At 34.5% G+C, this 72,089-nt stretch overlaps 4 protein-coding genes across 17 annotated transcripts; 2 read left to right on the forward strand and 2 right to left on the reverse strand.

Annotated features, from left to right (window-relative positions):
• The first annotated feature begins 9,831 nt into the window (after positions 1–9,831).
• On the forward strand, positions 9,832–11,291 carry LOC147384221 (uncharacterized). Its single transcript, XM_086424892.1, has 4 exons — positions 9,832–9,853; positions 9,943–10,106; positions 10,659–10,841; positions 10,941–11,291. Exons 1-4 carry the CDS (start codon positions 9,832–9,834, stop codon positions 11,289–11,291), a joined length of 720 nt encoding a protein of 239 aa, XP_086281018.1.
• Positions 11,292–21,885: 10,594 nt separating this feature from the next.
• On the reverse strand, positions 21,886–27,934 carry LOC147384222 (putative cytokinin riboside 5'-monophosphate phosphoribohydrolase LOGL1). Of its 14 annotated transcripts, none has more exons than XR_015173101.1 (11): positions 27,035–27,934; positions 26,850–26,947; positions 26,697–26,762; positions 26,528–26,593; positions 25,756–25,886; positions 24,469–24,524; positions 24,188–24,243; positions 23,543–23,723; positions 23,292–23,377; positions 23,124–23,154; positions 21,896–22,520 (listed from the first exon to the last, which is right to left on the reverse strand). XR_015173101.1 is itself a non-coding variant. In XM_086426812.1 (10 exons), the coding sequence occupies exons 7-10, from the start codon at positions 24,227–24,229 to the stop codon at positions 22,431–22,433; spliced, it is 249 nt and encodes an 82-aa protein (XP_086282938.1). In that variant the 5' UTR covers positions 24,230–24,243; positions 25,756–25,886; positions 26,528–26,593; positions 26,697–26,762; positions 26,850–26,947; positions 27,035–27,098; positions 27,485–27,934; the 3' UTR covers positions 21,886–22,430. The 14 variants fall into 14 exon arrangements, 10 of the variants coding, with proteins under 10 accessions (XP_086282938.1, XP_086282937.1, XP_086282940.1 ...); XR_015173100.1 differs by having other exon boundaries at positions 24,456–24,524; XM_086426812.1 differs by lacking the exons at positions 23,543–23,723; positions 24,469–24,524 and having other exon boundaries at positions 21,886–22,520; positions 27,035–27,098; positions 27,485–27,934.
• A 16,027-nt stretch (positions 27,935–43,961) lies between these two features.
• Positions 43,962–47,134, reverse strand: LOC147384223 (uncharacterized). The gene is made up of 2 exons (XM_086424894.1): positions 44,461–47,134; positions 43,962–44,332 (listed from the first exon to the last, which is right to left on the reverse strand). The coding sequence occupies exons 1-2, from the start codon at positions 46,745–46,747 to the stop codon at positions 43,962–43,964; spliced, it is 2,658 nt and encodes an 885-aa protein (XP_086281020.1). The 5' UTR covers positions 46,748–47,134.
• Positions 47,135–63,020: 15,886 nt separating this feature from the next.
• LOC147384224 (uncharacterized) lies at positions 63,021–64,542 on the forward strand. The gene is made up of 3 exons (XM_086426124.1): positions 63,021–63,854; positions 63,955–64,191; positions 64,270–64,542. Exons 1-3 carry the CDS (start codon positions 63,795–63,797, stop codon positions 64,513–64,515), a joined length of 543 nt encoding a protein of 180 aa, XP_086282250.1. The 5' UTR covers positions 63,021–63,794; the 3' UTR covers positions 64,516–64,542.
• The last annotated feature ends 7,547 nt before the right edge of the window (positions 64,543–72,089 follow it).

The raw sequence follows: 72,089 nt of genomic DNA on the forward strand, positions 1-72,089 counted from the left end.
TAAATTGATGATAGAATGATGGTGATTGAGATGAGAGTTATGATTATTTAAAAAAAAAAAAAAATTTGGGTGATTTTTTTTTGGCACGTTACTAGGCATAGGCGGCAAGTTATAGAAAAAAATTATTTGTGAGCGATACACTAAGAAACAAAAAAATTTCCTTTTTTAATGTTGTTCGTGATCAGTAGAGGATTCCAAGAAAAAACAATCAGAAAAAATCGCAAAAAAAAAAATATATATATATTCTCTTGGTGTGCCGTTAGCAGAAATCTGTTTCTGCTGTTTCTATCTTCTTCTCCACTCATGCTAAAAAACGAAAAACAGCAAGAACGTTTCTCTCTCTCTCTCTCTCTCTCTCTCTCTCTCTTTCTCGTTCTGTGATGGGTCCTCTCGGCACACTCAATTCTCTCCATCAAGAACTCAAATCCTCTTCTTGATTTTCTTTAACTCAAAGTACGATTTCTACAGATCTCATTGAAAATCACCTTCTTAAATCAGATTTGAAAGTGTTTTAAACCAGCCATTGATGTTGCTTGTCGTGAGAGGTAAACAATTTTTTCTCATCTCTCTTTATACGTTATCCATGGTTCCTCTTGAAATCATATATTGCAGCCGATTTGCTGCACTTTAGAAGCTTTGAAAATGGCTTCTGTTATTGTTGTTGAGCATTTTCGTTGGTTGAAACATCAATCTGATGATGAGGACAGCAAGGTTGTTCATGGTGAGGGCGAGTTGCAGTGAAGAAGATAAGGAGAGAGTGAAATAATTTTGTCTTTTTTGACTCCTCCCTGACTCTGTCTATCAATTTTCATCGTAAAAATCGATTGGGTTTATCTAACGATGAAGACGACGATGATGTATTGCCCATCAGGACCCTAACGTTTTTGCTCTTTCTTCCAACAATTCTTCGATGGATTAAACCTTCAAGAAAATTCTTTTGTGACTCTGATCTCAAACATCAAACTCGTAACCCATTCGGTGTTAGTTTGATTTGGAGATCACTCGAACAAGGAGACTATGGGTTTAGACCCTTTCGATATTTTTTTATTTTATTTTATTTTTTTTTTTTGAAATTTCTGAGAATCAAAACCAGTGGATCAAACAAGAAGCCATGGTTGAAGAGCACATTTTTATGTAGTTTTCGCTTAATTTAATTGGTGAAAGTTGGGGTTATTTGGATCATCTCGTTATGAATTTGTATTAACACACCAATCATTACTTATAACGCACCATTCTACACATAAACAACTATTTTTTAAAAAAGAATTGGTGTATTGTAAGTAAATAATTGATGTGTCAATTTTTGTAAGGGACATATATGACAGACCTCTCTATTGTTTCCTTACTGAAGAAGAGAACACCTTTGTTGATTGAGGGTTGCAATTGGCACACCAATTTCTTCTAACGCTACATCAATTGTGTGCAATTATTTAGTGATTACTAGGTTTTTTAGAGAACTTAGTTTTTTAGTTTTTTTTTATGATTAGTAGTAGGTTTTTTTATATATAAAAAAAAAAATTGTTCATTTTCTTTGTTGAGGGTTGCAATTGGCACACAATTTTTTTTTCTAACGTTACATCAATTGTGGGCAATTACTTAGCGATTGGTGTAGCATTATTAAAAGGTAGTATGGCAATAGTGACTCACTAGTCACGTTTTTTTTAGGATTGTGTTTTTTTTTAGTTAAAAAAAAAAAAAAAAAAAGATTCATCGCTACTCCACAATTACCATTCTACCCTCAATTTAATATTCTTTGAAGTTTCGAATTATTTTAGGTCACCCAAAATAACCTTCGATTGGACTATAAAAAAAAAATCCATTTGATTTGGATTAAAAAAATTGTGTACTTGTTTCAATATTGGATTGGATCAGTTATTCCATGTTATATTCATTGATTGATTTACCAGGATATATGCATATTTGATCATGATCAGTTCTTCCTTTGTCGTTTGATGCTATTAATTTAATGTGTTATGCTTGCTCTTGTCATATGTATTTATTCAATCTTTGATAATTTGATTGGTATGATCTATTGATTTTTGGATACTTGATGTCATTGATGCTTGAATATATATTGTGCTTTGATCAAGCTTATGGGCCCATTTGTTTGAAAAGGCCCCGGGCACACCCCACCCTGTTTTGCACAGACCACATACACGTTTACTGTTTTATCCACTTACACGTCCCATATAGCCAACGTGGCACTAGTGCGTGGTCCGGTCTCTTCGGAGATGCGACGTCATTCATGAAAATCACAACTCCAGTCACGTACCTTAGGGTATATCAAACTGGGGCATCGATACCGTTTGATCAGGTGATTCTGAGAAGTATGTTGATGTACCCAGGCTGGAGTGATCTGAGCCTTTGACTTATTGTGAGCCACACAGTCACATGTCCCGATTGCCAACGTAGTCGGTCCCCTCGTGGGATGCCAAACCATTTATGAAAGCTACAACTCTTAACTCGTACCCATAGGTATGTAAAGATAATCTAAGTATATCAATTGTACTTCTTGGTCAAAATCGGTGCCTAAGCAAGATCTTGCCCCACTTTACCCTACTGTACGAGGGGGATAGACTACGTCTATTCTAGACGAGAGGTATTTAAGTGGGCCCTTGCTTAGCATTGTGCGCCACCTCTCAACTAGAGATCAAACTGACTGTTTTTGACTTTAGAGAAGTGAATTGAAGTTTTAGATTATCACCTATACGGTATATCAAACCAAGTCACCATTTATCGAGAGATATATAGGTGTGCTTGGACAAGGGTGGCCAGATAAAGATGCATTGCACGTAGTAAGCTTAGAGTCTAGAAACCTTTCTAGTAGGTCACGACTCAAACTTATCGCGGGTGTTCTCGGGTTGTTTATTGAATGGAACCTTTTGATTGAGGAATGTATGTGAATGGTGTGAATGGTGAGATCAGAGTATATGATTGTCCTCAAGGATCAAAAATATTATTTTTGAAAATCAAAATGGGTGCAACAACCCAATAAAGAATCCATTCTTTTACAATAATGACCCAGTCCATCCTAATCCAACAGTCATGATGGACCGGGCCATTTAAATCAAAATGGAAATCGAATTTTCAAAGAAGAAAAGGAAAATATTTTCCAGAAAAGAATGTTCTCCAAAAGAAGTGTTCTTTAAAAAAAATATTTTCCAAAAAAAGTGTTGATCTCTAGAAAAAATGTTTTCTAAGAAAAAGTGTTTTCCAAAAAATATTTTCCATAAGAACAAGATTTTCCAAGAGAAAATGTTTTCCAAATAAAAAACTATTTTTCAGAGAAAAAATATTTTTTAGAAGAAAAAGTTTTCCAAAAGAAAAGAAAATGAAGGAAAAATGATTTACAAAAGATCTATTTTTGCATGGAAAATTTTTGAAATATTTTTTTTACCAAAAATCTATTTTTTGCATGGACCTTATAAATTATCAAAATATGTTTTTCTAAAAAGAAAATGATTGCAAAAAATAATCAGAATTGTGAAAATTGTTATTCAATAAAAACATTATTTTCAAGAGTGCAATAAAATTATTTTCCTTTTAAATAATCATTGAATGGATGAATTGTTTAATGGATTGGTGCACAGAATCCAATAAAATCTCAGGGTTCATTTAAAATGTTATCAAGGGGGTGACACTGAAATTGGTTAAATTCACCTTCAAAGAGGTTTAAGGGTTATCATTTTATCTAAGCTCAATCGTCCATCGTCTAGCTAGGGTTGTAAATCCGGTTAGTTAGAGTAAACGTCAATATCAAGTCAACAGTCAAAAATGACCTCAAAATTTTTCAACATCGTCTAGTTCTTCTTTGAAGATTATAGTGTTTCAATCCTACCAGTTGTAAGCAATATCTCAGTCCTCAGTCCTAATCAAACTCGTGTGGGTACTTGTCTTGAGTTTTCATGAGTCATTTGGGTTAGCTCGAGTCCTTTTTTCCAACAAGGTCATGTCTTCCTTAGATTGAGTTGACTCTTTCTTATTGAGTCAAGTTAGTTCGTCGAGTCTATAGAGGTGTCTGTCGCCCCTTCTGAATTTGATTGGATAAAGAAAATTTTTGAATACCCCGACCGCATTAACGAATTAACTAATAATCTAGCTTCAAGGATATATTTTCCTCCTAAACAAGAAGATGAAAGTCGAGCTCAATAAGGCAAAGGTCATTGACCGTGGACCCTAAATTAAATCCTAAAGAGATTCAAATAGAAATCATCCTATCCCTAGAGGAACACAAGAGGATAATAAATTTTCTCAGAAATTTCAAAAGACTTGTTCGCTTGGGCCTATGAGGATATGTTAGGTGCAAGTTTGGGTGTTGTCTGACACGGATTATATATTGACTTGATAAAAGGAGATCAAGGAAGATGTTATAAAATGTATTAGTGCTAGACTTCTCAACATGGTAGAGCTCCCAGAATAGATTACATTCTCAGACTAATGAAATAGTTGAAGCGGTATTGATATTTGATAATGGGTTGTACATCAAAGCTTAAGTTGTTACTCTATATTTAAAGTTCAAGATTCGGCATCACAAATCATCTCCATACGTTCTCAGACTAATGGAAAGGTTGAAGCAGCCAGTAAAAAATCTCAAAACAATCATCAAGACAATGCGTCAATCACACCAGGATTAGTTAGAGAAGTTACCATTCACTAGGGGAACATCATACTTCAATGCAGTCTTCTACTAGAGCGATTCCCTACTTTCTAGTGTATGATATGGAAGCAATCTTACCAGTTGAAATGTAAATCCCATATTTCAAGGCCTTCAAGGAAAGTCAATTGTCAGAAGCAGATTGGATTCGTCAACTGTATGAAGAATTAAGCTTGATCGAAGAAAAATGACTAAGAGGTTTGTATCACATGGAAGCTTATCAAAAAAGAGTTGCCCGTGCGTTTGACAAAATGATCAAGGCCCGTCACTTACAAGTCAGGGATTTAGTACTCAAAGAGAATCGGACACCTATCTTTGACCCTAGAGGGAAGTTCAAACCAAATTGGGGAGGTTTGTACATCATCAATGAAATATTACCAGGAAAAGCTGTCAGACTTCAAGATCATGATGGAATCGAATTATCAGAACCAATCAACCTTGACCAAATCAAATGGTACTACATTTAAGGAGGTCATCTTTGGCCGAATCAATCTTCATATTACCCAGTTACCTAGTTCAACATATCCTTTCTCAACCTCTTTGCAGCCCTTTCAAAAAGAAAAATTATGTCTTTTTCTTTCTCAGCCCGATCACCTAACTTAGGAGAGGAAAAATTCGAACTACGTTTTGGTCTGATCCCAAAATTCTAAGGTACGTAGGCAACCTGAGAAGTTACTTCAGGCACGACCACATCAAAATAAAAAAATCTGATTCCCCAACAAAGAAAAAATCTAAAAATAAAAAAATTCAAAAGAAAAAGAAACATCATCCAAAATGGGGAAGAAAATTCATGAAAATTTTTTAAATGAAATGCCACACAAGGGGCATTTGGGTTTTTGAGCCTCAAAATTCCTTTCTTTTTATACCCAGTCCTAAGCCCACCTATAAAAGTCCTCCTAAGTATCGTACGAAAAGTCAAGGAAGATAGCAAAGCATGATCAGACAGTAACTCTAGAAGATCAGAGGAGAAGAAAAAGAAAAAAAATGATGAAGCCTGCTAAGTTGAAAATCAGAAAATGGCGACTTAGGCAAAAATTAAGGCAAGCTCGCAAGGTTGAAAATCTGAAAGGACAACTTTGGCAACAATCAGAGCTGAGAAAAAAGAAGAAAAAACTCGTTAGATCGAAAATCCGAAAAGGCGATCTAGGCAAAAGGTAGAGTAAGCTCGATAGATTGAAAACCTGAAAAGGCGATCTAGGCAAAAATTAGAGCAACAAAGAAAAATAAAAGAAGATCCCAAACTGAGAGCGGTCCGAGCTGAAACATCAGAAGTCCGAATAATCAAGGTCAATACATAGCTTAAACTAGGCATAGACTCGGAAGCCACAAGTATCTTGTCTACGATTGATCTAAAAATTCTTACTTCCCCAAGTGAACCAAGGGAGAGAAGAATGAATTCTATGATGAGTCTCAAAAGGAAAATAATTTTTTTCTCTTGAACCTGACTCAAAACCTTTAATAAAATTAATCAAAATTAAAAGTTGAATCTTTATTGCGCTTGTGGTAATCAAATATTTCAAACCTTCATACAATGGGCATTTTCTTTAATATAACTTTTCCCCCTTATACTAGGGGCATTTTTTTGCATGATGTCTTCAATGCCACGTACATTGTCAAACTAGAGGTATTTTGTCTTTGAGCAATGTTAATCCTAAAAAAATAATAGGAACCCCAAACTTAAGGTTACCCTCTTGATAACAGTTTTTTGAAAAACTTTTGAGGTTCAAAAGAAATAAAAAACTCAGGTTTTAAATTCATAAAACTTTTTGGATAAAACTTTGAGGTTCAAACAAAAGCATTTTGGATCTCACATTTGACTGCGCCCAGAGATTAACTAATAATTCGCTTACCTAGAGTAGGAGATATGGTATTCTTTCGTTCCCAGATTCCTTTCCAGATCCAATCATTCTTAGTTTCGATCATTTCTCTTCCAGATTCATTATCTTTCGGATTTATTCATTCTCCGATTCATTCCAATCAGTCTTCTCCAAATTCATTCATTCTTTTTCAAAATTCCTTCATTCCTCTGCCAATTTTGCTCAGTTACCGCCAAGGGTTATCTTGGATTTTGCTCAGTTACTGCCAAGGGTTAACTTGAATTTTGCTCAGTTGCCGCCAAGGATTATCTTGGATTTTGCTCAGTTGCCACCAAGGGTTATCTTGGATTTTGCTCAGTTGCCGCCAAGGATTATCTTGGATTTTGCTCAGTTTCCGCCAAAGGTTATCTTGGATTTTGCTCAGATGCCGCCAAAGGTTATCTTGGATTTTGCTCAGTTGCCGCCAAGGGTTATTTTGGATTTTGTTCAATTTCCGCCAAGGGTTATCTTGGATTTTGCTCAGTTACCGCCAAGTGTTATCTTGGATTTTGCTCAGATGCCGCCAAGGGTTATCTTGGATTTTGCTCAGTTGCCGCCAAGGGTTATCTTGGATTTTGCTCAAATGCCGCTAAGGGTTATCTTGGATTTTGCTCAGTTGCCGCCAAGGGTTATCTTGGATTTTGCTCAGTTTTCGCCAAGGGTTATCTTGGATTTTGCTCAGTTGCCGCCAATGGTATATCTTGCGTTTTGCTCAGTTATCGTCGAGGGTTTTCTTGAAATTATGCTCAGTTTATACTCAATTTATGCTCAGGTTATGCTCAAATTATACTTAGATTTTACTCAATTTCACACAGTGCACACACTTGCACATTTGCACTTTTTAGTCAGGGAGAATTCTTTAAAATTCAAGGATCTGACACTGTCAGTGAGAGTTTGCGCTCAAGAACCTGACAACCTTTTAATTCGGGGAGAGCTTTACCCTCAAGGATCCGAACACCTTGACAAATTGCTAAATCAGGCTGCAAAATAAACTGTCACTAGTTTTGGCATTCAGATATCGCACTATCTACCAAAATAGATTTGCTATCTAGTTTGCTTCAACCCTCTGCCAAAGAGGGGCATTTGTAGACACCCCATTTTTGCATCCGCCTGATTAATCAACTCGTCAACCCGATCGCAATGATTCTCAATGATGGATGTGTATTCCATTACTTTATTTTGTTACGAGATGTGTTTCAGAAATCCGGATGAGGTATCTCGAACTAATAAAACCTTAAAAATCACGCTACGCTAGGAAAATACGACTCCAGAAACATAGAAATCATCATCTTGCAAACCCAAAAAGAAGTTTCACGATAAAAATCACTAAAAAATTATCAAATTACCAAAATACCCCTAACCTCAAAACAACCATAGAGCCTACGTTATGCTTAGGAAAACTCTCTCAAACACATAAAACAACAAATCGAAATCAAATAAATCATTTCGCCAATTTTCATAGAATTTGACAAAATTATGAAAATGCCCCTCATAAAGTTCATGATCATTTCACACAAAAAATTTCATAAATGACACAAACTTATATTTCTATTGAATTCCTTACGAAAAATCGATTCTAAAACATCCTAGAACATTAAAAACCGACTTAAAACGTGAAAAGTCCTCTCCGAGGGTAAAACGGTAATTTCACAATTTTCATAATTAAAAATTTCAAAATTAATAAATAAAATATTAAATAATTAAAGTGAAAAATTAATGAAATTAATTTAAAATTTTGAACCAAAGAAATTGATCAATCGGGCTCTCAGGCAAAATTGTTGAGGGTTCGTGAGATATTTCTTTAAGAACCCCTCCATTTGGGGGTCCAAAGAATTAAAGATATAATAGAGGGGGGTTCTCCAAAAATTTAAAATCAACCAAGCAAGACTAAAGTCAAGGTATTAAAGTCAATCAAGTAAGACTGAAGTCAAAATTAAAGTCAATTAAGCAAGACTGAAGTCAAGATATTAAAAGTCAATCAATTAAAACTAAAGTCAAAATATTAAAAGTCAATCAAATAAGATCAAAAGTTAAAATCATAATAGAGTTCTAATTAAATAATAATTCTATCTAATAGAGTTCTAATTAAAACACAACTCTATCTAAAACAGTTCTAATTAAAATACAACTCCACCTAAAATAATTCTAACTGAAATACAACTCTAACTAAAAAAATTATAATCAAACACTAACTCTATCTAAATCAACCCCTAAAAAATCTATAAATAAAGGTCCCCACACCCTATTTTCGTATCAAATCATAAACCCTAAGAGAAATATGTCTAAAAGCCCCCCTAGCCTCCCACAAACCCTAATTTTGAAGTCCCAACTCCTTACCAAACACCCATACTTCGATTTTAGCTTGAAAAATACCTAAAAGCCCTTCAAAAACACCCCAAAATCCATAGCAAACTCGAAGAATCCAGATCAAAAAAAGAGATACCTTGCCTCGGAGATCAAAAATCAAATCCGGAGACAGAACGAAGCAAGGAGTACGGTACAAGGAACAATTTTTGTCGGATCTGAGGGAACAAGGTCTTTGCTATCGGAAAGGTATAACTTCTTACTTTCTTTTTTCATTATCTAGGTTTTTATTAGCAATGTAACTTATTTGAGAAATTAGTAGAGACCGACTTTGGCCGGGCAGGGTTGGTGCTTAACACCTTCCAACCCCGTAATATGATACCCGAATTCAATTTTTTTTAGTAGATTAGTTCTTTATCTGTTGAGAGTCAGTATACGGTTCCTAGATCGTAATAACTAGGTGGCGACTCCCAAACCTCAAGGGTCAAAAGCGGATCCGCGCATCCCGCTGATCGAGGGCGCTTTCAATTTATGGATTTTGGGGTGTTTTTGAAGGGTTCCTAGGTATTTTTCAAGCTAAAATCGAAGTATGGATGTTAGGTAAGGAGTTGGGGTTCCAAAACTGGGGTTTATGAGAGGCTAGGGAGGCTTTTTGACCTACTTCTCTTAGGGTTTATGATTTGATACGAAAATAGGGTGTGAGGACCTCTATTTATAGATTTTTTTAAGGGTTGATTTAGATAGAAGTAGTGTTTAATTATAATTCTTTTAGTTAGAGTTGTATTTTAGTTAAAACTCTATTAGGTAGAGTTGTATTTTAATTAGAACTATTTTAGATAGAGTTATATTTTAGTTAGAATTCTTTTAGGTAGAGTTGTATTAAGGGAAGAGCAATAGCAGAGTACTTGGCCGATCATCCCGTAATAGAGGGAATAAGACCTGTCGATCAATTCCCGGATGAAAATATCCTAAACCTCGAAGAAGAACCACGAGACCAAGTTTGGCAACTATACTTCGATGGAGCTACAAATCAAAATGGGTATGGAATAGGGGCGATTTTGTTATCTCCCGAAAGATGCCACATTCCAATCGATATTAAGCTGACTTTCTCTAATACGAATAATACAGCTGAATATGAAGCGTGTATCGCCGGGCTTGAGGCTGCATTGAATTTGGGCATCATAGAAATTGAAGTATTTGAAGATTCGGCCTTGGTCATACATCAATCGTTGGAAGAGTGGAAAACCAAGGATGCGAAACTGAGATCTTATCATGAATATCTGTTAAATCTGGTGAGGAAATTCAAAACTATCTTGTTTCAACATCTAGCAAGGGAAGATAACAGATTTGCAGATGCCCTAGCTAATCTCTCTTCAATGATCCATTTACCTCCATGCATGGAACTAAGGCCCATCACAATCAAAATCAAAGATAAACATTACTACCAGGTCGACATCGCTGCTCGATTCCCTGATGGAAAGTTATGGTATACTGACATCAAGAAAGTCCTAGAAAAATAAGAATTCCCGATTGAAGCATCTAGGAAAGAACGACAAACTCTCCAGAGATTCGCATCCCAGTTCATACTATGTGCAGGGAATTTATATAAGAGATCATATGACGGAATCCATTTGTCATGCGTTGACGAAAATCAAGCTGAACGGATAATGTCAGAACTGCATTCGGGGGATTTTGGACCGCACATGAGTGGGAAAATACTAGCCAAATGAATCATGAGGCAAGGGTATTATTAGCCAACAATGGAAAGAGATTGTCACCATTTGGTGAAGACCTGCCATAAGTGTCAAATTCACGCTAACCTCATACACGTTCCCCCATTTCAGCTAGTTGGTTTGACCTCTACATTGTCGTTCTCTGTTTGGGGAATTGATATAATTGACAAAATCACACCTAAAGCATTGAATGGACATGAGTACATCCTATTGGCCATTGATTACTTCACAAAATGGGTAGAAGCCGCTTCGTACGCCGTTCTCACCGCATCTAAAGTTGCCAAGTTCATCCAAGTACATATTATCAGTCGATATGGGGTACCTACCGAACTGATTTCTGATAATGGGTCACATTTCAAAGCTGAAGTCATTACACTGTATTCAAAATTCAAGATCCGGTATCACAAATCGTCTCCCTACCGTCCTCAAACTAATGGAGCAGTGGAAGCAGCCAACAAGAATCTCAAGACGATTATTAGGAAAATGTGCCAATCGCACAGGGATTGGTTCGAAAAATTATCATTTACGCTCTGGGCGTACCAAACCTCGATACGATCCTCCATTGGAGCCATCCCATATTCACTTGTGTACGGAATGGAAGCTGTCTTACCAGTCGAAATGGAAGTCCCTTCCCTCAGGATCCTAATGGAAAGTCAATTATCAGAAGCAGACTGGGTCCGTCATCAGTACGAAGAGCTACATTTAATTGATGAAAAACGACTTAGAGCCCTTTACCATGTGTAAGCTTATCAAAGAATAGTCGCTTGGGCGTTTGATAAAAGAGTTAAAGTTCATGACTTGCAAATTGGGGATCTGGTACTTAAAGAGAATTGAGCACCCATTTTCGATCCTAGAGGCAAATTCAAGCCCAATTGGGGGGTCCCTTTATCATTAAAGAGGTACTACCTGGGAAGGCTATCAGACTTCAAGATCACGATGGTGTCGAATTGCCAGAACCGACGAACCTTGACCAGATCAAACGGTACTACATTTAAGAAGGCCATCTTTGGCCGAACCAAGTTCCCTGTTACCCAGTTAAATATCTCATTTCTCAGCCCCTCGTAGCCCTTTTCGAAAAAAGATAAATAAAAATCTTGCATTTTTTCTTTCTTAGCCATATCATCTAACTTAGGGGAGAGAATGTAACTTGAACTATGTTTTGGTCTGATCCCAAAAACAATTAGGGTACGTAGGCAACCTGAGAAGTTACTTCAGGCCCGACCACACCAAAATAAAAATAAAATTGATTCCCCCACAAAGAAAAAATCCAAAAATCAAAAAAATCAAAAAAGGATATTATCAAAATGGGGAAGAAAATTTAAAGAAAAAGAAGAAAAAATTAAAAGAAATGCCACACAAGGGGCATTTGGGTTTTTGAGCCTTAAAATTCCTTTCTTTTATGTGCAGTCCTAAGCTTACCTATAAAAGCCCTCCTAAGTACCGTGCGAAAAAGTCAAAGAAGGAAACAAAGCGTGATCAGACAGTCATTCCGAAAGTTGAAATATAAAGAAAAGGAAAAATAAAGCCTGCTAAGTTGAAAATTCGAGAGGACGACTTAGGCAAAAATCAAGGCAAGCTCGCAAGGTTGAAAATTCAAAAGGACGGCCTTGGCAACAATTAGAGCAAAAGAAAAAGAAAAATTGTAAGCTCACTAGATCTAAAACCTGAAAAGGCGATCTAGGCAAAAGCTAGAGCATGCTCACTAGATTAAAAATCTAAAAAGGCAATCTAAGCAAAAATTAGAGCAATCAAAAAATAAAAGAAAATCTTCGTTGAGTCGAAAAGTAAGGTTAACTAGAGCATCAAAAGTTCGAATGACCAAGCCTCAATTCCCATCTCAAACCAAGCAATGACTCAGAAACCACATGTATCTTGTCTACGATTGATCCGAACAGTTTTATTTTCCTAAGCGAACCAAAAAAGAAGAATGTGATCTCCAAGATGAATCTCAATAGTGGATATTTGGTTCCAACAGTTGAGCCCGACTCATGATCTTCAATAAAGTTGAAATTAAGAGTAAACCCTTATTGATCTTGGGGTAATCTAAGACTTCTAATTTTCACATTGAAGGGTATTCCTTCTTCTTTAGAAGTATATTTCCCCCTACACTAGGGGCATTTCTTTTTTCAAACATGTTCAATTATCCTCAGTGCAACGCTCCCCATCAAACTAGGGGCATTTTTTTGAAGTTAAGTCAATTTCAACCTAAAGGATAAGGTTCATTCTAAATTAAATGTTACCCTCTTGATAGCAGTTTTTTTGAAACCCCCGGGATTCAAAGAAAGTTAAAACATTGACCGGACCTTCATAAAATTCAATTTTTTTTTGAAAGTGTTGTTCTGCCCAAAATAATTCATTACTCTTCCACCCCGAATATGTAGAGTAAGACATTCAGATTTTGGTCAGATGCCACCGAGGGTTTTCTCGGATTATGCTCAGATACCGCCGAGGGTGTTCTCGGATTATGCTCAGATACCACCAAGGGTCTCCTCAGATTTTGCTCAGATGCCGTCGAGGGTTTTCTCGGATTATGCTCAGCCATCGAGGGTTTTCTCGGATATGCTCAGATTTTACTCAGATGTCGCCGAGTTTTTTCCTCTGATTATGCTCAAATTTTGCTCAGACAACGCCGAGAGTTTCCTTGGATTATGCTCAGATGCCGCCGAGGGTTTTCTCGGATCATGCTCAGATTTTGCTTAGATGCCGTCGAGAGTTTTCTCGGATTATGCTCAGATTTTGCTCAGATGCCGCCGAGGGTTTTCTCGGATTATGCTCAGATTTTGCTCAGATGCCATCGAGGGTTTTCTCGTATTATGCTTAAATATGCTCAGATGTCGCCGAAGGTTTTCTCGGATTATGCTCAGATGTCGTCGAGGATTTTCTTGAATTATGCTCAAATATGCTCAGATTTTGCTCAAATGCCGTCGAGGATTTTCTCGGACTATGCTCAGATATGTTCAGATTTTGCTCAGATGCCGCCGAGGATTTTCTCGGATTGTGCCCAGGGTTTGCACAGATTTTATGTTTACACATGTTTTCTATTATTAAACTTGTTATCCTCACAACCTGAATGAGCATAATGGAGATGCACCTTTTCAAAATCATCACTACACAATTGCACACACATGCACTCGCAATGCGTTTGTATCAATCAAGGAGAATTTTCCAAAATTCAAGGATCTGACATTTTTAGTCCGAGGAGAGCTTACCCTCAAGGATCTGGACGCTTCGACAAATTGCCGAATTAGGCTGCAAAATGAGCCCTCACTAGCTTTGGCATTCAGACATCGCACTATCTATCACAATAGACTGGCCATCTAGTTTGCTTCCACCCTCTGCCAAAGAGGGGCATCTGTAGACACCCCATTTTTGCATATGCCTAATTCGACAATTCGTCATCCGGTTACCCTGAATTCCTAATGATGATCGTAAAGAACTCGAAGACTTACGAGTACTGTCCCTGATTCCCTTAGTTTCCACTTTTTTCATCCCCCCTACTTGTTACGACTCGACATAGAAATTCACACACGCTTAGGATTGCCACACGGTACACTCGATTTAGCAAGTACGTACACTTAGGTTCGCTACATAGTTTGATAACCTAGAGACCTCGCTACGCTAGGAAAATATGACTTTGAAACTTAGTAATAATCACGTTGAAACTGAAAGAAACCTCACGTTAAATTTGTAAAAATCTGTAAAAATTGACAAAATGACGAAAATACCTTTCATGAATTTCGAACCTCCGAAAGACCTCGAAAGTACCTCCATTGCACTTAGAATATGATTTCGGGTCTAACGGGACCCAAATCGACGAAAACAGAGAAATTTAGGAAAAATCATAAAAATGACCGAAATGCCCCTCAACCTTCAAATTCAACATAGAGATCCCGATCGTTAAGAAAATGTAATAAAAATTGAAATCCAGTTAAAAATCTAATCTAAGTAAAATTAAAACTCAAATTAAAAAATTCAACAATTCAAATTCAAACAATTAAACAATTAAAATTAAAATCAAATTCAAACAATCAAACAATTAAAATTAAAATCAAATAACAATTAAACAATTAAAATTAAAATCAAATAACAATTAAAAAATTAAAATTAAAATCAAATAACAATAAATAATTAAAATTAAAATCAAACAACAATTAAACAATTAAAATTAAAATCAAACAACAATTAAAAAATTAAAGTTAAAATCAAATAACAATTAAACAATTAAAATTAAAATCAAGTAACAATTAAAAAGTTAAAACTAAAATCAAGCAACAATTAAACATTTAAAAATTAAAATCAAACCACCGATAAGATTAAAATAAAAAAAATAAAAAAAAGCAATCAAGAAATTAAAACCAATAAAAAAAATTCTAAAATCAATCGACCAAAATTCCAATTAACCAACCATTAAAATTAAATTCAAAAGCTAATCAACAAATTTAAAATCCAATCAACCCAATCCCAAAATCGAATTAATACTCAACCAGTCACAACCCGGTGGCGGATAATTATTGTAATGCGAGTAGCGTGGGATTGCCCCACCATCATTCTCCCAAAAAAAGAAATAAAAAGCTAGAAGAGAAATACATGTTGATTGAAAGAAAAAAAGATAAAGAAAATCAAAAAATTAGAAAGAAAAATAAAAAAAATGAAAAATAGAAACTGAGTTTCTATATAAAGAAGGACGTTTCCTTCTTCATGGTCTCTTGGATCTTCGGCTGGGCTCTCTCGATAGAAGGTCGCTTCTTCTCCATTGGACTGAAAGAGGTCTCTCCCTTAACTCTCTCTCTCTCTGCTCTTCACGTCCCCTGCTTCAACAGGTCTGGACTGATTTTAGTCGGTGGTGGAGTCTGTTGTTCTCCTTTCCAGTGCTACAACATAGCCATCCTCTCCGTCTCTGTCTCACGTTATCCATAGTACCCATTACAGCCAGCAACTTCCTCTCCATCAAACCAGCGACAACCACTTCGCCCTGCTGCCCCCATCCTCCCTACAATCCCTGCAACGTTTTCTTGCTGCCCCACATTTTTTCCAGCAACGCCTGTCTCTGTTTTCACCTCCTTCATCGCACAATGCAACCAGCCCTCCTCTATCTCTATTCCTTGCTGTCCAACGCCCTGCAATCTCATTCGACTTCTCTCTGCAAAAGGAAGCCCCCTCTCTTTACCTGATTGCATCTCCACAGCCACAGTACATACAAGTTTTGGAGTTGTATCTGAAGGAGCCAATTCTTCACTGTTTCATCCTACAGGTAATTCTTGTTAGTTTTTTTTATTCTCTGTTTTCTTTCTTTTCCCATTCATCCTTCATGGCATTCTATATATTCCTCTCTCTGTTTTGTACGTTAAAATTTGCCTTCATGTTGAAATTATGCCGATTTGTGGCGTCACGATCATCGTGAAGTTGATACGAGATGGATTTTTTAGTAATGCTATGTGATGAATTTTGTCACTCTTTTGATACATATATATATATATATATATATATTGTATTTTTATTGTATATTGATAAAAAATCTGTTCTAGGGCTAGGAGAATGTTTTTGTTATGTTTCTTTTTTTTATTTTTGCATCGGAGTAGGATTAGAAATTTCTTTTATTTGTTTTCATATTTTTATAAATAGGATTGGAAGAATGTTTGTTTTATGCGTATGTTCCAAGCTTTTTATTCTTTTATTTTTTTAGTTTTTTTTTTCTTTCTTATTACAGGTCAATAGGTTAAGAGAATTTTTCGATTCTTTAGTTTTTTTTATGTAGATTTCTAAGCGTTTTATTTATTTATTTATTTTTTTTCGTTGATAGGATTAGAGGCTTCTTTATATTTGCTTTGTATATTGATTGGATTGGGAGAATGTTTGATCTTTTTTATTTTTTATTTTTATTTTTATTTTATTTTTTTATGCATAATTTTTGTGTTTTATTTGTTCTTTTACGTATTGATAGGTTTTTTGCATGTCAATAAGTTAGGAGAATCTTTTATTCTTTAGTTTTTTTTATATAGGTTTCTAGGTGTTTTATTTTTTTTATTTTCGCATGTTGGTAGGATTATAGGATTTTTTTTATCGTTGTTATTATGATCGAGTTGGATTTGCATGATCTATGATGATGTTCAAGTTCTTTGTATTATTTTAAGATTTTTCCATGTGATCAAGTATTCCTTGACTTGACAGCTATGCATGTTATTGAATGATAGCTATTTTGACAAAAATCGAAAATCATGTGTGCATGCTCGTTTGGTTATTCTAGGGCTTCATGAATATGAGAATTTTCTTGTGGATTGTTGTTTCTAACTTGAAATGTTTTCGCGATAATATTTGTCAATTTTCAATTTTGTGATTTTTGGCAAATTCATAATCTTCTAATTTGGGACTTCATTGTTTATATAATTTTCCTTTTTGGAGATTATTTGTGAATCATTAGAAAATTCGTATTTGAAAACTTTCTAATATAGGATTACATAGTTTCCTATTTTGGGAGAATATATTTATAGATTTTTTATTCAGAAATTTCATATTTTAGCAATTTTCCAATTTAGAAGATTCTGCACATTTTTATATTTAGGAGGTTCATGTTCATGGAAATTTGGGAGTTTCAAATTTAGAAACTTACATTTTTGGAATGTTTTATTTTAGAAAATGTATCCTTTTAAATTTTAATTTCGGAATTCAGCATATATCTTTTGAATTCTGATTTAGGAAAGTTTATGTTCCTAATTTGGAAATACTATAAGTCCCATTTGACAGGTTTCTATTTGTAATCTTCCTATTTAAAATATTCTCATGATTTTCTATTTTGGACAGTTTGAGGAATACTTGCAGGTGGAATTTCTTAATTGATTTCAGGTCATGAAGCTAATTAGGACTTTTTCAAATCCTTCCATATTTTGTGGAATTCAAAGAAGAATCATGTGATAATTGGGACAATTTTTAGCCATAGGATTTGGTTGGAAAGCCCAACATAAATTGATGATGATGATTGGACTGTGACCTTGACTGTAATCTCTGTATGTTGACCATAGGATGATTTTGGATCGTAGTAGAGACCGATCATATTGATTGGGCGGATTCGATGCCTAACACCTTCCGAAACCCGTAATCTGACCCCTTACCCATATCTTTGATCCGTTGACAGATCCATATCTGTTTGGAGTTATTTATGGTTCCTAGACCTAAACTAGGTGGCGACTACCATTTTTTAAAAGTCCCCAATTATAAATCGGACCCCTATCCACTATTTAGTGAAAACGGGTCGAAGCGATTTCAACCTAGTCTAGCACTTGTTCCACTTCTGGTAGATGCTTACACTATGAGAAGGGAATGAAGGCCTGATGTGCAGACTTTTCCCTTCTAGACTGTAGGAAAACACACTGACTTGATTCCACAAGTTATCAAGTAGATCGATAGCTTTCTTTGAAGAGCTCTACACTGTCTTTGTGGCGCGTTACATTGGCAATAGGAATGTTGGCAGAGACGTAGACGCTCTGTGCAGTATGATGATGCACCAAGGGGGAGTCTTAAAGAGTTCACAAAGAGGTTCAGGGACGAGGCAATGGCCCTCAAAAGTTGCGATGTGAGAACAATAATAGTGGTGTGTTCATGAACTCTTTGTCATCTGGCTCAGGGCTATACAAGTCTCTGTGAAAATGATACCAGAAACGTTAAGTGAGTTGTTCGAAAGAGTAGAGAAATATATCTAACTGAAGGATGATCCTCAAAATTCAGTCGGAAAGAACAAGGTGATACACATTGTGGCAAAACCCAACAAGCAATAGCTGCCACAACAAAAGAATAAGAAGAGGCCGCTTGAGCAGGGCAGAGAACAGAGAAGAGAAGGGACGTACTTCCCTATACCCCCTAGTGAAATCCTGCCCCTTATCACGAATGAGCCTTATTTCGAGTGGCCAGCATCATTTCCTCAAAATCAGATAAAGTAGAACGAGCAGTACTGTGAATATCATAAGGTACAGACCCATACTACCAACAGGTGTCAGGCCTTGAGAAAACTTTTACAAAGACTAATAGCGCAAGGTTTACTAAGAGACTTATTGAGGAAAAGAAGGTGAGATTCTCCCCGAGACAGGAATCAGAGTGTGTATTGACTTCACAAATCTAAATAAAACCTATCTAAAAGATAACTTTCCAATGCCAAGGATTGATCAGCTAGAAGATGCAACTTTGAGCCATGAGAGATTATCCTTTAGGGATAGTTACTCTGGCTACAATCAGATTCAGCTCAGCCCTGTAGATCAAGAAAAAATAACCTTCATCATTGAGCAAGGATTATACTGTTATAGAGTCATGCCCTTCAGTTTGAAGAATGCGGGGGCCACCTATCAGGGGCTAGTATTAAAGCTCTTCGAGGATCTGTTAGGGAAGACTACAGAGGTCAAAATTGATGATTTACTTGTAAAGAGCAATAAGTAAGAATATCATTAGAAGAAGTCTTCTTACGAGTAAGGAAGGTCAGAATGAAACTCAACCTCGAAAAGTGCAATTTTGCACTAACGTCAAGAAAGTTCTTAAGATATCTGACCACGAGGAGAGGGATAGAAGCTAACCTATATCAGATCAGATCACTGCTCGAGATGCCCTTTCCAAAAACACATAAACAAGTTCAAAAGCTGGCTGGAAAGATAGTAACTCTTAACAGGTTCATATCCAGGTCTTCTGATAAATGCAGGTCTTTGTACCAGTTGATACAGAAGAACACAAGATTTGAATGGACAGAGGAATGTCAATGTGCTTTTACAGAATTGAAAAAATACATGAGGCGACTGCTCATACTCTCCAAACCAGAAGTTATGGAGGAACTTGGGCTATACTTGATAATTTATGAGTGTGTACTCAGCTTAGTCTCGATCAAAACAGGGACAACAGCAGAACAACCCATCTGCTTCCTAAGCAAGCTTTCATAGATGCTGAAATTGCCTCGACCTTTTTTCACAAAATAATGAAAAAGGTATTTGTAGACACCCCATTTTTGCATCTGCCTAATTCGACAATTCGTCACCCGGTTACCGTGAATTCCTAATGATGATCGTAAAGAACTCGAAGGCTTGTGAGCACTGTCTCTGATTCCCTTCGTTTCCACTCTTTTCATCTCCCCTACTCGTTACGACTCGACATAGAAATTCACACACGCTTAGGATCGCCACACGATACACCCGATTTAGTAAGTACGTACGCTTAGGCTCGTCACACAGTTCGATGACCTAGAGACCTCGTCACGCTAGGAAAATACCACTTTAAAATATAGAAATAATCACGTTGGGACTAAAAGAAACCTCACGCCAGAATTCGTAAAAATTCACAAAAATCGACAAAATGACGAAAATACCCCTCATAAATTTTGGACCTCCGAAAGACCTTGAAAGTGTCTCCATTGCACTCAGATTATGATTTCGAGTCTAACGAGACCCAAATCGATGAAAACGGAGAAATTTAAGAAAAATCATAAAAATGACCGAAATACCCCTCAACCTCCAAACTCAACTTAGAGATCTCGATCCTTAGGAAACTCTAATAAAAATTAAAATCAAATATAAAATTAAACAATTAAAACTTAAAATTTAAAATTGAAATCAAATAAAAAATTAAACAATTTAAACTAAAAAATAAAATTCAAATTAAAAAAATTAAACAATTCGAATAAAACAGTTCCAAACAATTCAAACTCAAATTTAAAATTAAACAATTAAAATTTTAAATTTAATTCAAAATTAAACAATTGAAACCGAATTTAAAATTAAACAATTAAAAATTAAAATTTAATTCAAAATTAAACAATTAAAACACAATCAAAGCAACAATTAAAATTAAACCATTAAACATTTAAAATTAAAATCAAACGACCGATAAAATTAAAATCAAAACGCAATCAAGAAATTAAATCCAATAAAAAATTTCAAATTAAATAAAAAATTCTAAAATCGATCAACCAAAATTCCAATTAACCAACCATTAAAATTAAACTCAAAATCTAATCAACAAATTTAAAATCTAAAATTAATCCAATCCAAAATCAATCTCGATCGACAAAATCAAATTAAACCTTAAATTGAATAATTAAAATTAAAATTCGAAATAAAACACAAACTCAAATTTAAATTAAAAGAGAAACTTTAAGTACCAAATCAAAATCAAAATGTCAAGGAAATTCCATTAAAAATCAACCCAAAACGAAGATCGACCAATCACTATTGGCCAATAAGGGACTACTAATGTAGTGTGAGTAGCGGGGGATCCCCTCACCACCATTCTCCCAAAGGAAAGGACGTGCTAAAATAAAGAAAAAAAAGAGAAAGGAAATCAAAAAAAAAAAAAAATTAGAAAGAAAAAAAACTAAAAAAATAGAAAGTGAGTGTTTATAAGAAGAACACGTCTTCTTCTTTGGGGACTTCGGCTTCTTCACTCACGGCTTCTCCTCTACGCCAAAAAGGCTGGATTCTTTTCACTTTCTTCTTCTTCTATCATTCGTCTCTCTCTCCTCTTGGACGTCCAGACCTGCTGCCCAGCCCCTCCTCACGTCCCTCACCTCCATTACAGCCCCTTCTTAGCTTCACTTCATCCTCTTCACTTACTTGTAACACAGCCCACGCCATTAATGCTCCAACTCTCACCCCTCACGTTCTGCAAAACAGCCAACCCTTGTTACTCAAACGTGAGAAGGGGCTTCCTCTCTTAAAAAACGTGGCCTTTCTCCATTCCTTCTTCCTTATTAAATCTGTCACTCACGTCCCTGCTGCCCTCTTCAACTCATTACTCTAACAACCTTTGCATCTCCTAGCCCTTTCTCAATCTTCACCTCCCTTCAACCAGCCCTCTCCCCAACGCCTCTCTGCAGTTTTTATCTCCTATTTCTCCTCTCTTTATTTTTTGTGCAGCAACAAAAGAAGAGGGAGAAAGAGAAGAGAGAAGAAAGGCATCTTGCTGCCCAGTCTATCTCCCTCATTCCATTGTAGCCAACGTGGCCTATCCAAAACAGTAACCTCTACCAGCCTCCAACCTTGCTGCAGCCATCTCACATTATTCTCAGCCCATGTCTCTACCCAACTCATTCTTGGATCAGTAGCAAAACGTCCCGGCCATCTCTGTCACGTTTTCTACATCAACCAATCATCCTAGATTCACTGCTGCAACTACCTTCAACGACCCAGCTCCAGCAGCTCCTACAGCGACAGCTTCGAGTCTTATTTTCAACACCTTTTCTCTCCGTAGAAAGCCGCAACAACTCCTCTCTCTAGCACTCACATCTCCACTGCCACAGTGCACGCAAGTCCTCGCATATCTGAAGGAATCGACTCTCATCAATTTTTTTATTTCTATAGGCACTACAGTAAAATAGGGCTATAGCGACGGTCGCGACCGTCGCTATAGGTACAAAATACCGTCGCAAAACATCTAACGACAGCCAGGGAGGCCGTCGGTAGTTGTCGCTAAATAGTCCATCGCTGAATGTACATGTGTTATAGCGACAGCCGCGCTGGCCGTCGCCATAGAGTATTATTTAAAAAAAAAATTTTGTTATTTAGCTACGGTTTTGGCTGTTCCTGTAAAAGCTTTTGAAAAAAAAAAAATTTTAATTAATTTTACACCAGCTCCCTCATGTATTGTTAAATATTGGAAATACCCCTATGTTTTGAAATTAATGACCTTGACCCCTATTACCAGTATGAAAAGACCCAAATGCCCCTCCTATTTTCAACTTTAAAAAATCTATTTGCCAATCCAAATTCTAATCTACAATTTGAAACTCCTGCAATAAGCATTCCAGATGCATACAAGACAACCTCCACTTACAAGTTCATCTATTTTGTTTTGTAGAATATAAATAAGAAATTATCGGTAGCGTGCCTCCCTCAAATCTACAATATTTTGTCTTACTTGTCATGATAATAACACTATTTTGTGACGATGTTTCCCAAATACATATATACTTGTCTGATTCCATTGTGAATTAATTCCAACACTCGGTAACTGCAACCACGAAAAATCAAAAAAATAGAAGATCATAAGTAGAATTTTAAAAATCAAAACAAAACTTTAAAAGCACAATTGAAGATGAATCTATTGTGCATGAATCGGATCAAGAATTATCCCTACAGATCTGAACAAATCCAATTTCTGAGTTAGCTTTATTGCAACAATATCATTGCAAATATCTTATAGATGAAAAATGATAATCTAGGACTAGTTTAGAAACAAATTGCAGTCTAGAATCAGGGTCAAGTAAGGTGTGTCATGTTCCTATAGAATAGGAACAGTGTCTATGTGGCACATCTTGGTTGGAGTTTAAAGCACATCAGCTCCTAACCAAACCATTTTCTACTTTGCATGCAGCCCTATGTGTTTTATCTCCTACCAAGAGGTGCCAAGTAGACACTGTATGTGGCTAATAGCCTACTATAGGAACGGGACACCACACTGGATCACGACTCGTAATTTTCATAAAATTATTGAAATTCGACAAATTAGAATCAAGTTTTATAATAAGAACGTTAAGGTGAGATGGTTTATCAGATATCTATAAAAAGCTCTATTGAATCAAAATTCAAGAACATTTTGTAGTTCAAAACATACCTCAATAGGTACAAGAGCTGTTGGAATGACCCTGCATATAAGAGATTAACCAGAACCAGAAATTAACAAAAAAAAAAAAAGCATTTTAATAAGAGCCAGAAGTTCATAGCTTGGTTTCGTTATTAAATTTATATGAAAAATACAACCATCATGATATTTCTTAGTTACCCAAGAACATGGCAGCAGCCACCATCATAAATTGTCTGAGATATCAAACCCATCAATCCATAAACCAAATCAATTCTCCTTTTCACCTGTAATAATCAATACTCATTAAACTTAAAAGAAAAACCCATAAAAGATTTCACAAAAGCAATCAAAAGAAATACACAAAAACTACCAATTAATTAACTAATATATGACTTACAACAACCAAAATATGAAAAACGAAGAGGAACCCAATTCAAAACAGCAAATACCCATTAATCAGGACCGTTGAAATCATTTAAAATAATTTTTCTGGGATGGCCTAGAATCATCTGCTGCCCATACTGCAATTTAGATGGATATAAGTGTGGTCACTTTCAGAATTTAAGGGACATTTCACCCTTAACTCGACACACATTTCAGTTGTTGGAAACACCAGCCTCAACAAACGTGCTGCATAGACAAGTCATCCAATAAATTCCTTTTTTATGGGTAAAGTATGTCATATATAATGAGATGTTTCGATAATAAGGTCTTAGCATATCAGTGATGTGTGGTGCATACTAGGTGAGTGTCTCCAACCAACACTAAATTTCATAAAATGGAATGGGTTTCTAAGTTAATGACAAGCACAACCCCTGGTAAAGAACATCAAATAGGTAGGGTCATCGTCATCTATGCCTTTTCTTTGATTCTGAAATCGTTTTGTTATATTGTTTGTCTTCTTTTGGATTAATGTTTGATCTTGCCTGACCAAATACATGTATGTATCTATATATATATAAAGAGTTCCTCGAGTAGGTGAAAGAATTTAAAGACTGCTTTGGAAATAAATAGGGTATGCATTTGAGAATATAGAGCTAGGACATGGTAGAGGTAATAATATATCAATAAAACACCACATTAAATATTCATACCTTGCACTTCGAGCAACCCAGCCAACAAGAATTGCAGGCCATGCTAAAGCTCGAATCTACCAAGAAAATAACAGTGAATATATTAAGAAGACCGGAAAAAAAAAGAGCACAAAAGCAGCTTTGTGACACAAAGTAATTGATTTATAACTTATCAAAAGAAAATAAAAGACGGAGAGTTAACATTCATTTTAGAGGTGAAAAACTCAACCCTGATTATTTCTAAAGCAGATTTGCCATATAATGTAAAACAACTTGATAAAAGGTTTACTTGGTAAATAAACCTGGACGTATGCATTTGCAGCTGGTACTATATGCAAATTCTTTGGCCCAATAAAAGCTGAAGAGGAACATAAAAAATAAAAATAAAAAGTCAACTAGTCGCTGGATGTGCTTTTCTTTGGAGTGCTTCCTTCTCTAAACAATAAATGAGCTTTAAGAAAAAATAACAAGACAGAAATTCCACAAAAAAATGAGAACTACTTCAAAAACCATGCCAACTACTTCGAAGTTCACACCAGAATGGTTTAATGAGCCCAATGTTTTATATAGTAGCATTTGGTAGGGCACGCTGTGCTTGAAATCTAAATCTACTATGTGAGTGCTCCACAACTTTTTGGTAACAAGTAGTTAAGGCAAAAGCAACACTAGGTGATCCCACATGAGTATGTTCTTCAGGAAACCCCATATGAATAATATGTTTTAACGAATTTGTGTCCTAAGGATAAAGATAGAACTCATAACAACAAAAGCAAAACTATAAACAATGAAAGAAAAAGGGAAATATACTAGCTCACAAGGCCACAAAAACATGAAGTAATAAATTGGACTTGTGCTCTCATTTACCCATTAAAAAAGGTGATGGAACCAAATTAAGTGCATCAACGCAAATGAATTACAAATGGAGATGTCCTCTTTTACAAGCACAAGAGAGATGGATGTGAGAAGCACCATCAATGACATGGTGTCAAGGACTCCATAAAAGATTCCCCACTTCACACACCACCAGACATGGAGCCTAGACCACATAAGCATGCCAAATTGTGCATCAAAATAATCTGATAACCCAAAATCTAATGGCTATGGTATCCAATAACTCAATCCACGTTCTTTCTGGTATTCCTCTTTCTCTGTTAAAACCTTCCATGTGTACATTCCATCTAATTGGGGCTGAATCAGTCTTCGTAGCACATGACCCAAATATTTCGCCTTTCAACTCTATCTAGAGCTATTTCTTATATCAAGGCATGTGTCTTCAGATCATTCCTTACTATTCACATCACTTTTCAAACTACCACAAACCTGTATTGAGCCTTCAACTTCTACCAAAGCATTCCTCATTGGTGCTGTTATAATTATCATATAAAAGTATATATTCTAGAAATGCTTCAAAATAGTTTGATCACCATATTCTACACCTTATTGAGAGAACTAGTTGGCACATAAACTTATTACACAACAAGCATACAATCCAATGCCCCTCCTAGAACTCAACAAAAAAGATTGGAATTTATTTAGCAATTTAAAAAAATGAAAGAACTAGAAATAATACCAAGGATCGGGACAACTACCATGAATCCAAATTCCTTTACTGCTGGCTATCAAAAGATATTGTCATTCCACCATCAACCTGGATCTTGAAAGGAACACATAATCAGTAGCCCATTAGCTCCAACTCCATCTTCTTGAAGGCTTACAAGTCCTTTACAAAAATTACCAATTAATACTCGAAGTATATTTCTAGAAAAGTTATTGCTCCTCATAAGAAAGGTTGCGGAAAGGAATATTTATTTGGAGAAATAACAAAGTGCCAGCAAATAGTAAATGAATTGGTGTCAAAAGTGTGTATGTTTGTTTATTGGCTTATGTAACAAGCTCTTTAAAGGTGGCCAAAGTCCCTAAAGAAAATTTGGGATAGAAATGTAAAAATGCATAAAGAAGATGCTTAGATGTATTTTTCATTCAGTTAATCATTCCAACTTTACTAATAAAAGAATTGACTTCTTCTTGTTTTTCAAATAGAAATAAAATTACTGACCCTTTGGAATCAGAACTTTTGACTCTAAGATCCTGAACTTGTTGTAATGGAAAATTGGACTAATTGCTTTGGTCAGTTTATTCGGACAATGCATTTGTCGATCCAAACTTACTAAAGCTTTAAAATCCCTCATCAGAAAAGTTGGAATTTGAAAAGGAAAAAAGAACCCAGTTAATTGGAATTTTAAACTAAAAACTTAATCATCATCATAATCTCTACAACATCAAAATTACCAAGAAAGGAATAGTCAAAGAAATACCAAAAGGATTGAGATTTACTACCAATGAGAAGTGAAAACTACTCACTTGAACTTGAAGTTGAAGCTGTTTGAGATATTTGATGGCTTCATCAAGCATCGACGCCTTATCCGTCTATCATAAACAGAACATCAAATAGTTCGGTCAACTACTTGAGCTCAAACTGAACTAGATTCCAAAATTAAGAAAATTAATATAAAATAAAAAAATTAAAAACCTTGTTAGAATTTGGAATTAGATTCTGTAAGGCTCTCATTTTCTCATTAATTCGACTCCTCCTCCTCTGTCCAACATTCATAAATATCAATAATTAAACCACTTCAAATAAAAATCTTGAGAAACAGAGATAATTAAGAACGAAAATTTTCACCTTTTCGAATAAATTGTGGAATTCTGCAGCTCGGCTTCTCTTGGAAGAATTGGGAGGAGGAACAGCCTTCGAAGATCCCTCTGACACCTAAAACCCTCCTACATTCAAACAATATCGACCAATTAAACCTCAATTGGATTTGATTTTTAAGATTAACAATTGAGATTCAACAACAAAACAAACACCTCGCTTTCTCAATGCGAACATCCATATCCTGGAGAGTTGAAATTCGATTGAGAAATCGAAACCCTAGATAGGTGAAATCCAATAGAGTCTGAGAGAGTAGATGAGAGAGATCGAGTTGAATAGAGAAGATAAATCGTGTGAGGCGCAAATTTTATATAAACCTTAGACATCGAGTTGAATGAGAAAGATGGCAAAACGATTGATTTGGCGCAAAAATTAGGGGATTTTTAATCCAATTCATCTGGTTTTGAGTTCCATAAAGGAAGATACCAATCTGAATTGGGAGAAAATTAGAGTGCAGAATAAGAATTAGGTTTTTACAGAAATGTTGTAAAGAGGTTTTTTCAGAAAAACTCAGCGAGACTCGGGAGGTATGTCTGTTTGAGAGAGAGAGAGAGAGAGAGAGAGAGAGAGAGAGAGAGAGAGAGAGAGAGAGAGAGAGAGAGAACCTGTTACCAACGATGGAAGCAAATGGAGACTGAGCTCTTCTTCCTCATCACTTGAGGAACCTAAGAAATGCAGGAAGGGAGAAAGAGAAAAATTTACGAATTTGTTCACACACTACAGCGACGGTATCAATTTTGGGTCGCTACAGATAGATATAACGGCGGTTCAAATGAAGCCGTCGTTGTAATTCGTTGCTACAGAACGAATTTCTTGTAGTGAGGTGAGTTTAGCTTGGGTTCGTTCTTATTTTCATTCGCGCTTTCTTCCCATTTTTCATGGCATGCTTTTTAGTATGGGTAGAGTCAAGATGATTTTCTTTTCTTCGTATTTGTATATTGTGGCATATCGATGAGTTTAGATGGGAGTCTTTACATTTTTTTATAATCTGTTTCGCATATCGGTAGGTATTTTATATCTTTTTCTATAGTTTTTCCATTTTTTATTTTATTTGTTTTCGGTATGTTTTAGGATCAAAAGAATGGTTAGGTGTTCTTCACGTTTTCCTTTATTTATTTTGTGTATTTTTATATATATATTTTTATTTTCTTTTTGCATGCCGATAGGGCTAGAAGAACGTTTTTATCCTTTAGTTTGTTTTATATAGGTTTCTAGGTGTTTTATTTGATTTTATTTCATTTTTGTATTTTATTTTTTATTTTCTTTTATTTCTTTATTTTATGTTCGCATATTGGTAGGATTATAGGATTTTTCTTTTCATGGTTGTTAGGATTGAGTCGGATTTGCATGATTTATGATGATGTTTGAGTTCTTTGTGTTATTTTAAGATTTTTTCATATGATCGATGTATTCCTTGAATTGATGGCTATGCATGTTATTGAATGATAACTATTTCGACCAAATCCAAAATCATGCGTGCGTGCCCGTTTGATTATTCTAGGGATTCATGACTATGAGAATTTTCTTATGATTTTTATTCTTTTTTCTAACTTGAAAATTTTCTTGCAATAATATTTGTCAATTTCCAATTTGTTGATTCCTAACAAATTCATGATCTTCTAATTTGGGACTTCATTTTTTATAACTCTTCTTTTAGAAAATTATTGGTGAATCATTGGAAGACTTGTATTCGGAAACTTTCTAACATGAGATTACATGATTTTTTTTATTTTGGGAGAATGTACATTCACAGATTTCTAATTTAGAAGTTTCATATTTCAAAAATTTCCCAGTTTAAAAGATTTTGCATTCTCATATTTAGAAGGTTCAAATTTGGAAATTTACATTTTTTGGAATGTTCTTATTTTAGAAAATGTATCTTTCTAAATTTTTTTTAAGGATTTAGCATATATCTCTTGAATCCTAATTTAGGAAATTTTATATTCCTAATTTGGAAATATTGAGTCTCAATTTGACAGGTTTCTATTTGTAATTCCTATGTAAGATATTCTCACCATTTTCTATTTTGGACAGTTTGAGGAATACTTGCAGGTGGAATTTTTAATTAATTTCAGGTCATGGAGCTCATTAGGGCTTTTTTCAAACCCTTCCATATTTCGTGGAATTCAAAGAAGAATCATGTGACAGTTGGGACAATTTTTTGCCATGGGATTATGTTGGGAAACTCAACATGAATTGATGATGATGATTGGACTGTGACCTTGACCGTAGTCTCTGTATGTTGACCATAGGATGATCTTGGATTGTAGTAGAGACCGATCATCTTGATTGGACGGGTTCAGTGCCTAACACCTTTCGAAACCCGTAATCTGACCCCTTACCCATACCTCTGATTTGTGGATCGACCCGTTATCCATTTGGAGTTATTTATGGTTCCTAGACCTAAACTAGGTGGCGACTCCCTTCTTTTAAAGTCCCCCATTTCATAAATCGGACCCCTGTCCACGATTTAGTGAGAAAGGGTCGAGGCGATTTCAGTATTTGATTGATAAATGGGGGATTTTTTGAGAATTGGGGGTTGCCATCAAGTTTAAGTCTAAGAACCAAAACTAACTCTAAAATGGATCCAAATCGGTCCATGGATAAGAAAAATGGGTAAGGAGTCAGATTACAGGTTTCGGAAGGTGTTAGACATCGAACCTACCCGATCAAAATGATCGGTCTCTATTACGATCCAAAACTATCCTATGGTTAACATATAAAGACTAAATTCAATCTAGGGTCCAATCATCATCAATTTATATCGGATTTGCTAAATGAATCTTACAATCAAAAGCTTTTCCAATCATTACATGATTCTACGAATTTGGCATAAGAAAGAAAAATGTGAAAAAGCCCTAATTTCATCCCATATTCTAGGATTCACGTGGTAATATTTTTTAATTAAGAATCCACACATGCAAATATTTTCCAAATCATATAAAATAAGAATTTCTGAAAAAATTTCAAATTACAAAATTAGAAATGTGAAATTTATAAATTGGCAATTTATAAAGTTTCTAAATTAAGAATTTGCAAATATGAATTTTCTAAAATAGGCACATGAAATTTTCAAAATAGAAAATCAAAAACTTCCATGAAAATGAAATTTCAAAATAAGAAAAATACAAAAAACTCCTAAATTGGAAAATTACCAAAATGTGAGATTTCTAAATTAGAAATTTATGAATATGAGTTTTCCCAAAATAGAAAATTATAAAATTTCTACATTAGAAATCTCCAAATATGAATTTTTCAAAATAAAAACTTATGAACATGAATTTCCCAAAGCAGAAATTTATGAATATGAATTTTTCAAAATAAAAAAAAATATGAATATGGAGTTTTCAAAATGAAAAATATGAATTTTCAAAATAGAATATTACAAATATAAATAGAAAACTCCAAAACACATGCAATTTATAAATTTCTAAATTATCAAATCATGATCATGAAATTTCTTAATCAATAAATTACTCACATAGATGAAATTCCAAAATTAACAAGAGATAGAGATATGCCAATTTCTGAATTGTAAACATTCTTCTTGAATACTCATCAACTTAACAAGCAAATTATTGCATGGCATCATATTCAAATCATTGCACAAGTATCACGTATCACAATTAAGTTGAATAATCATTCATTCCCAAACATGAAAATTATCAAAATAATGCAAATCACTCTCAAATTAGAAATTTTCGAGCAACCCGAAAAAGGTTTCAATTTAAGCATGATGATCCGGAACTTAAAAAAGAAAAAAAAGTAATGTTTTCTAATCCTATTAGCATAATTAAAAAATGATAAAAAAGAATAAGGAAGAAAAAAAGAAAGAAGAAAAAAGTGCCTTCTATTATGAGTTACATGACGATTAGGACTTAAGATCAAAAGAAAATGTCAACGATGGATCGATGATAAAAATAAAATAAAAGACGAAAAAAATTAAACATGAGGAGAAAGAAGAATAAATAATTCAAAGATAAAAATGGAATTAGAAAAGAAAAATAAGGTAAAATAACAAAAATGGTTGAGTGTCGTTCCTTCAGGCGCAACTCGAGTTAATGAAAGAAAGAGATAAAAATGTTGTTGTGCTATACTAGTACCGTTCAAGAGGAAAAAGAACAGAAAGCAGATACGTCACTGTACTGCCGCTTCCCAACGAAGAAAAATCAAGCAGCAACGGTCCTACTATTTAATAGGAGGAAAATAAAAGAGCAATCGGTATTGCTGTTCAACAGGAGAAGAAGACGTTGAAAACAATGTCTAACGCGTTCAAGGAAAGAAGAAAAAGCAGAGATGGTTGTACTGGTGGGGCGTTCAAGAGAAAAAGGACAGAGATGATGGTGTTTAGGGCATTTAAGAGAAAAATGATAGAGATGGTGTTGCTGTTGTTCCCTTCTTCTTCTCGTTATTCTCTTATTTTTCTTGTTTTTCTCTTCTTATTTTATTTCTTCTTGCCTCTACTATCTAGAAAAAAAAATCGGAGAAGGAGTGGGACATTAATGGCAGCTGGGATAGAAAGTGAAATCGTAAGGAAGGAGATGTGAGAGAGGGAGAGAGAGACGTCTAAGAGAGAAGGAAGAGAGATCTCAGAAAAGAGACGTGGGAGAGAGAAACGTCTGAGAGCTGGAGAGGGTGAGAGTCTATGAGAGAGAACTGGTTTGTCCTCTAAAACGTAGGGAAATGAAGAGAGTGTATAGGGAACATGGGAGAGAAGATGGCTATGAGAGAGAGGATGAAGGCGGATGTTGAGTTGTGATGGCTCAAGAGAAGAGGAAAAAATAGAAAGTTGAGGGCTATTGTGTTCAAGAGAATAAGAACAGAGATTGGAATGTTGGCTACTGCCCAGGTAAGTCTGTTTTATTTTTATTTTTTTCTCTTCTTTTTCTCTTCCCTTTTTCCTTTCTTTCTTTCTGTTTTCCTTTTGTTGTTGTCTAAGGGAAGAAGACAGAATGTAGGACGTGAGAGAGAGTTCAAGAGAGGGAGAGAGAAAGAGAGAGAGAGAGTAGCTGTGTATTTGATTCTTCAAAAAAAAAATAATAATAATGCCTCTTCACAGAAAATAAAAATAATTATTAATTCTGTTTAGTTATCGTAGTGAGTTATCTGTTTTTTTTTTTCTTTTTTTTCTTTAATTTTTTCACAGAAAATAAAAAGTAATTATTAATCCTATATATTTAATAGATGTATAAAGTTGATAGTGAGAGAAAGAAATGAGGAAATTTTACTTGGTGAATTCCAATTTATTGAAGGATCACTTAACTAAGTGTAAGATCTTGGAGGTCGTTCCCAAAAGTCTTAGGTTGAAATCCCTTAGAACCCCTTCTTATGCTAGCCAGTGACCCTGCCTAGGCAAAAAAATAATAATTCTGCTTTATGAATTTCTTTCTAAATACCCTTAAATTAGTTTTTTTGTTTTTTGTTTTTTCATTGTTAATGATCCTAACCTCATCAAAACTTCTAAAGTACTAAAATATCCCTTATCATCTCCTTCCACATTCCTTAGCTTTTTCATGGCAATTGTGATTTTTCTGACAATTTGTTGTAGTAAATGATGAATGGAGAATGATATATTCATAATTTTAAAGATTCGTATGTAACATTTGTTCTATCACGAATGGAGAATGACGTGCTTACAATTTTGATGATTTAGTTGTAATGTTTGATTCAAATGTCTATTTCGTCACTATAATATATTTGAGTATTTTTGACAGATCTATCCAATTTCAACTTCAAAAAATGAAAAATCAAAATCATCCGGATCGACAATTTAATCTTCAAAATTAAAATTTGAATCATGGATCTCAATCTTTCCCATTTTTTAAAATACCTAAAATGCATGTATAATAAGTGTCGTACTACATTACTTGCGTTGGACACTGGCTCCAACATTGAGTTGATAAGTATAGATTTATTTTCTCGAGATACAAGTTAGAAAATCAACGATTCTCTATACACTATAAGGTCAACTCAGTGTTGGAGACAATGTCCAACGACAGGTAGCTAGTAAGCATTTTCCATATAATAATGGCAATTGGGCCACCCAAGGAGAAGGGTTAGAACCAGAATTACACATTTCACATCTTGTCACATGGATCGTTAATTAAATCCACAAGAAAGGAAGATTCTATGATTGGTGTCAAGAGCTGAGGCGTGGGAGTGGAGTTTTGATACTCAAATATTCACAAAAGCCCGGAAAGGGAACTCTTTTTTTCTTATTTCTTTTTTTGAAAGATAAAAATTTGATAGAAGACTTGATTTATGTTCACACCACTTTTCAAGTCTTCCGCTAAATGCCAAGTTCATTAGGATAGGGTAGATTTCTGTCCACTATGACATATGTTTCAGGAAAATCCTTGGGGGACTTTGTTTTTCACTATGATTCTCATTGCATTCATGTGATAGTTATAGATGTGTTTCCTCGAGATATGGGTAAAAGCATATATGGTTATGAGCACACTTCACGTAAAAATGCATTATGGTCACCCCCAGCATTACTCTCTTTCTAATGATAGGTTTAAGTGATTCTTACATTATGTTTTAGAATTTTCTGTAATCTAAGATAGGCTGGGTCAACTCAATTAATGAACTTCTAGTAGTTTAGTTTGAACTAATTTACTGAGCCAACTCGGGGTAATTGGTAAGTCAATTTAAATTTTAAAATGCATCGAATCATACCAGAAAATCAATCATGTCATCTATTCAATTTAGTATTTTTTTCGAAAACAGAAGAAGAAATATAATTTTTTACTTTTAGAATATTAATACTATTTTTTATATGTTGAGAATTAGATATATTCTTGGATGATTGTTTACAGGAACCTCGGATAGTGTTTATATAGAAAGCCGTTTCTTAAGTCCTAAGTATAGGTAACAATTAATAAATAATATTTTATTTATCTTAACTAATCTTATTATCTTAATTTTAAATTAATCTAATTCTATCTAAATCTCTATAAATATGATTCAATATATTGTAGAACAACTTATTACAATGCTTTACATCTAATACTTCAACTATTTTGAAATATTAACCAATTTAATATATATTTGTTTGAGCAATCCCAGTCTGATCATGAGTAAGTCAACAATGAAAGCTCCAGTGGGTTTCAGCGATCACGAATTTTATATTACAAAGAAAGATAGCTCAGTTTGATTGAGAGAGAGAGAGAGTACCTGATGCAACTTTGAAAGGTGAATCTTCGTTCAGATGGAACCAAGAGAGAGACAACGAGAGAAGAGAGAGTGATCTTTGCCAAAAATGAGGGATGAAATTAGGGGAAAAACAGAGAGAATCGACTATATAGTCTCAAAAAATCGCGCGACCTAAGTTCCCTCCATTCCATTTTTATTCTGGAAATAATATGGTGTTTTTTTCCAAAACAAAAAACAGAATGTTATCAAATTTATATTTATAGAATCTATAACAGTTTGAAAACAAAATGCTATAGAACCTAAATTCTTAATAGCATTCTTGATAAAACGTCATAAATAACATGTTATAGAAAATCATTTTTGTCGTAGTGTATACAATGGCCATCGGATCTGTTAGAATCCAATGATATCTTAATTTTCTTTGTCACAGATTCTATTTCGAATCTGTCACTAGAATGGCTCTCTCTCTCTCTCTCTCTCTCTCTCTCTATATCTATATATATATATATATATATGGGTCCCTTTCAGCAACAAACATTTTGACAAACATTTTGGCAAAACATTTTTCAAAACATGGGTTAGAGGTTTTGGAATGGGCTGATTTTTGGTGAGGATGATCTCTATGGTGAGGAGATCACCCTCTCCAAAAATCAGCCCATTCCAAAACTTCTAGCCCCATGTTTACAAGTTAAAAAATCGTGGACCGTCCATTTTTTGTAAACCATTTTTGATGGGTTAGAAGTTTTAGAATGGGCTGATTTTTGGTGATGATGATCTCCTTACCATAGAGATCATCCTCACCAAAAATCAGCCCATTCCAAAACCTCTAACCCATATTTTGAAAAATGTTTTGCCAAAATGTTTGTCAAAATGTTTGTTGCTGAACATTTCCCTATATATATATATATATATATATATATTGGGGCTGTTCAAGGGATATATGTAAAAACAATGATTTTTCAAAATATGGGTTAGAAGTTTTGGAGTGAGCTGATTTTTTGCGAGGATGGTCACTATTATGAAAAGATCATCCTCACAAAAAACCAGCTCAATCCGAAACTTCTACCCTATATTTTGAAAATTTATTAGTGTTACATTATTTTTACATATGTTTTTTCTTATGTCCCTTGATCCTGACCCTGAATATATATATGGGGGTAGTTCAAGGGCCATATGTAAAAACATATGAAAAAACAATGATTTTTAAAAATATGGGATAGAGGTTTTGGATTGAGTTGATTTTTTGCGAGGACGGTTACTATGATGAAAAGATCATCCTCACAAAAAATCAGCTCAAATAGAAACTTCTAAATCCATCAAAAGTGATTTACAAATTATTGACAAAAATTGGCAAAAAATCGACAGTCCACATTCTAAATCTCTTTTAATGCGGTTAGAAATTTTAGATTGGACTGATTTTTTTTTTTAGATGATCTTTCCATCATAGAGATCGTCCTCATAAAAAATCAGCTCAATCCAAAACTTCTAACCCATATTTTAAAACTTTATTAATGTTACATTGGTTTTACATATGTTTTCTCATATGTCCCTTGAACCTAAATATATATATATATATATAGATCTATATAAAAGGCACGGATCATGGGACAACAACTATCACAAAGGTTTTTTGTAAACCAAGGAGATCATCCTCACCAAAAAGTCAGTCCATTCCAAAACTTCTAACCCCAATTTACAAATTGATGAATTGTAAACCCCTTTTTTTAGGTTAGAAGTTTTGGAATGATGAACTGATGAGAATGATCTCTATGGTAAGAAAATCATCCTCACCAAAAATCAGCCCATTCCGGAACTTTTAAGCCACATAATATAAAAACGGTTCTCATATATAGCTGTCCCATGAACTGTCCCTATATATATATATCACTACGTCATAATGCACCAAAAACGACTGCCCCTACAGTCGGAAAAAAAGTCGTTTTAACAAGAGTGATTTTTTAATAATGACAGACTAAGACAGTCGGAAAAAAACGACTGTTCAAGACAGTCGGAAAAAACAGTAAAATAGGGATATAGCGATGGTCGCTGACTGTCGCTATAGGGTATTTTTTTTAAAAAAAATTTATTTTACACCTGCCCCCCCCCCCCCCCCCCCCCCCCCCCGTTCACATGTTACTAAATATTGGAGATACCCCTATGTTTTGACATTGATGACCTAGACCCCAATTAACAACATGAAAAGACCCAAATGCCCTTCATCTTCAACTTTCATAAATCTAACTATTTCGGAACCACCTGCTGTAAATTATCTAGTTTTAGAAGGTAAAATCAAATTATTATACAAATCTAACATGATCCAATTTAGATCCATCCTAAGATTTTTTGTTTTTTTTTTCTTTTCTTCTTTTTTTTCTTTTTTTTTTTTTTTTTTTGCAAAGCAACAATTCCATCCCAAGTTAAACATGGAAAATAAATAATCTTGTGTAATAGGCTCCTTAAATAATCTTGGATAACTAATTCAAATTATACAGAACTGGTCCACCAACTGAACGATTTAAAGCTGTCGAGATTTCTTGTCTAACTGAACGCTGTAACTCCAATTGCATGTCCATGCAGACTTCCAACATCCTTTGTATGTGGCTCATCCCTTGTTGAAGCCTGCCTATATCTGCCCTCAAATCATTAATGATCTCCCACTCTTGCTTCAAATCAACACCCACATTCAGTTCAAACTGAAAATCACAAAGAATAATTCTAAAAATCATTCAGTTGCATTGCAATATGTCAAAAAACTGAGCTATGAATCGAAGCCTGAAGTTCAAGTAATCAATAAACCTTCAATATAAAAGTTCTAAATACAGTATTAAAAGTCACTCATATGCTAGGATTTTATAGATGACCTTTAAAAAGTACACATTCACACAATGATTCATATGCTGAAAAACAAAGTATATAGCTAGAAGAGACGAAAACGATAAACTTACTTTAAAAATAGGGTAGTCAAGTGTTAGTGTTTCATAGTCTCCTCCTTCACCACATACATTTATACCATAGAGCCTGCAAGAACATAAAGAATTGAAAACCCATATTTATTGCATAAAACAAATAATACAATCCAACTTGACATACTCTTTCAATTAATGCAGATGGTGCTGCAGGTATGCAATCTGTTTTCCCAAGTCTTTAGAATAAAACTTCGATGATAATGAGCATTATATAATCTAGTAACACCTTACCATGAGTCCAAATTAAGAAATTCGTATCTTACCTTAAGAGTCATTAAGCCCCAAAAGATGGGAAATAATATCTTCTCCAAACGGCTATTGTTTTTAAACAACTGCACTGTCCATTTGTAAGCTCCATAATCGAAATTATCGGCACTTACTGCACTGACCATGTTCATCACTTGCTCTCCAGTCTATGCACCCCTATCAAAAAAAAAGAGAAACAAATCATTAGTAACACAATCGATCATACAAAATACATTTCTTCGTGGCTCCCAATTATAAGAACTTTATGCTAACCGTCGGATCCCATTCCATTACATCACAAAACTTATATTAGAAGAATGGGTCATTGAACTCCATACTATAATCCAATCCAGTTTATAATAAATTAATTTTAAAAATAAATTATTTTTACTTATAAAAATATCATCAATCAATGGTCAAGCAAAAAAGTTTATACTAAAACACAGCATAATTTTCTTTATAACTTTTATTAAATAAACATGTTCGTAGAAGATGTTAACGTTACATATGACTTAGATATCCTATAATTAGTCCGAAGATGTTAACGTTAAGAAATTATTTTATTATATGTTCTATATTAATTATTTAAAAAAAAATTAATGTAAAAGATGAAAATATTAACTTAGACCATTTCAATCCACACTCGATCTATAGTGAACCAATCATTAGATGCAATGGCCCACACATTATGCATCCACGCCATTCATTTCATGGAGCGACAGTCCCATCAAATGGACTAAGTTGAAAGTAACAATATGGTATTCTATTATACCTAAAAAATAAGACATCTAGTACACTTCCCATTTTCAAGATAGATAAGTACTACCATACCTGAAGAAGCAACTCGTATTTGGAGTTTAACAGAAAAACACTAAACGCTCTGTGCAGCAAATTTTCAGCTTCTACCTTTTCCATCAAATGACCTGGGCAAGAGCAGACCAGGTGGGCAATGAAGAGAACTAGTAAATAGTTTGTCATCAAGGAGAGAACATATAAGTGTCATCATAGTAAATAAGAGAAGTAGAAATTATCCAAAGTGATTTATAATCATTTCTATGTGAATTAGAGGGTTGGAGAACTTTTCTTCATGCATACATCAATACATACATATGTACTTCCATATATACATTTCACATATGTATTTTAATAAGATACACAAATGTGATTATTTTTTTTTTTATCATTGACCATGCATGGCACACAAACTAAAGAGAGAGGCAAGCTTATGGTATGGGATGTATGTCTTATACTGCTTAGTGCTCCTTCACTGAACTAATGGTTTTATACCCAATTGGTTGAAATTCATTTGCTCTTCTATTAGTCAAACTGGTTAGAAAATGGAGAGAAAGAAACACACAAACTAAAAAGTTAAAAATACAAACAATTGTAGAGAGAAGAGAGACCAATCCAAAGCCTTAACCAAGTAGAGCTCTAGAGAGAGGCCCATTCTTGAGTTTTGTCTGCTTGGTGCAAGTTGAGCTGCCCTACTTTTGTCCTCCTTTCAGCAGTACCCAACTCACTATCTTACCTCCATATACTTCCCCATATCACAAGTTACCAAAAAAGACTAAAATACCCCTTTCCCCCTCCCTCCAAAAACAAAGCAAAAAGAAAAAAAAAAAAAAAAAAGAGAGAGAGAGAGAGAGAAAAATACTATAATTACCTGACCTTATCCTTTTTCAAAAACTAAAAAGATAAAAAAGAAAGAAAGAATCAATCTTAATAATCTATGTGGTTAAAGTTCCATCTCTTTCTAGCAACCGAACAGGCAGGCCTGCATACTTCAACAAAACTATTTAAACTCCAAGCTTCCATCATCCAAGAATTTTAAACTTGTCTCACCACTCTTTCAAATCAAATTCCTATTCCATCTGTTATTTCCTAATATTTTTCAATCATGTTGAATCTTTGCTTCTTGTTCTTGTTCTTGCTATCCATTTCTACGTAAAACCGAGTTCCCCTACGACAGATTCTGTAACTTTTTAGATCTGGGTATCTCATAATTACCACAAAAACTGACCTTGAAACCAAATTCTGAAATGGGTCGGATTCAGAATTACAATGGGTTGGAGTAAACCATCATTCACATTTGTAACTTGCATGCTTGAATTATATATATGCGAAAACAAATTGAGCTAATGAACCTTAGCGAACCAAGAAACAAATTATCTCTGCCTACCCCTACCAACCGGGTTCATTCTAGAGTGGCAAACCGAGAACCCAAATCCAAATTTGAACCAACGAACCAAGTAACATAGGTTAAGACACATTTAGAGATGAACTAGTAGTTAAGATTGACGGATGAATAATACCCAAAAGAAACCATCTCATCTATCTAGGCCCAATTATACATAAAGATGGAGAAATTGGCAAGGAAAATATATTTAACAATCAAACTGAGGAAATCCTTTTACAAGGATTTAATTCATGATAGAGTTAAATTCCAAAATAGAATCATGCTGCCAAAATAGATTCATGATGAGCCATATCCTTTGCATGTGGTTCATCCCTTGTTGAAGCCTGGCCATTATAGAAAGAAGAAAAAAAACGCAGAGAAGGCCCAAATTCTATTTTTGAACATGTACAATATCAAATAATAAAACTAAGACAAATATATAATCAAAACAAAACTGATTTTCCATCAAAGGACGGTAATTTACTTGAAGGTTCTTTTGCTTTCAGCATCCTCCGGAGCCTCTTCCACAAATAATGCAGCAATTGCTCTACTTGAGCTGTACCTCGTAGACCGAAATAGAATACAAACATAGTAATACAATCTGATTTATAATTGCATAAACATCAGAATTTCATCTTCGCAAAACACCAAATAGACTAATTGCCCAATAATTACTAAGATATAAATGACGCAAATACTCGTCAGCTTCCAAAATCCTTACTTAAATTAATGTTCGCAAAATAAACTCAACAAGATTCATTAAACAAACACTTAGATGTCATGATGCGTTTCAATTGTAAGATTGACATAGATGTAATCAAAATACCTAATGAAGGGGATAGTACTTATCAAGGAAACTTCCAATCGTTGTCCAATAAATCTCACAAGTAGAAAAGTGAATGAGATGCTTGTTGTTCTCCGAACAATACTTAACCTAAAGAATTCAACATCACACACCATCAACTTCCACACACACACATCCACATTCATCAATTTCCACACACATACACACGAATCCACTAAAGCAGATTATCTAAAAGCTTACCACAGGGAGTGCATTGATGAAATTGCTGTAAATAGTATCAAAAGGATGCATATTGTAATCTACTGGAGTACAAATAGCAGCCAGATTGATCGTCTACAACACAACAAACCACATTAACAAGATCTGACAGATCGACTTCAAACACAAAGAAATAGTAAAATTTCAACAAAGAAAAACAAGATTGGGAGGTGAAAGAAACAGAAAATTGTAGCTACAAAGTTAACCCTCACCCACACCCGCCAACACACCTACCCAACCACCCTAAAATTTCTAAAAATTGCAACAGCTATTTCACTGTAAGGAAATAGAAGTACTTGACATTATGTCACAGCAAAACCAAATTGCAGAATCTTTCCATTTTGTAGATATCAATACCTTATAGATATCTTCAGGAGATTTGGGTTCCATGATCTCGCAAGATTGAGATAGCCTTCACTCAAATTGGAATTTTTGATTATGTCTTGCAATGCCTGCCTTTCATCACCTTCCGCGGCCACATCTTCATTGAGCTTGAAATTAACACCCTGAATTATTAAATAGTAGTAAGAAAAAATCCTCGACTGATCTTTTCATAATAAATGGCAAATACGATAATCCAGCGACCAAGGGCTTTCTAGACTGATCTTTTCATAATAAGAAGAATAAGTGAACAATCTAATTCAGCTTACTGTTACAGTTTCGATTGAATAATATCCACGATCCACATAGTCTCCCATGAACAAGTAATTAGTATCTGGACACTATCAACATCATAAAAAATAACGTAAGATGTATAACCAATTATGCAGAAAACACCCAAATTATGAACTTATGCACGTGTGACAGTGTCTTTCAGCAGAAAAATTAGGAGGTAAACAATAAGAATATTTGGTGTTGTGTAGCTTCATCTAATAAGCCTTGTCAATGCAACAAAAACACAAACCGTAGTCAACCAAATTTGAACTCATTTTGTTTTAACCATAAGGTTCATGACAGCATTTGAGATGTCAATAAAAATTTGGAAATAATGAAAAGATTAGTTATAATGTTAGTTGAAAGCAGCACATTAGCAATTTTTCCCTGGGAGTGGCAGATTCACACTTGAGTGCATATTTTCAAATATGATCTCAGGTAGACAAGGGAAGCTCAAGAAATAATTGGAATTCCTCAACTTATTGGCATAAAAATACACACATATAACCCACTCATCCTTCTATAGTTCAAACACAATCCAATCCTTGCAAGCATTCATTCAGCGGGTCTCAAAAAATATAATATGTATTTAGCCATTACTGCAGCTCAAACACAAGACTCAAATAAAAAATGACATCAGCAGAATAAATACCTTTCCACCAATCCAAAAAATCTCTACAAGATCATGAAGCTGTCCATGGATATTACCACATATTGTCACAGGGCTTTTCACAGGCTGTAGTGCAGGAAAAAACAGAAGCCAAATCAAATTATAAATTTGACGATGTTGGATCCATCAAGTACAAGTTAAAGCAAACCAAAGACCATAAAAATACATAAACATTTCATTAAACCAATAAACCATGAACAAGAGGGCATAAACTATAACAGTGATAGCATAAAGGGGAAAGGGCCACACCTGGTCATTGCTTTCTTCCATTAATATCTCCTTGGCTTTCTCACCTACACCCAGTAAAAATAGATAATACTTATTATTCATAGCATTTTCAGGGTCAGAAATTAAGAAATGTAATCATAAGGAAAAGTCAATTAACACAATGACAACAACAAATTGTTTGTAAACCAATGTTGCTAGAATTCTCAAAGTAACATAGGATGAGTTGTTAAGAATTACGGACTGCATGCCAAATAAAATGAAAGGCTTTACCTTAAGGTCGAAGATAAGGATAATTTGGTGATTTTCTATTAGTCTCCTGCAGAAAACGAGGGGTCAAGTAGTATGTCTTTAGTTTGAAATAGAGGGGAGGCTTAGGAGGCCTCACATTTATATCATGCATTGTATTTTAAACCATGTTTACAAATTACCAAACTAAGTTGGCATATGTTTTTTCTTGATTTTTTTATTCTTACTAGTGCAGGTTTGTGAAATGGAACCTGGTTTTTACAGGGAGTGTGATGTCTTGGTGAGGAATTTGCAAGGGAGGTTGGAAATACTTGTTGTATTGGTGCATTTTGAGGGTGATACCAGTGTTAATCACTATGATGACCATGAAGACATTCCATCGGGCCATTGGATTTCTAGAAAGAAATCTATGATTCTCCGAGCACTGCCACATCAGCACAAAAACTAATTTTATGGTTCAAAGGTACATGTCATTACAAACATTGCCGTAAGGTACACGTTTTGATCTATAACACTTAAAACAACGAGAGAGATAAACACTACAACTGCTTAGTCTATCACTGAGACAAATCTACAAACACTTCTATGTATAAATACAAAACAACATCTTCAAGACTTCAACAGCTCTTGAAAGTTGAAACCCATCAAAGGATCATCACCATGAACTACATCCTTGAAAATTGAAACATATAATAAAAACATCTAACATGCAAAAAAAGATGAAGAACCCATCACCCAAAACAGATCAAACCAACCTTCCTGACAACCTGGAGTACACTCACAGTTAATCTCAAGATCACCATTGAGAAAAACCCTAAGCCTTCCCACAGCATCTCCATAACTATGGCTTGTGCATCCACATGTCACCTCTATATAAACTATTAAAACATCCTAAACATATTTACATTTTGAGCTACATAAACTAAGTCTCTGGTGATTATTCTGCAATGGATGCAAGTTACAGATGTTTCTCAATTAAAAAAGAACCATACAAAATATGCAACCTCTGAATAAAATAGATAAACAAAAAAGGAAAAAATAAATTATATCAATACTTTAGCTATCTAAACAGTAATCCAAGAAAGGAAAAATAAAATAAAATGAAAACCAAAACAAAGCCCCAAATACTAAAGTGTGATTTTATATCAATACAGTAATCCAAGAAAGGAAAGAGAAAAAAAAACTTGAAAACCATAACAAAGCCCCAAATACAGAAAAAAAAAAACTTTTTGGGAGGATTTGGCTCTCAGATTTTGTGGCTGAACGCTACCTATATATATTTATATAGATATATATTAGTAAGTCGTCATCTTTTGTACTTTAAAATGAGATCTAGTCGAATTTTACTTCTAGTGAGCTTATTATTACCAAAGCCTTTGAAAGTCATCTTTACTGATTTCCTGATAGATGAAGTTAAAAAAAAAAAAAAAAAAAAAAAAACATTCCATTTCAGTAAATTACTAGTGAAAAGAAACTTGAGACTCCAGAGAAAAGAAAAAAAAACCTCTCTTTACTAAATAATTTTCTATTTCAACAAGTACAGGAGATGTACCAAGCGATTACACACACAAGTATACATTGATAATCTTAGACAAAACTACAAAAAAAGAGAAAAAAGAATTTGAAAAACTAATTAGCATTATGCCAAACCTATATCGAAAACAAAATATGGAGTGCTTCATCTTCCTGTTAACGTTCTCTCTTCAAGAAATAGTTTCTTGATCACTTGCAACTCCACAAAAACATTTTTGATTTCCATTCTGTCACCTAATGATTCTGCAGAACATAAAACTCCAATTTTAAACATGCGAATCAGGTATTCTTGCATCTCATCATTGATAGCTTCATTATGTTCTTGATCTAAGCGTAGACGAGGATCCACAATCTCCATCACTCGCTCAGTCAAACCAATTTTGGAAAACTGATGAAGGCTTAAACCATCCTTAAACATTTCATCAGTTGGCCTCTTTCCCGTTAACATCTCCAACAAAAGTATCCCGTAACTGTATACATCGCCTTCTATAGAGACATCAAGACCCATGCCATACTCTGCAATCCATGCATTGTTGGGTAAGTATTTAAGTCATGTTATAGATCTAATTTAAATTACAAATAATTTTTAAGATATATGTAAAAAATTTGAAAACAAAAAGAATGAATATAGATTAAATTCTTACCTGGAGGAATATACCCAATAGATCCTTTTATAAGTATTGAACTGGTTTCAATTTCACTGGAATTGTTTGTGCTGCTAGAAAGAATCTTTGCCAAGCCAAAGTCACACACGTAGGCAGTCATGTCGTCATTGAGAAGAACATTGCTTGGCTTTAGATCACAATGAATAGTTGGTGTATGGCAATGATTATGAAGATAATCCAATGCAGAAGCAATGTCGATCGCTATGCTTAGTCTTTGGCCAAGGTTCAAATTTCTCGATAAGGGCCTCTCGTCTGAACTTGGGTGCAACCAATTTTCTAGACTCCCATTAGACATGAACTCAAAAACTAGAGCTTTGAAATCATTACCTCTAAAATCCACACTTGAGCATGTAGTTATGATCTTGAGTAGATTTCGGTGTCGGACTTTTCTTAAAGCGTTACACTCGGTTATAAAACTCTTAGAAGCTCCTCGTACGTTAAGGTTGAGTACCTTCACCGCAACATGCTTTTCATCTGGACGAATCGTTCCTTTATAAACAGATCCAAAATTTCCTATACCAATCAAGTTGGCTGAGGAAAAACCTTCTGTTGCTTTATGGAGATCATTGTAAGAAAGCCTTTTATACCAATCACCAAGGAAAAATGAGGAAACAGATTTCATTCGTGGATTTCTCTTCCAATAAAGAGCAAGAACAGATGTCACCACAATTGCAAATAGAATAGCCCCACCGATTATTACCTTGAAAGCAAGAGATGTTCCTCTTTGTTTAGATTTCTTGATGGGGCATGCAGGTAATTGAAGTTTTGGGACGCCCCCACAGAGCCTAGTATTTCCAGAAAGTGTAAATGCACTTGCATTTTGAAAGACTCCCTTTTTAGGTACCTCACCCTCAAGGTCATTGAAAGAAATATTCAGATTTTGTAAGAACTTAAGGTCTTCTAAATCTTTCGGAATATGTCCAGATAAGTTATTGCGTGAAAGATCTATATCTTCAATACTTTTCAAAGAAATAAAAATTGAGGGAATAGGTCCTTGGAAGAAATTGCCTTGCAAATAAAGGATTTTCAAGCTCAGACAACTACCAAGGGTTCTAGGTATTTCTCCTGACATATTATTCTCGGAAACATCAAGTGCTTCAAGATTTTTCATGTTACCCACATCCAAAGGTAGGGGCCCAGTCAAAGCATTGTTTGCTAAGCTAAGAGAAATTAACTGCGACGATGAGCCAATTACCCATTCGGGTATGGTTCCATTAAGGTTATTTCTAGAAAGATCCAAAATTTGCAAATATTGAGAATTCCGAATAAATGAAATGATGTTTCCTTCTAAGGAATTGTATGATAAATTGAGTTCGAATAACCGGGAGAGATTACCTTGGAAGCTAGGTATATGTCCAGAGAACATATTTCCACTTAAGTCCAAGACCTGTAGATTTTGAAGCATCCCGATGCCCTGGGGAATACTACCGGAGAGAAAGTTATTATTCATTCCCAATTCAATTAAGTTAGTAAGCTTCCCAATTTCAGATGGAATGTTTCCGAATATCTGATTCACTCCTAGATCTAACACATTTAGTTGGTTGGAGAGATTGACTATAGAGTTGGGTAGCTTACCTCCAAAATGATTGGAATTGATACCCAAATGGTGTAGATAGGTAGAGTTGGTTAAATAATTGAGGAAATCCAAGTCATTCAATTTCCCACTTCCAAGATTATTGTAACCCAAACCTATCTCTTTAATGCCCTTTAGGTTTCCCACCTCATTAGGGACTTGCCCAATAAAATTGTTTTTATCGATAGAAAACCTCTCAAGTCTTGTAGCATTTGAAAATGATACAGGAATTGATCCAAAAAAATTATTACCTCCAATAAAAAATAAGCGGAGATTACAAAGATTGAGACCTATCTCAAGTGGAAGACTCCCAGTCATTTGATTTAGTGGTATGGAAAAGATTTCTAAATACGTGAGATTACAAATAGAGGGAGGAATCATACCAGACAAAATATTTACACCAAATGAAAAAATTGTCAGATTTTTCAATTGGCTGAGGGAATCAGGAATACTTCCTTCCAATCTATTATATTCTAGCGATAGAATGTTGAGAGATGAAAGATTCCCAAGGGAAGTAGGGATACCTCCTGTTAGATTATTGGTACCTAGATACATGGCAGTGAGCTTGGACAAAAAGCCAATCTCGATGGGAATATTTCCTACGAGATTGTTCCTAGATAAACGGAGGATTTTGAGATGGGAGCAGTGGGACAAATTGACTGGAATTTCTCCCACAAAAGAATTAATGGTCATGTTGAATTCTTGTAACCTGAACAAACGGCCGACTTCTTGAGGGATTTTACCTTGGAAGCTGTTATTTTGGAGATTAATACTCCTTAGGAAAGAGAGGTTCCCAATATAGGGAGATAGGGAACCCACCAACCCTTGGGACTGCAGGTTCAATGTTATCACCCTTTGATGTCGACGACTGCATGTAATGCCTTCCCATTCACAAAAATGAAGAGAACTGTTCCAAGATTTCGTAACTTGTAGAGGGTCATGAATGAGATCCTTGAAGGCAAGTAAGGCAAGTCGATCAGTTTCATTCCCTTGGATGCTGGATGTGGCCAAGCCTGTTGGCAAGCAAATAAACACGGAAATTAGGGAATATTGAAAGAGAAATAAACCAATTAATGTACTCATCATATGGTGAAAACTAAGCTCTTCACTTAAAGGATCTTCTTGAGTGAAATTTATAGACAAAGAGCCGTTGAAACAGTTGTACATTGCACTTAGACAAGTCATTGGAATAGGACTAGACTTTAATGGTGTGGGCACCACTAGGACGTCCAATGGACGGCTAATTTTATGGTTATAATTTCATGTGGACCCTCAAACGTAGGCTTCTTTAGTCTCAAACCATGATTCACGCAAAAGCTAATGTCACCTGCGGCTGTCTTTACCTACCAAGCTATGCCCACACATTAATAATTATTTAAATAATAAAATAAATTTATTTTTACTTGGAATAGGACTAGACTTTAGTGGTGTGGGCACCACTTGGACGGCTAATTTTGTGGTTATAATTTCCAATTTGATCTACGTGTGGACCCTAAAACGTAGACTTTAACTCATTTAATCACAATCCATGGTTGACGCAAAAGCTAATGCCAACAAGATTTTAACTCATTTGCTATTAGTACTTCTATCCGACCCTTATCCAAATAGAAATTTCAACACTGTTCACTTTTTATATAAATGCTGAGAGGCCAAATTTTGTAGATATTAGACATAATATTCTCTGGGAAAATAATTTTCTTCTTCTTATTTCATATTTCTATAGGGGTAAAGAGTCACCAAAGTTTAGTTCAACAGTGCTACATTGTATTGATTGCATCTGATGTAGCACTTGGTAAAAATTTGATGGCGTCACTGCTAGCAATGAATCTAAATCTATTTTTTATTACTTTATTATTATTAAAGTATCCATCAGTAAAACCGCATCTCCTTCTATACATTCATCTCTTACAATCTTAATTTTTTTACCATATAAGAAAAAAATATTTCCAATAAGAGTTCTTTCATTTAAATCGCACAATCTTAATTTCTTTGCTCTTGGGAGAGATTATGATACACCTAGTCTTGTAGGCCATCGGTTCCGATAGACTCAAAAAAAGAGCGGGATGCCACGGTGATGGACTTCATAAACAAACGATGAAGGTAGTGTTGGAGAATAATATATGTAGCAATATCAATTAGGATATTCTACATTAGGAAGTTCTACTAAATTAAAATGTTTATATTAGGCTAGTTTCATTATCTTGGCTGATGTAATCCCTCTAAATTTCCAATTAGGGTTCATGTAATATTCACCTAAGATTTCTCAATAAAATTAAGATTTCTACATGGAATCAGAAGTCAAGCTCCCCTAAGCACATCGATCTTGGTGCGTTGCCACCACCATCATCGAACCTATATCATTTTGTTCCTTTTATTAGTTTTTGGTGATTTTTTTTTTCCAATAAAAATCCTACATTTCTCCGTGTTTCTACAAACCTCCCTACATCATAATTAATACCTCAAGATTTCAATTTTATTTTTATTTAAAATCTCTTCAATGATAATTCTATTTAAATCACACATCCTTGTTTGTATGCTATTGGAAGAGATCATGACGAACCTGATCTAATGGGCCACCAGCTCTAACAAATTCAAAAATGAGCACGATATGACAATGATGGACTTCAAAAATAAGCGATGACCACCATCAAGCATGATCAAACGTTTGTGGCTGTCCATCTTCATATTCTAATGAGATCAAGGGTTAATATTTTATGTAATTAATCACATAGTCTTTCTCCAAAAGACCATACAATTGCGGGAGGATAATAGAGATAAGGTGTATGCAATATAATAATATGCATGAGATACACTATATCATTGCTATGGTATATCTCATCACATATATATCTTAAAGATATTAGATTTGCATCAATTAGGTATATTAGAATATTGGAATGATTGATTGTCTTTCCATATTACCGGATGTTTCAATCTATTTTTAACCCAATAGCTAAATGTAATCATCATCCAAGAATTCTTAATAAAATTTTAGATTTCTTAGGAGACTTCAATTTATGAAATTTTTAAAGGAGAGATTTACCCGGCAAACCCAACTATTGCATTTTTATTACAAAAACTCCCTTGGAGTTTTGACAACTCCAAGGAAACCTTACTTTATGAAGTTTATTACCCACCAAACCTCACTTTATCAAGTTTGTCACCGAGCAAACTTTGGATTGGAGATGCACGTCATAAAATTCAAATTTATATGGTAAATTTGTTACTTAGAGTCTATCTATTTCATATTCTATCTTCTACTTCAGACTTTTGTGTCTAGGAGAAGCAGAAATCCAAAGTCTGGGAAGGTACATCTGGGAGAATCTTGTTTGTTATAGAAATTGCAAAAGTACTAGGCTTCACACAAAAACTTGAAAATCTTATTTGTTTCACAACTTTTTAGTTGGTGGATTCTAGAAAAATGACCAAAATTTCCTTACGTAAATTAAAAAAAAAAAAACTATAAAATTGTTGATTCCAAAAATGGTCACCAAAAAGGTCGAAAAAGGGGGTTGTCGAAACAATCTGCGATTATCTGCTAAAATGCAGATAAATAAAGTGCATGTGGAAGTTACCAAATAACGTAACAAAGTCGGTTACAATGTGCGAGCAAAAGGAGAAATTTCGCCGAATACGAGCAGCAAAAGCTACCACGTCACCGCTCCGCGTTGGCTCCCTAGTGCTCCACAGTGATTTAGAGTCATCTTGCCTCGAGATTCACACAGGATATTTCAAATACTTCGATCATTGTAACTGAATGGTTCTTTCAAATCAAATCATCCGAAAAGTTGACCCAATAACCTGATTACGAATGTTATAAATTAGAGGGTTGATTTCAAAGAAAGGGTCCCTCTTGACCCTCTTCTTCTCCCTAACTTCTCTCTATTTTTCTTGATTTTTCTTTTAGAGAGAGTTTTTGTAGTAGTAAGAGGATCAATTGTTTCTTTAATTTTTCTTCTTTAGTTCTTATTGTAATTCTCTTGAGAGACCATCAAAAAAGGAATCAAGTTGCAGCTTTGTTTTACACTCTCTTCTCTATCTATTGTTTTCTTTATTTTCTTATTACTACAACTATGAATCTTGCAATGAAGGGTTAGACTCTCCTTAGAGAAGTCAAGATGCCAAAGCAAATTCATCCCTTTAATGTAATTTTAATTTCTTATTTTGCTTACATGTTAATTATTCTGAAAACTCTCCTTTGATTAGATAATCTAACTTATATTTCTGATTTAAACTTTGATAGTCATTACTTAGATAAGTTCAAGAACAGCTATGCTCTATGAAGAGTCTAAATATAAGTTAGGTAATCTCAATTAAATCTGGATTTTCATGAATAACCTTTGATTACCTTCAATAATTAAACTGCTCCACCTTCTGATCCATGAGCAATGACTTGCTGCATGGATTGAGTTATTCTTAGAATTAATCTGCATTATGGATGATTTGCAAAGGCTGAATTGACTTCTCTAAGCCCCCTTTCTTATATCTTAAATTTCTATTTTCTGTTTTAATTTCAATTACAATTTGATTTCCATTTCTTATTTATGCAAATCTGTTTTGTTTTTAAACCAATCTGTTTTTAAACTCTGTTTTGTTTTTAACTCGAATTTTAAGTGAATCCCAACTGTCCCTGTGGAACGAATTCGACTTACCCAAGTTCATATTTTAATCTCTATCTCTGCAATTTATACAACAAGTTTTACATCAATCATTGCTCAACCAGAAGACATCAATCAATAGTTAAATCTAACGAATTCATATAGAGCTTCCCTGCAAATAAGAAAAAAGATAAGTTATATAAGTGAAGAAGAAGATATAGAGTTAAATAGAAATTAGAGGAAAAACAACATTTAAACTTAATAGGTCTTGGGATAGGTATGGGATTACTCTCCTTAGATAACTCATCAAACTCCCAATTTCTCGATATAGCAATCGGATCGTAAAACCAACGTTTATCAAAAGTAGGTAAGTTAGTAATCAAAGGACTACTCTTCCTAGGAGCAAGAAAGTAGTTGCAACGACCTAAAGGGGATGACATCAAGCTGTAGAGGAATAAAAGTAGGCCTAGCAACGAATTGGTTTGGTACCGAATCAGTACCACTCTTGTCTCGATCCTAAATTTTTTAAACATGTACCCAATCCGATCCAATTCGAACGGATTAATTAATATGTGAACTGAATCCGATCCATTTCATGTCATCCTTAATTCAAAATTGATCCGTTCCGATCCGAAGACATTCCTTATTTTCAAATGATCAATGTTCAAAAATGTTAAATCATGTAAATTTAAAAAAAAAAATCCACTTTCCATCTACAAATATGGAGGGAAACGTAAAAGACTAATATGTTTATCTATATGTATTTATATGGTATTAAGAATAATAAAATTTTGTTCGGATCAGATTTTTTTTGAAGCGGATTGGGATAAATCTGATCTAAAATTGTTTTGGATCTAAGATCCCAATCCGAATTGATCCGAAAATCCATATTTTCATGTTTTTTCGGATAGGATCGGTTTGGACCGACTCGGAGATCAAATATATTTCAGATCATTGCTAGCATTAAATAAAAGCTCATCCATTCTACTGCCAAGATTATGAATACTACTCAAAGCCGAAATTCCATAGACAATCCTAAAAAAGTTCCCATTAACTTTAGTTGGATTGAAGGTTGAAGAGAATAAGAGATTCCCTAACAAGTTTAGGAAGTGGAAACTTAAGTCCGGCATATAGTTTTCAGAGGTAAAAAGAACAGTCATCGGGACTAACGGAAGGGTGATCTATGTTTTCAATTCGCCTAAACATTACATTTTAAGAAAATTAAAATGGTTGTGAATTTCTTCAATAGAAGATAAGAGACATGGTTGAAGATAGTAAAAATCAAAGAAATGAATAAGAAACATAAAAGAGAAAGGAGAATCGAACACACCAATTTAATCGACAAGCGGTGATCGAAGTTGAAAAGCAAAGAATTCCCCAAAGTTGAAATCCCCCTACAAGCCTAGAGCTCTCCACTAAGAAATAGAATAGAGTGAAGAGAATGAGAAGAGGCAAAGGCTTTTTACAAGAAAGAGGTTTCCAAAAACTTGCCAAAATAGTTAGAAAGATATTTACTAAATATCCCATATAAATAATACAATCTTCACTCATCCCAAAATTGAAATTATCATAATCTTAGATTTTAGAAATATTCAAGATCCTAAGAGGGGGAATTGTACGAATTAAAATTATTTGATCCTAGTGATTAAAACAGATAACATTTCAAACCGATCCAAACCCGATTGATTGGGTACCATGGGTCCAACCCATACCATATCTGGCCTCCCTATGGGGACTGACCCCTTCCCCTTTTACCAAGCCTCCAAGAGATTCAGCCTCCCTAAGGGAGCCAACCCCTTCATAATTACCAAGCCGAACCCCCTTCACCATTACCAGGCCTCAAGGAGGTTCAGCCTCCTTAGGAGCCGACCCCTTCACCCATCCAACTAAAGAGGAGGTTCGACCTCCCTTGGATCTGACCCCTGCATCCTTTTCACCCACAATATGGTGGTTCAACCTCCCTTGGGAGCCTACTCCTTCACTCGTCGTGTAGTAACCGAGTTCTAGATTTTAACGAATAAGACATTTTATCAAAGTTTAAATAATATTGTATTAACAAGAAAATAATTTAGAAATTAGAAATTGGTGATTGCATTATTTTAATTGGGAGTTTAAAATAATTTTTGGAAATTACTTCAAAAATTTTAGTAGGTTGATCTATCATGAATTTATATGGATTGAGGACTTAAGAAATCAAAGAAGAATTTTTTTTTTTTTTTTTTAAATGTTACTTGTCACACCAATTTTTACTGATGCCATACCAAATATGTGTGCAATTCTTTGGTGATTTATATAACAATTGGTGTGGCATTAGAAAATGTCGTGTGGTAATAGTAGCTCTCTTAAAAAAAAAAGGGGTCAAATGAAATTGATAAAAACTCGAGGTTTAAGAATCTAAAGAAAGAAGTAAAGGAGGGTTGACTTGAATACAAATAAATTGAGAAAGTCTCAAGTGAAATAAGGACGTGGGTGGTTGGGTGGTGTAATCGTGGGCCCCACCACTATAGAAGATTTTTTTTTTTTTTTTTTTTTAAGAAAGAAGTTAGAGATGAGGGCTTTAAAGTCACACTATGTTAGCCTCCCTCGCTAGATCACAATCAAGAGTATGTCATCATTTTTATTACTTTGAAAAATGGGTTCTAACTTCTAAGACCCTATTCAAGGGAGAAAAGGAAATGAAAGGAGAGTGAGGCGTTGACGAGGGAGGCATGCCGGGTGAAAAAGAAAGAGGGAGAAAAAAGAAGAAGAAGAAAAAGATTGAAGAGAGATTGATGGAGAGAGAGATGATGACTATTCGTTGGGAATTATGCTACATGCGAGTGCTCAATTTCATGCACCATTAATGCTAGGGGTGCACATGATTCGGATTGGTTCGGATTTTGACAAAATTGAAATCAAATCAAACATGATCGGTTCTACAAATTTGAAACCGAACCAATCTAATTACCCTATAGAACCGAATCAATCCAATCCAATCTTGGTTCGGATCAGTTCTCATCTGCTGTTGAATTGGAAGATGTATTCTTGAGGTTCGCTTTCGACAATATTTTTGCTGTTACATTTAGGAAGAATCCTAATTATCTTTCTAGGAACTTTCCTATTAACGAACTTTCCAAGGCGATTGACGTTGCTACTAAAGCCATATTTTATAGGCATGTAGTTCCTAAAACATGATGGAAATTGTGTCCTTGGTTGATGATCGGGAAGGAGAAAAAATTGGAGAAGGCAAAGAAAACCATAGATCGATATATGTCACAATTCATATCCTCAAAGAGAGAATATATGCTTAAAGCACTACGTCATAAACAGTTAAAAACGACTAAATATTGCGGAAAAAACGACGGACTAAAGCCGTCGTTTATACACGACGGGTTTCACCAGTTATTTAACCCTTAATGACGTTTATAATAGTCGATTATAAACGACTAATTTAATCCGTCATTTAATTTATAAAAGAATCACTATTGCCACCCCAACTTTTACTAAGCTTACACCGATTGGTGTGGCGTTAATAAAAATAGCCTAACACTATTTCCGCACCAACTTTTACCAAATATCAGTTTCGATTTCTTCTCTGTTATCGTCTTCCTTAAAAAAAAGAAACCCTAGAGTGAAAATCGCATTTTCGATTTCTTCTCTCGTTTGTTTCTTCTTTCTCTTAAAAAAACCCTAGAGTTTTAAATCTCAAAAGAACAAATCGCATTTTCGATTTCTTCTTTCGCGATTTTCATTTTCGGACTTACGAAATCAGAGAGTTTCGCGCGGTAGTTCTCTCTCGATCTCTCTCTCTCTCTCGGGCGTAATGTTTTCTACATCCATTTGGTAATCTTCTTTGATTATTTTTTAATATTTAGTAATTTATTCGATTCCGTTCGAGAGCTTCTAATAGAAATCTAATTTGTTCTTCAATTATCTTATTGTTTTTTAATTTTAATATTTGCTTTGATTGATATTTGATACACCATTAGTCAAATTTTTAAAGGAAGTTTAATCTCTAGAGAACAAAATGCAGATAAGATTCGGATATTTCTTTTGAATTCCACTTATTCAGAAAGAAGATTTATTAGATTTTGTGTTTGATCTGAATAGATTGTCATTCCACAGATGTTGATTGATCACTTCTTAACCTTTATTTATTCGCAGATCTCAAAGTTCTGTTATGGATTCTACGATTCCAGTATTGATTTGAAGGTTCGCTCATCGTTGGTTCTACTCATCTCTTGAGGCTTAGTAGATTGAGCTTGTTTGTTTAATCTGGTTGGATATCTTCTCAATTTCTTGGTATGATTTTAACGATGTTTACTGATTTCTTTTTTTAGTTTTTGGAATAAAATTTGCTTATCTCCTTTAAGGAAATTTTATCACTCATCTGTGAAATTTGCTGTTGATTTGAAATTATGCATTTTTTTTCGTTGATGTATGGTGCTACATGAAACTTTTCCATTCATCAATTAGTATTGAAAATTATATTCGATAAAACTCTGGAATTTGATAGAAAAATACACAATATAATAATGTTTCACCATAGGTCTAGAATAATATTTCTAGCTGGATGTCTTAGAAAGTTTGGGAAAAGGACTAGTTTACAGACTTACCAAGAAACAACCTTAACTGAAAATAATTGATGCTTCCCTTGAATCTGGAGATCAAGAACCCAATCGTGAGATCTGAATACATGATGGATATTATTAGTGCCGTCCATAACTAGGTATAGTTTATTCAGATCCAACTAAACTGTGATAAAATTTTTGGTTCATATTGTAAGCAGTCCACTAGCCATGCATATTGGCTGATTTGGTGATGTCCATGACACCACGAGTTTTTTTTATCATCCTTGTGTCTCCCTTTGTGTCACCCCAGCCCGACTCATTTGCCAATGGGGCTCAAAGATGAGGGCAAAGCTTAAATGAATGGGTCCTCCTTGTTACCCGATCATTATAATTTATAAAAGAGGTGTTTCCCAAACATCATAATAAAAGGGGATAAAAAAAAAGTACAGATACTATTATTCCATTATTTTTATTGACCTGATCCAACTGAGGAAACCACATGGCTCTCATCTTTGATTCTTCTAGTTTTAAGGTTCTTGCCCAAATTTTTATTTTCATCCACTAGACATATGGAAAATATTTTACCAGGTTGTTTAGGTAAATGGGTTAAAGAAATTCCAAAAGTATGTGCAAACAACCCCTCATCCATTCTTTATCTTATTTTACCAGGTTGTTTTGGTATCCCCTCTTTTCTCTGTACAAGGTGTCTGATATGATTCTTATTAGATTGGTTTTGTGCCCAATCCAATCCGGATCAGATTTATTAACAGCCATACTATCTTCGTTTTGAGGAAAACACTTGTTTGATACTCCCCATCAAACAAACGGTTGATATGTCAGGGATTCCCAAGGTAAAGCATCCCTAGAGAAACTATCCAAATCCCTAGAAGCCCAATACTGATTTCTAGGAAATCTGTTTTATTCACTTTTTCCTCTTTTCTCAACCAACAGTTTGATGACTCAACCGTTGATTGAGATCTCCTCCAACCTGTTTTCAGTTGTGAAGTTGAAGACAACCTTCCCATTGCAAGCCTTGGCAGCCCAAACTTACATGAGCCTCGTGTGTGTTAAGTGCACAGCCCATTTATAAAATTAGCCCATATTAGTCTAAGTAATCAGCCCATTCCATAACTTTCGGATTAGCAATGTTGTCAATAGGTTTAGATCTCATTCTGCCACCATAGCCCACTGACCCACTTCCTTGGTGTTAGAAGTCAAAAAAAAAAAAAAAAGGAAAAAAAGTGAGGAAAGTTTCCACCACCATTCTTTATGAGTCTTATAAAAACAATGTTAAGTCTATTAGCATAGTCCCACATCATCTGGGTACTCGGGCTGTGCAAATGTATAAAGCAGGGGAAACCCTCTCCTTGCAACCCTCTCCTTACAGTCAAACGTCAATATTCTCCTCTTCTTCTCCTTGAAAACAATTTTAAAACTCACAAAGTCAGGTGGAGCCGATGATGAATCAATGACCAAAAAATCCATTTTAGTCTAAAATTTAGACCCTTACGTTATTTCAACCAAATAATTTCACTACGTATCCATACTATTTCAAGTGAAATATCATGTCCACACACCACAGCGATATGAATGAACTTTCCTAACCTCACAAAAAAATTTGCTCACAAGAAAGAAATCCTTTTTTGTCGCACCAATCACGTGAGCTGCTCATACTGAATGGCAGCTCCAATTTACAAAACTACCCTCCTTAGGATTTAAGTGGTACACAGTGGAGAGTCTGTGAGCACTTTGATGAAAAAGTATGTGAGCAAAGAATATCTTGAAAGTCAATCCAGAATTCAGAAAAAAAAAAAAAATACAAATCGACCCGTTACATGAACCCAAGTGTATTGAGGCATCTTCAATTTATATAACTACCTAGTTAAGCTTCGTGGGATTGGTTCTATAAAATTCCTGATTGTCCTTTTTTTTAGGATCGAGAAAAAAATCTCTCATCTAACCTCAACTCACAATTGAACCCAATCCATTGACGGCCTTAGTTGCAAAATACTTCCTTTTCTTTTCTTTTTTGAGGTTTCCCCCTTTAAATTCTTTTCAATTGATATGTTATATATATATATATATATATATATATAAAAGTTGATGTGGTAGCATAGGCCCTTTTACTTTTAATAAATATATATATTTCAATAGGTGTGATATATATATTAAAGTTGGTGTATGTCATTTTCATTATTTAATTTCAAATTTAAACTCCAAATCAGATTTTGACTTTCAAAAGTTCCAAATTCAATTTTAAAATGCATTAACAGATTCTAATGACTGCTATTTGTGATTCCATATCTGTTAAGTAACGGCACCGTTATTTTACAGTTATTAGCCTGAGTGTATCCACTTTAAACCTTGGTGTATGTCAATATAGGTGATTATCCTATATATTGACTAATCGCTATAACCTATTCCCCCTCATTCCCTGCTCCATCAAGCCTATTGAAGCATTTTTTCCCTTGCTTCATATCACACTTTATTTATTTTTATTTTTATGACACACTTGAACCTGGTATGCTGAACTTCATTTGGTTTCTTCTTTGTTCCCCATTTATTTATTATGTATAGTCTAGTTCTTATAGTTAAGAGATCCAAATAAGACAGGGTTTGATGACTACTATATGAATTCACTTTTACATGCACAATGTGGAAAGTTTTGTGCATGGATAAGGAGAGAGGATAATTAGTAGTAAAAATTTGAAATGAAGAATGATTTTATTTTATTTTGTTTAGCAGGGTGGGTAGAAAAATCCAAGATTTTCATATTTCAAAAAACACAACAAACGCGTCGTTATTGAATACCTAGAAGATGTCTTCGAAGTCCGTACCCCCAAGTAAGACGTGGATGACTGCGCCAAGACTTTCTATTGAATACTTGGAAGGAATCAATTCATTTTTTGATTTCATAAAGGCTAATAAACATAAATTAGGGGATGATGATTGGTATTGTTGCCCTTGTGTGAAGTGTCGTAATCTGATCGGAGGGAAGAAAACGATAAGCGATATTCGCACTCATTTGATTTGTGATGGTATCGATACATCTTACATTACATGGATCCATCATGGAGAAACTCATCCTAGAAGTTGTGTAAACATTGGGGACAATACACTTGCTAGTGATCATATTGAAGATGTAGTCCCGAACATGGTTGACATGGTAAATGATGCTCAAGCTTATATGGGATCTAGTACATCTATATATATGGATGAAATTGATGATGTAGATGATGTTCAAGTTGAGAATGATTCTTCTGAGAATATTCAGTACGAGAAGTTGATGGAAGAAGCGCTACAACCCTTATATCCATCGTGTCGAATTGGTGATACAAAATTATCGGTGACAGTTGAATTACTAAGTATGAAGGTTAGACATCAATGGTCTAATAGGAGTTTTACAGAATTGTTGCAATTAATCAAAAGAATTTTACCAAAGGAGAACACTTTACCTGATAGAACCTTCACTGCTAAGAAGATGATCAAGTCTTTGCGTATGAAGCACGAGATTATTCATGCATGTCATAATGATTGTATACTGTACTGGAGAGAAAATGAAAATAAAGACAATTGTCCTACGTGTGGTGAAAGTAGATGAAAATCGATGAACTCATTGAAGTTAAGAAGCTCACGTATACCTTGGAAAAAGTTGAGATATTTTTCATTAACACCAAGGCTGCAAAAAATGTACAGTGTACCGTGGATTGCGAAAAACATGACATGGCATGCAAATCCTGACTTAGTATCGAATGTATTAACCATGAATCACCCAAAAGATTCTTCTTGTTGGAAACAAGTAAATCATAAATGGAGTAATTTTGGTGATGAGGCACGTAATATTCGGTTGGGACTTGCAACTGATGGATTCAATCCTTTTGGAAACAATAATAACTCTTATAGTTGTTGGCCTGTTATGATTGTTCCATACTATCTTCCTCCATCATTATGCATGCGAAAGGAGTTTACTATCTTAACATTATTGATTCCAGGAAAGAAAGGTCTAGGATACGATATTGATGTCTACTTGCAACCATTGATTGCAGAGTTGAAGGAATTATGGTCCACATGAATTATAACGTATGACTTTTACACTAAGAGTAGGTTCAACATGAAAGCAATTTTGTTATGAGCCATTCACGATTTTCCAGCATATGGTCATTTGTCAGGTTGTAAGACCGCAGGAAAGTATGGTTGCCCTGTATGTAGTGAAAAAACAGAATCAATATGGCTAAAACATGGGAAAAAGTTTGCTTACATGGGGCATAGAAGATTTTTATCAGATTCGAGACATCCATTCAAGAGCCAAAAATTACAATTTAATGGGCATGAGGAACATGGGAAACATCCTCTACGTTTGAGTGGTGTTGAAGTATTAAACAAAATGGAAACCATTCAAACTAACTTCGGAAAGGTAAAAGACAATAAAAAGAAAAGGTCCGCGAATCAGAATGAATCTACTACATGGTCAAAGAGATCGATCCTTTTTGAATTGTCGTATTGTAAGGTGCAATAGGATTATCTTTCTAAACATTAATGTAATGCGGTATATATTAATTCATTCATGCTGACATATGTTTTGTTAATCTATAGGATCTACCTATTCGCCACAATTTGGATGTAATGCATGTGGAAAAAAATGTGACAGAAAATCTCTTAGCAACAATCATGAATACAAAGAATAAGACGAAGGACAGTCTTCAAGCTTGTCAAGACCTAAAGGCTATGAAAATAAGGAAAAAGTTGTGGCCTGTAGAGATGAATGGCAAGTTGACTTATCCAGAAGCTCCTTTCTTATTGTCTCAATCGGAAAAAGAATTAATTTGTACAACTTTGTATCATTTGAAGGTTCCTATTGGATATAGTGCAAATTGGAAACATGATGTGAGTTTAGAGGACAACAAATTTCAAGAACCTAAAGTCACATGATTATCACATCCTTATGCAACAATTGTTACCAGTGTTATTGATGCACGCATTCAAGGGTCATAAGCCATTGCGGGCTGCTATTCAACAACTATCAATATTTTTCAATGTCTTATGTTCGAAGGTTATTAATCGTGTAGAACTTTCGAAGATGAAAGATCAAATTGTGGAAACATTATGTGTGTTTGAAAAGTACTTTCCTCCTTCTTTTTTTGTTTCCATGATACACCTTGTTGTACACTTGGTGGAGGAGGCGCAAGTTTGCGGACCCGTTAGATATCGATGGATGTATCCTTTTGAGCGGTAAATAAAATTTTAAATTAATGAATTTATTTTTATAATTAAATTTTGCGTCAATCTGATATATGATTCATGTATTAGGAAGATGAAAACATATAAGCGATATGTGGTGAATCAGACATATCCAGAAGGATGTATTACAAAATGTTACCTTATGGATGAATCAATGATGTATGCCATGAATTACATATTCAATAGGGAAAGAGGAAGCCATATGAAAGCGAGGGATACATTCATGGATGTTGATGGTGAATGTGCTTATCCTATTGATAAAAAAGGGAAGGTTTTTCTTCTTGAAAATGTACAGTACCAGCAAGCGCTCAAATGGGTACTATGTCAATCAGTTGAAAATGTTGAGTGGGAAAAGTAAGGAAAATTTTTATTTTACTACATACTTGTTTTGTTATGATGGTTTATAATTCATAATGTATAAATGTTGTATTTATATGCAGAAATTACACTACCTACGTTCAGAGCCACGTATCTAGTTGTCAAACTCAAAGAGGTAATTCAAGAATAGAAAAGCCAATGGAGTACATATCTTGGCTTAGACAACAATTACTTAATGAGGAGAACTCTACCTTGAAAAGGCTTGTTGATGGTCCAAAATTTGAAGCTATTTCATATAGTTCATATAAGGTAAATGGTTATGTATTTTGTACAGCGGATTCAGAAATGAACAAAACAACACAGAACAGTGGGGTCTCTATGAAGGCTGTGACTAGCTTCAGGTTAAGTGTCAGGGATAAGAACGTTGTTAATAAAGAAGTTACTTACTATGGAATTGTCAAACAAATCTTAGAGTTGGATTATCATGATTTTAGAATACCAGTATTTTATTGTGATTGGGTTCGTATAGAAGATACAAACGGATATATAGTTGATCTAGAAACGAACTTGATTTATGTTAATTTAGGGAGGTTACAGAGAACTACAAGGGAAGTTGATGAGCCATTTATTCTTGCTTCTCAAGCAACTCAAGTATTTTATTGCAAAGATTGTAGTAGGCCTACAGAAGATTGGCATGTTGTCTTGGAAGTTCCAAAGAGATTGGATCTAGATGTTGATTCTTATGAAGATCCCTTAGTATTTGAGGCAAGAATGAATGGAAATTCATCAGCATCATTACTACAAGAAGATATCATAGAATATGATAACATGGATGAAGATGAATGAAAATGTTTGTAAGCATGCATTCAATTTATTTATTTTTATTGTCATTGCCTTTATTTAAATTACTTGACTTGAAAATACTATTTGTGATTCCAGCACTATGTCATTTGGCCGATCATCATCCGCTCCTAATACGGCATCGGCATCGGCATCCACATCAGTATCAGCATCCGCATCCGCATCAACATCCGCATCCGCATCTACATCTACGATTGAGAGTATGTATAAATGGTGAATATATTGTATTCATTTGTTCAATATTTAGACTCTCCTTTAAAGTGATAGTCCTGCCCCTTCAACTTGAATTCCATCTTCAAGTTGGCAAAGTCCTAAACAATATGCCCAAGAGTTCGAAGCCAATAAGCCCCCAATACAGCATCACATCCTCCAAGGGTTAATAAGAAAAATTCGGTAACAATAGGAACTCCTTGTAACACCATGCTCACAGCTGTGCATTTCCCGTTGCAAGGTAACTTGTTGTCATTTGCAACCATTACCTTGAATCCTCCACCTTCATGAATGGGTAACCCAATTTTCTTGGCCAAAAGTGTTCATCTCTATAGACCCACCCCGTTGGATCTATTCTGTCATACCAAGGAAAGTCCAAACGAACGGTGCGCGTATGGTTTGCTCTTTCATGCTCAACATGAGGCAGATCAATTAATTCTCTGATTGTTCTCCAGACTGCTCCCCTTTCTCCTTGCTGAGTTCCTTTGACAAATGTTCATACTTGGGAGTCCAAAGAAGCGAACCTTTATATCATTTCATTTAGAAGTTGTCTCTGCAGCTTTGAATCTTCTTGTAAGGTTGCAAGAATCCGTCCTTGTGCCTCTAATGTTGCCTTTAACTGTCCAATTGATTCGTCCAACTAAGAGAACCTGGTTACGTCAGCCAGCCAAAGTTCGTCAAGATAAAAAAAAATTGAATTAAAATTTATAAAATTGAGTAGCAATGACCCATAGCTTTTAGCATTGGCCCCTGTGTGGATGACGTATGATGCAATTATTGAAGGATAACACTTTTGAAATAAGTGGGGGAGAGCTGAAGGTGGACTCTATCTACATGAAGTGGTCCTCTACTACTATTAGAGGTCCACGTGTCATATTCGGCAGGGATGGTCATGGCCACGTGGGACTTGTGGTCCACAGGGATGTAGGATGACTGTAGTGAGACACGTGTAGGAAGAATAGATGTGACAAGCTGTTTGATTTGGCGTATGGAGGGTAGATTTTTAATCAAGGGTGAGTTATGTTGAGGTTGAGGTTGAGGTTGAGATGAGAGAGATGGGGGCCCAGTAGAAAAGAGTAGAGTAATTGCAGCCTTTGAACGTGGGAATTAATTATGAGTACAGCAAGTTTTGTATGGGCCTTTTTGTTTTGGCTGATCCTGCAACTTGTTTCTCGATAACTCTTTTAGAGTTATTGGTAACCAATTTAATTCATTTTAATACAATCCTAAATGATTTATCCCAACCTGTTCTCTCTTTCTTCACCTTCTTCATCATTTTTTTTCCTTTTTTATTAACTTTTTATGCTGCCTAGGATTTGAACCAGAAATCATAAACACATACAACATAGAATTCAAACCAACCTGACATGCTAATAAACAGAAATTATTCACATACAATTGATCCCTTGGTTTTAAGAAAGATATTTCCAAGGAGCATGACAATGTACTCGTCACATCAAAATCCAGCATTGAACCTCACGAAAGCTCTTGTGTATCTGAGTAAACTCCATTTACAACGGTGATGATGATATGATCAAGTATGATCTGTTTGCAGTTGATGGCATATGTGTTCTTATCTCAATGATTGTCATCTAAGTATATTGGATTCATCCATCATCATTGTTGAAGCTTTATCCCGAAGAGTTGGGATCGCCCAAGTCATCTAAGTATATTGGGTTGATACATTATTTATTTCTTAGGAGTGAATTTAAAATGTGCAATACTTATTTTTCACCTGTTACATAGTTATGATCTCTTCGTTTTGTCTTCATGGTTTTGAAATCAGTTTGTCCTACATACTCTTCCAGTCCTGTTATCATGTCTATATAAGCAAGAGATTTACTTCAATGTGAACTGTGTTCATTGTGTTTAAGCTTGCAGGCAGAATTCCCAGCCAATGCAAACATATTGCTAATGATTTATATTTCTTAATTATTATTTATTTTGCAGGAGGCCATCAATAGAATGATTGCTAATGACCCTTCTAATAAACATAACGATCTAGACCATGACCCCGTGGCTGTGGTATGTGCATTATTTTAATTAGGATATTTTGTAATTATGATATTAGTAAGTATGATATCATATCGTTAGTAGGTATTGATATTATACACTTTTTGTACAGGTTTGTGGTCCTGATAGTCGGGGTCGTGTTCGGGGAATGGGTTCAGGTGTTTCCAAGACTTCCGTGCGTGCTTCAATTCCTTACAAGCAAGCCTTGGCATATGAGACGACAATCTTTCATAATAGAGTGGATAAGTTGACGGAAGCGGTGCAAAAGATGAATGAGACTTTACAACAATCAAATTTTTCTACTAGGACACCAATGCAGTCTGACACCAATCTCGGTAGTTTTTCACAGGTACAACATTGGTATTTTACTTTTGATAGATGAGTGAACTTCTATTATTGCAATGATATTGTCTACATGATTTTATAGGTAAGGCCTGATTCTCCACATCATGAGTCACATTCTAATCCACCAAGCATACAGACAGGTCCTTGTAAGGTGAATCGCTTACAACGACCACATGATTGTGTTGCCGAAGGAAGAGTGATAGGTGCATCTAATGCTGATTCAGATAGTTACGATATTCTTATAGATGAGGTCCTTGATGGGAATGTGATTCTACAAAGTGGAGAAGGAACATTTGCTGATTTGACATGCGATGATATTATTGATTAGCCCAAATTTCGAATAAAGTTTTACTGAACAGAGGTACTCTTCTTGCTAAATTGTAGATAGACACTAAACATAAAAAATTATAATAAAATAATTAAATGTTTGATAATGATAGTTATGAGAACTCTTTTATTTTGTAATTTGATATATTCATCTTTCTTGCATAATTACTTGGATTGCTTTAGATAGTCGGTGTCACTACTATATATCTGACAATGTTTTTTAAATTTTCAACCACAGATTTCTACTATATGTTGCAAGAAGGAGGAATGTATGTTATCCTTAAGAATCACTACGTCATTCTTCCAAGGACCGAGAAAGACAGATGTTAGTTTTGATTTCAACAAGTCAAGTGAAGCGAAGTTGGTAGAAGATATTTTTTGAGAAACTATTTTAAACATTGGGATGTGTATTAAAATCGACACCATGAAAACGGGGCATGTTGGACTATGATTGCACATGTAAAATTTGAAGGAAAATGGTTTCCATTTGAGAAATGTAAATTTTATTTTTTTTTGGTGTATTTATTTATTTTGTTAGATTTAAATTTTTTGTCCAATGAAAATTGTCATTTTCTTTTTAGGTGAAAAATATTAAAAATGACAAATAATAGCGGTTAATTTTTTTTTAAAAAAAATCTGACAAAAAAACGACGGCTCTAAGCCGTCGTTTATATCTATTAATTAAATTTGAATTAGACAAACAAAATGACAGTTTTGGGCCGTCGTTTTATTTTGACAGACCATAACCGTCGTTTTATACAACACTTTCTTGACGCGAGCCAACCGTCGTTCATTAAAAACGACATCGTTATTTACAACTGCTCTTGCGACGGCGGGGGCTGTCATTTTTCTAAAAAAAAACGACGGCTTTGGCCCGTCGTTTTTTGTAAAATATGACGTAGTGAAGGTGTGGAAGAAACTGATCTAATAACAGCTTACATAACTTCTTCTGAAGAAATTTCAAGGAATGATTTGGTACCTAAAGGTGAAAAGTTCCTTAAAGACACAGGGTTGAGCTTCCTTTTCGCGGGTCGAGATTCAACAGGTACAGCTCTTGCTTGGTTCTTCTGAGTGATTGGGAAGTCACCGCATGTGGAGGCGAAGATCTTAGAAGAACTCAACATTGTATTCTTGAAGAAGATGAAAGGTGAAGGTGGTGAATAAACCAATCCAATCCACAGATGCAATATGGGTTGGTGTCACTGTTACCTCTTTGTAACACAGTTGAGAGAGAGCGAGAGAGAAAGAGAGAGAGAGAGAGAGAGAGAGAGATACCTCTTTGTTTTCCGACAAGATGGCGAGGTGGCGAGGTGGGGTGAGAGAGGGAGACGAACGACGGCGGCTAGGTTTTCAGCTTCTTCTAACTGGAAGAAGAGAGAAATACAGAATTAAAGTTCTATTTTTTAATAATTAAAGATATAAATATATATATTATATAAATTTGGTTCGGATTTTGGATTGGTTCTGTTCTATTATATGTCTAATCCGGAACCAAACCAAATCAATCAGATTTTTTTTCTTTCGATCCATACTCGAACCATGAGTGTGTTCAATCCGAACCAATCCAATCCAAAAGCTTCGGATTGGTTCAGTTCTCGGATTTATCCAATCCAATGTGCACCCCTACTTAATGCTCCTGATAACATAAGAAGAATCTCCACAAATATTAATATCTATTCGACTAAAACATCTCTTCAAGGCAAATTGTAATGCCTCAACTATGCCTGAAGCTCTATGAGATCCAATAGGTTGTGTTGTCCATCCACACAAAATGAAATTTCCCAGCCCGTTGTGATCCCACCTAAAGTACCTAATTCCTCCTCCAATATTAATTTGATAGCAAACTTGCATGTTAATCTTAATGATTCCCTCATCTAGGGATGCTCAATACCTATTACTATTAGAAAAATCTTTGGACCAAACTTCATGACAATTTTAACGTTCAAAGGCAACCCATGATCCATCGGATCAGCACCATCAAACCTACTATTAATATCTTCAGCAATACTTTGAAAGATGTTGTAAGTTAAACTTAATTTGTAAGTATATAAAGATTCAAGAGTTGTTTTAGTAAAAGGTCAATAAGGGTATTTATGGTATTTAGGGGGAAAAGTAAATTCAAGAAGTTAGAAACGTCAAAATAGTCAAATTCATGTAGAATCTTCTAAGAATAGTTAAAAAGGTTACAAACTCATAAATGAGAAAGATAAGACCGCGATTGATTCAGCTACTTAAATCTACTGTCAGTTTCTGCTGTCAAAATCTGTTGTTAGAATCTGAAATACTAAAAAGCTTGTTTGATGGAGCTTTGTGAAAGTGTTGTTTTGTTTACTAGAATTTAGTAATTATTGTTTGATACAGCTTCTAAAATCTGCTGTAGTAGGGTAAAATGACCAGAATGCCCTTAAGGTTAATAGTGCACCCATAATGCATAAAAAATTACAAGAATACCCTTATAAATATATAATTACACTAAATATATATAAATATAATAAAATTATATAAAAAATTAAAAAAATAATTATTTTAATTTAAAAATATTTATTATTCTAAAAAAAATTATAAAATTCTATAGAAATTTCGATAGCAACTCCTCTTAAAAATGGACATATGAAAATTTCTTAATAAACAAAATATCTGCATAATACACAATCCAATATGATGCACCCAGAACGAATAAAAAATTATTATAATACACCTATAAATATATAATTATACTAAATATATATAAATATAATAAAATTATATAAAAAATTAAAAAAATAATTGTTTTAATTTTAAAATATTTATAATTCTAAAAAAAATTATAGAAATTTCGATAGCATCTCCTCTTAAAAATGGTCATATGAAATTTTCTTGATAAACAAAATATTTACATAATACACAATCCAACATAATACACCCAGAACGCATAAAAAATTATTAGAATACCCCTATAAATATATAATTATACTAAATATATATAAATATAATAAAATTATATAAAAAATTATTGTTTTAATTTTAAAATATTTATAATTCTAAAAAAAAATTATAGAATTCTATAGAAATTTCGATAGCATCTCCTCTTAAAAATGGACATATGAAATTTTGCTAATAAATAAAATACCTTCATAATACGTAATCCAACATAATGCACCCAGAATGCATAAAAAATTATCAGAATACCCCTATAAATATATAATTACACTAAATATATATAAAAAAATAAAATTATAAGAAGCGTGAAAATATATAAATACTATTTTTATGGATATAAATGTGTTTTTATATATTTATAAGAAGCGTGATTCTTTTCTTTTTTTTAAATGAATTTACTTGTGATTAAATTATTGAGATATTTACAAAAACGTCTCTAATGATTCCTCTTAGTCTCCATCTCCATCCAAGTTGTTTTGGGTCTTTCTATTTGTTTTTTAAGGAACTTAAACATCTCTTCTAACTAGTGCCGTAATCAATCTTCATTGAACATGTCAAGACCATCCGAGTCTTTTGCTAACTTAATCCACCTATTAAACTACTAAAAAAAATTCGAATGCATTATTTTCTATGAAAAAAATTCAGTCCTTCCTTTCAATTCATCTCAACTTCCCCATCCATACTATGCTCAATTTATTATGATAGTTGTTGGCTATCCAATATTCTCCTCCAATGTCCTAGCCTGAACATAATGAAATGTCTGAGCAAGATTCGTGTTTAAGAATCACAAATTTTTAGTCAACTTGACCCAATCTTGTTCCATGATGCCATAACCATTGTACTTACATAGAGTAATGTATCATGAAGTATCAGATGACACTAAAAAGGTGATACCAATATTCTAAGACACTTGTGGAAAATCTTACTTGCGAGTTGATTGCATACATGAAGCGAAGGTAAAAACTAATCCACTGATATAAAGAACTCAAGAAGACTCCATATCCAAATCAACAACATATACTCACTCCTGGGACACTAAAGAGCCCAACTCGTTAGCAACATTCCATGTAAGTTGGATTAAGATCCATGAGGAATGAATAAAAAAGAAATGCATTGAACTGGTGACATTAGAATCCTAAATAGGGTGCATTATTACCAAAATTCTATATTTCTAGTCTCTTGAGACATCACAATATTCACTATCTCCACAATATCAGCCTTATTTGATAACTATGAGAATGGATAAACCCAACCTTCTCTACTCCCTCACTTGATCATGAGATCCATATTGCTCGAGTCGAACCAATTTACCTTCTACCAATAAGTTAGTATTGGCCAAAAGGATTAATTGCAACCAAAAAAAAAAAAAAACTAAGAAGAAGAAAGATTAATGATTAGTTGACACTATAGACCCACTTTTCCGTATTGCTTGCATAATTGGGTATCAAAAATTAGCAAATTTCTCTCTTAAATTCTACTAAAATGCGCCAAATCATAACAACATAGAGAGAAAAACTTACTGTACTTCTCCTCTGCTATGCTACAACAGCAAGAACGGAAGCATTGAGATCAAGGATGAAGACTACTACCAATAGTAGAGTCGAAGCCCTATTACCCTCTGATTCTAATCAACCAAATCTTTTCTCTCTATCTCGTGTGTGGGTTTTGTCGATGGCGTCGACCAGAGATGTCTACTGTCGTGTGTGGGTTCTGTCGATGGCGTCGATCGAAGATGCCTGCCGTTGTCAATGGCAATCTTGTGGTGTCTGTGGGATTTAGGTTGAACGACGAATCGATGGCATGAGAGAGAGAGATGCCTGCCGATCGAAAATGCCTATCGTCGTGTGTGGGTTTTGTCGATGGTGTCAATTAGAGATGCCGGCCGTCGTGAGCGAGAGATCTAGAGCTGCCGTCGTGGGTTTAGGTTGAATGAAGACAAAAAATGAAAGATTGGGTTGAAGGGAATTTACGTCATTTTACTTCAGCGCTTTTAAACGCAGTTGTGAGAAGCTCCTTTCATCTGCTTCTCCAAACTGCGGTTAAAAAAATCGAAAATTACAAAACACAACTTTACGAAGCTGATGTCGTGTTTAATTGAGCTTCAAAATGCAACTTTTGACCGCAAACGTTGGAAAATATGTGTTTTGAAGCTCAATCAAACACCACCTAAGTGTCTAGAAATGTCCTCAAGTGCTTATATATACTCTTACGGACCATCTTTTGGTATAAGCATTTCAAAATAATGAGTTAAAGTTTCGTGAAATCAATGAGGTTTTTACTATATTATATTTTTCCATTTATATAACTTTGTTGGAGAAATATATCAAGGTTGATAAGAATACATAAATAATTTAGAAGAAATGAAAAAAAAAAAAGAGGACAATGATAACCATTGGTGAAAAGCTCCAATATATCGTGGATCAAACACGAGAATGAACAGATCTACAAGGTTCACGATTGTGCCTCAAAACTAGAGCTATGTTGGTGAACTTCGATGTTTGTTTGGTAGGTTTAGTTAGAGAGAATGGAGAGATCTTACCCTTCTTTGATAGGAAGAAGTTATAATTTAGAAAAAGGTGTTCTAAGGGTTTACTAAAGAAATTGCAAGTGAAGAAATATTTCTCCAAAAAAACAAGTTACAATAGGAAATGGGCTGACTTTTTGGGAGGATTTGGTTCTCAATTTTGGTGGCCAAACACTACCTATATATATATTAGCTAGTGGATCGTCATTTTTTGTACTTTAAAATGAGATCTTGTCGAATTTTACTTCCGGTGAGCTTATTATTACCAAAACCTTTGAAAGTCATCTTTACTCATTTCTTGATAGATGAAGTTAACTTTAAAATAAAAATAAAAAAAACCATTCCATTCCAGTAAATTACTAGTGAAAAGAAACTTGAGACTCTGGAGAAAAAAAAAAAAAAAAAAGACATGTCTTGACTAAATAATTTTCTATTTCAACAAGTATAGGAGATGTACCAAGCGATTACACACACAAGTATACATTGATAATCTGAGATAAAACTGCACAAAAGAAAAAAAAAACATTTAAGAAACTAATTAGCATTATGCCAAACCTATATCTAAAACAAAATAGGGAGTGTTTCATTTCCTGTTAAAGGGTTCTCTCTTCAAGAAACATTTTCTAGATCACTTGCAACTACACAAAAACATCTTTGATTTCCATTCTGTCACCTAATGATTCCGCAGAACATAAAACTCCAATTTTAAACATGCGAATCAGGTATTCTTGCACCTCATCATTGATAGCTTCATTATGTTCTTGTTCTAAGCGTAGAAACAGATCCACAATTTCCATCACTTGATCAGTCAAAGCAATTTTAGAAAACTTATGAAGGCTTAAACCGTCCGTAAACATTTCATCTATCGGCCTCTTTCCTGTTAACAACTCCAGTAAAAGTATCCCGTAACTGTACACATCGCCTTCTATAGAGACATCAAGACCCATGCCATACTCTGCAATCCATGCATTGTTGAGTAAGTATTTAAGTCATGTTATAGATCCAATTTAAAATACAAATAATATTTAAGATATATGTAAAAAATTTGAAAACAAAAAAGAATGAATCTAGATTAAATTCTTTCCTGGAGGAATATACCCAATAGATCCTTTTATCAGTATTGAACTGGCTTCAATTTCACTGGAATCGTTTGTGTTGCGAGAAAGAATCTTTGCCAAGCCAAAGTCACCCACGTGGGCGGTCATGTCGTCATCGAAAAGAACGTTGCTTGGCTTTAGATCACAATGAATAGTTGGTGTGTAGCAATGATTATGAAGATAATCCAATGCAGAAGCATTGTTGATCTCTATGCTTAGTCTTTGGCCAAGGTTCAAATTTCTCGATAAGGGCCTCTCGTCTGAACTTGGGTGCAACCATTTTCTAGACTCCCATTAGACATGAACTCAAAACCTAGAGCTTTGAAATCATTACCTCTAAAATCCATACTTGAGCATGTAGTTATGATCTTGAGTAGATTTCGGTGTCGGACTTTTCTTAAAGCGTTACACTCGGTTGTAAAACTCTTGGACGATCCTTGTTCGTTAAGGTTGAGTACCTTCACCGCAACATCCTTCTCATCTGGACGAATCATTCCTTTATATACAGATCCAAAATTTCCTATACCAATCAAGTTGGCTGAGGAAAATCCTTCTGTTGCTTTATGGAGATCATTGTAAGAAAGCCTTTTATACCAATCACCCGGGAAAAATGAGGAAACGGATTTCATTCGTGGATTTCTCTTCCTACAAAGAGCAAGAACGGATGTCACCACAATTGCAAATAGAATAGCACCACCGATTATTACCTTGAAAGCAAGATATGTTCCTCTATGTCTAGATTTCTTGATGGGGCATGCAAGTAATTGAAGTTTTGGGATGCCCCCACAGAGCTTAGTATTTCCAAAAAGGGTAAATGCACTTGCATTTTGAAAGACTCTCTTTTTAGGTACCTCACCCTCAAGGTCATTGAAAGAAATATTCAGATTTTGTAAGAACTTAAGGTCCACTAAATCTTTCGGAATATGTCCAGATAAGTTATTGAGCAAAAGATCTACATCTTCGATACTTTTCAAAGAAATAAAAACTAAGGGAATAGGTCCTTGAAAGAAATTGCCTTGCAAATAAAGGATTTTC

This window comes from Akebia trifoliata, chromosome 15 (genome assembly GCF_017979445.1).
Source record: "Akebia trifoliata isolate Shusen 1 chromosome 15, ASM1797944v1, whole genome shotgun sequence".
NCBI classification, from domain to species: domain Eukaryota; kingdom Viridiplantae; phylum Streptophyta; class Magnoliopsida; order Ranunculales; family Lardizabalaceae; genus Akebia; species Akebia trifoliata.

Coding starts and splice junctions, on each gene's coding strand:
- LOC147384221 (XM_086424892.1), top strand. CDS start 9,832: ATGGAGCTACAAATCAAAATGG. Junction 9,854..9,942: donor GGAGCTACAAATCAAAATGG/GTATGGAATAGG, acceptor CGAATAATACAG/CTGAATATGAAGCGTGTATC. Junction 10,107..10,658: donor ATGAATATCTGTTAAATCTG/GTGAGGAAATTC, acceptor CCCCCATTTCAG/CTAGTTGGTTTGACCTCTAC.
- LOC147384222 (XM_086426813.1), bottom strand. CDS start 24,229: ATGGCCTGCAATTCTTGTTGGCTGGGTTGCTCGAAGTGCAAG. Junction 23,378..24,187: donor TGGGTTGCTCGAAGTGCAAG/GTATGAATATTT, acceptor TGATTATTACAG/GTGAAAAGGAGAATTGATTT. Junction 22,521..23,123: donor CAGCTCTTGTACCTATTGAG/GTATGTTTTGAA, acceptor TCGTGGTTGCAG/TTACCGAGTGTTGGAATTAA.
- LOC147384223 (XM_086424894.1), bottom strand. CDS start 46,747: ATGACCATTAATTCTTTTGTGGGAGAAATTCCAGTCAATTTGTCCCAC. Junction 44,333..44,460: donor TATTGGGTATATTCCTCCAG/GTAAGAATTTAA, acceptor CATGGATTGCAG/AGTATGGCATGGGTCTTGAT.
- LOC147384224 (XM_086426124.1), top strand. CDS start 63,795: ATGATTGCTAATGACCCTTCTAATAAACATAACGATCTAGACCATGAC. Junction 63,855..63,954: donor ACCATGACCCCGTGGCTGTG/GTATGTGCATTA, acceptor CTTTTTGTACAG/GTTTGTGGTCCTGATAGTCG. Junction 64,192..64,269: donor ATCTCGGTAGTTTTTCACAG/GTACAACATTGG, acceptor ATGATTTTATAG/GTAAGGCCTGATTCTCCACA.